The sequence below is a fragment of the Erinaceus europaeus genome, chromosome 13, assembly GCF_950295315.1.
Source record: "Erinaceus europaeus chromosome 13, mEriEur2.1, whole genome shotgun sequence".
Taxonomy (NCBI): Eukaryota; Metazoa; Chordata; class Mammalia; order Eulipotyphla; family Erinaceidae; genus Erinaceus; species Erinaceus europaeus.
Window position 1 is genome coordinate 70825398 of NC_080174.1, and position 60948 is coordinate 70886345.

At 43.8% G+C, this 60948-nt stretch overlaps 2 protein-coding genes and 1 pseudogene across 3 annotated transcripts; all 3 read left to right on the forward strand.

Annotated features, from left to right (window-relative positions):
• Positions 1-14387: 14387 nt before the first annotated feature.
• On the forward strand, positions 14388-15545 carry LOC107523157 (transmembrane protein 69-like; annotated as a pseudogene).
• A 7687-nt stretch (positions 15546-23232) lies between these two features.
• On the forward strand, positions 23233-30217 carry MRPS15 (mitochondrial ribosomal protein S15). Its single transcript, XM_007534478.3, has 9 exons — positions 23233-23458; positions 23752-23796; positions 24678-24750; positions 25813-25861; positions 26411-26495; positions 28134-28192; positions 29047-29238; positions 29635-29685; positions 29717-30217. Exons 1-9 carry the CDS (start codon positions 23323-23325, stop codon positions 29798-29800), a joined length of 774 nt encoding a protein of 257 aa, XP_007534540.1. The 5' UTR covers positions 23233-23322; the 3' UTR covers positions 29801-30217.
• A 2074-nt stretch (positions 30218-32291) lies between these two features.
• On the forward strand, positions 32292-60423 carry LOC103123802 (protein OSCP1-like). 2 transcript variants are annotated; one of them, XM_007534477.3, is made up of 10 exons: positions 32293-32905; positions 47047-47201; positions 48376-48543; positions 48929-49009; positions 50836-50939; positions 51696-51824; positions 55308-55377; positions 58091-58230; positions 59539-59602; positions 60213-60423. In XM_007534477.3, the coding sequence occupies exons 1-10, from the start codon at positions 32794-32796 to the stop codon at positions 60327-60329; spliced, it is 1140 nt and encodes a 379-aa protein (XP_007534539.2). In that variant the 5' UTR covers positions 32293-32793; the 3' UTR covers positions 60330-60423. The 2 variants fall into 2 exon arrangements, with proteins under 2 accessions (XP_060062175.1, XP_007534539.2); XM_060206192.1 differs by lacking the exon at positions 48929-49009 and having other exon boundaries at positions 32292-32905.
• The last annotated feature ends 525 nt before the right edge of the window (positions 60424-60948 follow it).

Here is a 60948-nt window from a genome sequence, read left to right on the forward strand (position 1 = left end):
TTCTCTCCTCTCCTCTCCTCTCCCGGATCAACTAGGAATACCAAAGGGGACCACCCAGGACCGAAACAAGACAAGACTAGAATGACCACAGGAACCCAGTAAATCACTGAATCTGGAGCAGCGACAGGAAGGGACACCAGGGGACAGAGATCTAACCAGGAAACTCAGAAGACCTATACCTCGGTGGCATAGCTGAGGGGTTGTGAAAGTCTCATTGCATAACCACTGGATTATCTCTGCCACACCCTGCTTTATCTCTTGGTCAGGAATCAGTGATTAAGCTAAGAAGCCTATTGATAGTTTAAAAGCCCTCAGGCTCCCATAGCCTACAGGGAAGGAAAAAAAAAAAAAAAGAAAAGAAAGAGGCTTTTAAACCACTGAGCTCCAACTCAGGGATTGAAATAACTGTTAACTTCCACCACGTGAAACCTTTAATTAACTTACTTAGACACAAGAAAATCCAGGCAATAGTGATCAATAATTTGAAAAGTACTGATAAAGGGAACTCATAATATAATATATAAAATGGTTAAAACAACAAGAAAAAATATTGGAGATTCGAACCAGGACAAGAGTCAAGCTAAAAGTCCTACAGAGGGTGAAGCACAAAATAACGAGTTCAACATCCAAACATTAGCTAAGGAAATAATAACAGGAATGAGTAAAGAATTTGAAAAAACTGTAATCAGAAATGCAGGAACAACAAATGAGAATATGGAAGAAAATACTAATTATCTCATGGTTATTAGAGAGCTGAAAGCTGAAATCGCTGAGCTAAGAAGGCAACTAGCTGAACAAGCTAAAACAGTATCAGAGCAAGGCAACAAAATAGATGAACTCCAGAAAACAGTAGAGGGCAGAGAGAATAGAATCTATGAGGCTGAAGACAGAATTAGCAAGATTGAGGATGAATTAGAGACAACTAAAAAATAAGTAAGAGATCTCAAAAAGAGATTAAGAGATGCTGAAAACAACAACAGAGTCCTATGGGATGACTTCAAAAGAAACAATATACACATTATTGGCATACCAGAGGAAGAAAGAGAAGGAGAGGAAGAAAGCATTCTCCAGGCCATAATAGCTGAAAACTTCTCTAGTCTAGACAACATCAAAGATATAAAAAATTCAAGAAGCACAGAGGGTCCCAAACAGAATTAACCCAGACCTAAAGACACCAAGACATATAATACTTAGAATGGAAAGGAATAAGGATAAAGAAAGGATCCTGAAGGCTGCAAGAGAAAAACAAAGAGTCACCTACAAAGGAAAACCCATAAGATTAGCAGCAGACTTCTCCATACAAACACTACAGGCCAGAAGAGAATGACAAGATATCTATCGAGTGCTCAATGAGAAAGGCTTTCAGTCAAGAATACAATATCCTGCTAGACTGTCATTCAGACTAGATGGAGGCATCAAAACCTTCTCAGACAAGCAACAGTTGAAGGAATCAACCATCACCAAGCCTGCCCTGAAAGAAGTTCTGAAAGGTCTCCTATAAACAACCAGACCACCACAAATAGGACATATATCAAAACACTCTAAAACTCTACAAGAATGGCGTTAAAATATCTTCAATCTTTGATATCAATAAATGTCAATGGCCTGAATTCACCTATTAAAAGACACAGAGTAGGAAGATGGATCAGAAAACACAACCCAACAATATGCTGTCTACAGGAAACCCACCTAACTCAACAAGACAAACAAAGACTTAAAGTGAAAGGATGGAAAACTATCATACAAGCCAATGGCCCACAAAAAAAGGGCAGGAGCAGCTATTCTCATATCTGACATGATAGACTTTAAAATAGATAAGATTTAAAAAGATAGGAATGGACACTACTTAATGCTCAGAGGATCAGTCAATCAAGAGGACTTAACAATTATTAACATCTATGCACCCAATGAGAAGCCATCTAAATACATCAAACTTCTACTGAAAGAGCTACAGCAATATATTAACAGTAACACAATCATAGTAGGGGACTTCAACACCCCACTCTCTCAACTTGACAGATCATCCAGGAAGAAAATCAATAAAGACATAAGGGAGATAAATGAAGAGATAGATAAACTAGAAATATTGGACATTTTCAGAGTCATTCATCCCAAGAAACTGGAATACACATTTTACTCAAATCCACATGGGTCATTCTCAAGGATAGACCATATATTAGGCCACAAAGACAGCATCAGCCAATTCAAGAGCACTGAAATCATCCCAAGCATCTTCTCAGACCACAGTGGAATTAAACTAACACTTAACAATCAACAAAAGATTAGTAACAGTCCCAAAATGTGGAAGCTCAACAGTACACTTCTTAACAACTTCTGGGTCAAAGAGGAAATCAAGGAAGAAATCAAAGTGTTTCGAGAGTTCAATGAAAATGAAGACACAAGCTATCAAAATATTTGGGACACAGCTAAAGCAGTCCTAAGAGGGAAGTTCATAGCTATACAAGCACACATTGGGAAACAAGAAAAAGCACAAATAAACAGCCTGATTGCACATCTTAAAGACCTAGAAGAAGAACACCAAAGGAACCCTAAAGCAACAAGAAGGACAGAAATCACTAAAGTTAGGGCAGAAATAAATAACATTGAGAATAGGAAAACCATACAAAAGATCAATGAAAGTAAATGTTGGTTCTTCGAAAGAGTAAACAAAATCGACAAACCTTTAGCCAGACTCACAAAACAAGAAAAGGGAGAAGACCCAAATTAATCGGATAGTAAATGAAAGAGGAGATATCACAACAGACACTGCAGAAATTCAACATATCATGTGAGGCTTCTATGAACAACTATATGCCACCAAGCTAGAGAACCTGGAAGAAATGGACGATTTCCTAGATACCTACCAACTTCCAAAACTAAGTAAAGAGGAAGTGGATAACATGAACAGGCCCATCACAACTAATGAAATTGAAACAGTTATCAAAAATCTCCCCAAAAATAAAAGTCCTGGACCAGATGGTTTTACAAATGAATTCTACAAAACCTTCAAAGAAGAACTAATACCTCTACTTTTAAAAATCTTCCAGAAGATTGAAGACACTGGAATACTCCCTGCCAGCTTCTATGAAGCCAACATCACCCTGATACCAAAAGCAGACAGGGACACAACCAAAAAAGAAAACTACAGACCAATATCTCTGATGAACATAGATGCTAAAATATTGAACAAAATTCTAGCCAACCAGATACAGCAGTATATCAAAAAGATTGTTCATCATGACCAAGTGGGGTTTATCCCAGGCATGCAAGGTTGGTTTAATATACGTAAATCAATCAATGTGATCCACCACATCAACAAAAGCAAGACCAAAAACCACATGGTCATATCAATAGATGCAGAGAAAGCCTTTGACAAAATACAACATCCCTTTATGATCAAAACACTACAAAAAATGGGAATAGATGGAAAATTCCTGAAGATAGTGGAGTCTATATATAGCAAACCTACAGCCAACATTATACTCAATGGTGAAAAACTGGAAGCATTTCCACTCAGATCAGGTACTAGACAGGGCTGCCCACTATCACCATTACTATTCAACATAGTGTTGGAAGTTCTTGCCATAGCAATCAGGCAGGAGCAAGGAATTAAAGGGATACAGATTGGAAGAGAAGAAGTCAAACTCTCCTTATTTGCAGATGACATGATAGTATACATGGAAAAACCTAAGGAATCCATCAAGAAGCTTTTGGAAATCATCAGGCAATACAGTAAGGTGTCAGGCTACAAAATTAACATTCAAAAGTGAGTGGCATTCCTCTATGCAAACACTAAGTTAGAAGAAATTGAAATCCAGAAATCAGTTCCTTTTACTATAGCAACAAAAACAATAAAATATCTAGGAATAAACCTAACCAAAGAAGTGAAAGACTTGTATACTGAAAATTATGAGTCACTACTCAAAGAAATTGAAAAAGACACAAAGAAGTGGAAAGATATTCCATGTTCATGGGTTGGAAGAATTAAAATCATCAAAATGAATATATTACACAGAGCCATCTACAAATTTAATGTTATCCCCATCAAGATCCCAAGCACATTTTTTAGGAGAATAGAAAATATGCTACAAATGTTTATCTGGAACCAGAAAAGACCTAGAATTGCCAAAACAATCTTGAGAAAAAAGAACAGAACTGGAGGCATCACACTCCCCGATCTTAAACTGTATTATAGGGCCATTGTCATCAAAACTGCTTGGTACTGGAACATGAATAGACACACTGACCAGTGGAATAGAATTGAGTGCCCAGAAATGAGGCCCCACATCTATGGACAATTAATCTTTGACAAAGGGGCCCAGACTATTACATGGGGAAAGCAGAGTCTCTTCAACAAACGGTGTTGGAAACAATGGGTTGAAACATGCAGAAGAATGAAACTGAATCACTGTATTTCACCAAATACAAAAGTAAATTCCAAGTGGATCAAAGACTTGAATGTTAGACCACAAACTATCAAATACTTAGAGGAAAATATTGGCAGAACTCTTTTCTGCATAAATTTTAAAGACATTTTCAATGAAACGAATCCAATTACAAAGAAGACTAAGGCAAGTATAAACCTATGGGACTACATCAAATTAAAAAGATTCTTCACAGCAAAAGAAACCACTACCCAAACCAAGAGACCCCTCACAGAATGGGAGAAGATCTTTACATGTCATACATCAGATAAGAGTTTAATAACCGGGGAGTCAGGCTGTAGCGCAGCGGGTTAGGCACAGGTGGCGCAAAGCACAAGGACCGGCATAAGGATCCCGGTTCGAACCCCGGCTCCCCACCTGCAGGGGAGTCGCTTCACAGGTGGTGAAGCAGGTCTGCAGGTGTCTATCTTTCTCTCCTCCTCTCTGTCTTCCCCTCCTCTCTCCATTTCTCTCTGTCCTATCCAACAACAACAACAGCAATAACTACAACAATAAAACAACAAGGGCAACAAAAGGGAATAAATAAATAAAAGAAAAGAAAGAAAGAAAAAAAAGAGTTTAATAACCAATATATATAAAGAGCTTGCCACACTCAACAACAAGACAACAAATAACCCCATCCAAAAATGGGGGGAGGACTTGGACAGAATATTCAACACAGAAGAGATCCAAAAGACCGAGAAACAAATGAAAAAATTCTCCAAGTCTCTGATTGTCAGAGAAAAGCAAATAAAGACAACAATGAGATATCACTTCACTCCTGTGAGAATGTCATACATCAGAAAAGGTAACAGCAGCAAATGCTGGAGAGGATGTGGGGTCAAAAGAACCCTCCTGCACTGCTGGTGGGAATGTCAATTGGTCCAACCTCTGTGGAGAACAGTCTGGAGAACTCTCAGAAGGCTAGAAATGGACCTACCCTACGACCCTGCAATTCCTCTCCTGGGGCTATATCCTAAGGAACCCAACACATCCATCCAAAAAGATCTGTGTACACATATGTTCTTGGCAGCACAATCTGTAATAGCCAAAACCTGGAAGCAACCCAGGTGTCCTACAACAGATGAGTGGCTGAGCAAGTTGAGGTATATATACATAATGGAATACTACTCAGCTGTAAAAAATGGTGACTTCACCGTTTTCAGCCGATCTTGGATGGACCTTGAAAAAAATCATGTTGAGTGAAATAAGTCAGAAACAGAAGGATGAATATGGGATGATCTCACTCTCAGGCAGAAGTTGAAAAACAAGATCAGAAAAGAAAACACAAGTAGATCCTGAAATGGAATTGGCGTATTGCACCAACGTAAAAGACTCTGGGGTGGGTGGGTGGGGAGAATACAGGTCCATGAAGGATGATAAATGACATAGTGGGGGTTGTAATGTTAAATGGGAAACTGGGGAATGTTATGCATGTACAAACTATTGTATTTACTGTTGAATGTAAAACATTAATTCCCCAATGAATAAATAAATTTTTTAAAAAAAGAATGCTGGTCCAGGGGGCCAGGCGGTAGTGCACTGAGTTAAGCACATACAGTACAAAGTGCAAGGACCAACGCAAGGCTTCCAGTTCCAGCCCCCAGGTGTCTATCTCAAGTGATGAAGCAGATGTACAGGTGTCTATCTTTCTCTCCCCATCTGTCTACTCCTGCTCTCATGATTTCTCTCTGTTCTATCCAAGAACAATACAATAATAACAACAATAACAACAACAACAACAAAATGGAAAAAATGGCCACCAGGAGCAGTAGATTCATAGCACAGGCACCGAGCCTCATTGATAACCCTGGAGACAAAAAAAAAAAGAATGTTGAGCCATACTCCCAGAGAGAGATGAAGAATAGAGAAGCTTCCAATGGAAGGGTTGGGACACGGAACTCTGGTGGTGGGGATTCTGTGTAATTGTACTCATGTGATATTGCAATCTTGTTAATCATTACTAAATTACTAATAAAAATAAATTGATTAGTTAAAATTTTTCTTTCCTGAAAACACAAGTAGAACCTGAACTGGAATTGATGTATTGCACCAAAGTTAAAGACCCTGGGGTGGCTGGGTGGGGAGAATACAGATCCAAGAAGGATGACAGAGGAACTAGTGGGGGTTGTATAGTTATATGGAAAACTGGGAAATTTTATGCATGTACAAACTATTGTATTTACTGTCGAATGTAAAACATTAATTCCCCAATATAGAAATTTTTTTAATGTTCTCTCTTATTTATTGGATAGAGAAAAGTCGAGAGGAAAGGAAAGACAAAGTGGGAGAAGGAAAGAGAGACACCTGCAGTATTGCTTCACCCCTGGCAGTTTCCACCCCTAAATGGGGAACTGAGGTCTTGAACCCAGATCCTTGAATATTGTAAGATGTGCACTTAATAGAGTGAACCATCACTTGGCCTCCAAGATTTCCATTCCTTTATTTTTCATTTGCTAGAGACAGAATTAGAGAGTGAAGTGGGAAATAGAAAGAAAAATAACTAGCACTGTTCCACAGCTTGTGAAGCTTCCCCCATGTAGGTGGGGACCAAGGACTTGAACCCAGGTCCTTGTACATGATAACATGTACACTCTACTGAGAGTGCCACCACTATGCCCCTAAAAATTTTTTTTTTCATATTTATTTATTTTCCCCCTTTTTTTATTTTTGTTGTAATTGATGTCGTCGTTGTTGGATAGGACAGACAGAAATGGAGAGAGGAGGGGAATTCAGAGAGGGGAAGAGAAAGATAGACACCTGCAGATCTGCTTCAACACCTGTGAAGCGACTCCCCTGCAGGTAGGGAGCCGGGGGCTCGAACCGGGATCCTTAGTCGGCCCTTGCACTTAGCGCCACCTGCGCTTAACCCGCTGCGCTACCGCCCGACTCCCAACATCTTTTTCTTTTAAAGGAACATACTTACAGGCACCAGAGGAAACTTAGTATTGTGGTTTCTCTCCCTCTCTTTGTGTCTCTGTCTCTCTTCCTCCTCTCATTTTTAATGTGCACACACACACACACACACACACACACACACACACGCCCTAGAGCAGTGCAATAATACATGAACAAGGTCCTGGTACTACAACACACAAAAATAATTAACACAGAAAGTATGAGAAAGAAAAATTATAGACCAATTTCACTCAAAAGCACAGGTGCAAAAAAAAAAAATCTTCAACAAAAAAATAACAAGCTGAGGGAGTCAGACTGTAGCGCAGGGGTTAAGCGCAGGTGGTGCAAAGCGCAAGGACCGGAGTAAGGATCCTGGTTTGAGCCCTAACTCCCCACCTGCAGGGGAGTCGCTTCACAGGCGGTGAAGCAGGTCTGCAGGTGTCTTATCTTTCTCTCCCCCTCTCTGTCTTCCCCTCCTGTCTCCATTTCTCTCTGTCCTATCCAACAACAATGACAACAATAATAATAACCACAACAATGAAACAAGGGCAACAAAAGGAAATAAATAAATAAATAAATAAATATTTTTTAAAAAGAAATAACAAGCTGAGCCCAGCTTTCCATAAAATATTATAACACATTATAGCTAAGTTAGGTTTATCATAGAATTATAAGAATGTGTTGATATAATAAACCTATGTATTATTCATTACTTTAAGAAATTAATTGAAAAATGCAGTACCTTTTCAATAAAGGGAGCAGAAGCATTTGATATGATTAAACATTCTGTGAGTTTTAAATTCTTAGCAAACCAGGACTGAAAGGAAAATTTTTTAAATAATAAAAATTATCTACTCCCAACCTTTAGAAAATGTTACTCTTAATGGAGATGTTATCATTTCTCTTAAAATAATGAACCTGCTCCTTCCCATCAAAACCAAACTAGTAGTTCTACCTGGCACAACAGGATGAGAAAATGAAATAAAATATATAAAGGGCAAAATGAAAGAAATGGGTATCATTCGAAGATTGTATGTACCTTTATTTACATAGGAAAACCTAAAATCTGGGGGCTGGGCAATGGTGCACCCATTTAAGCACACATATCACTATGCACAAGGATCTGGGTTCGAGCCCCTACCAACAGGGGGAAGCTTCATGAGTGATGAAACAGGTCTGCAGGTGTCTCTTTCTCTCTGCCTCTCCTTTTCCCTCTCAATTTTTCTCTGTCTTATCAAAGAAAAAAAGGCCCCTCAGAATATACCTAAAATAGACTTCCTAGCTTTTTCCAACAGGAAGACCCTGTGTCTCATCTGCCCTATTCTTCCCTTTACGTTCCTGATTATTAAACAATTTGTTCTGCTTTGTATCTTAATGCTTTATAGTCACCAAATTGCAAATACTACCATGATGCCAACCTGACTTCCCTGGGCAAATGACCTCACCAATGTGTCCTACAACCCCACTTCCCTAGAGCCCAAGCCCACCAGGGAAAGATAGAGACAGGTTGGGAGTATGGATCAACCTGCCAACATTCATGGCCAGCTGAGAAGCAATTACAGAAGCCAGACTTCACACCTCCTACACCCCACAGAGATCTTTGGTCCATATTTTAGTCCAGAGGAACGAAAAAAAATAGGGAAACATCCAATGAAGGGGATGAGATACAGAATGAATGGTGATGGGAATTATATGTAATTGTACCACTCTCATCCCACAATCTTCTTTTTTTAATTTTACTTATTCAATAAATGCTGAGTGCCTATCATATGACACTTATTCATTAATCAGATATTTTCTTTTTTATTTTAATTTTTTAATTTCTTTATTGGGGAATTAATGTTTTACATTTGAGAGTAAATACAATAGTTTGTACATGAATAACATTTCCCAGTTTTCCATATAACAAAATAACCCCCACTAAGTCCTCTGTCATCCTTCTTGGACCTGTATTCTCCCCCCTACCCACCCCAGAGTCTTTTACTTTGGTGCAACATGCCAATTCCAGTTCAGGTTCTACTTGTGTTTTCTTTTCTGATCTTGTTTTTCAACTTCTGCCAGAGAGTGATATCATCTCATATTCATCCTTCTGTTTCTGACTTACTTCACTTAACATGAATTTTTCAAGTACTATCCAAGATTGGCTAAAACTGGTGAAGGAACCTTTTTTATAGATGAGTAGTATTCCATTATGTATATATACCACAAGTTGCTCAGCCACTCATCTGTTGTTGAACATCTGGGTTGCTTCCAGGTTTTGGCTGTTACAAATTGTGCTGCTATGAACATAGGTATACACAAATCTTTTTGGATGGGTATGTTGGGTTCCTTAGGATACATCCCCAGGAGAGGAATTTCAGGATCATAGGATAGGTCCATTTCTATCCTTCTGAGAGTTCTCCAGACTGCTCTCCACAGGGGTTGGGTCAATTGACATTCCCACCAGCAGTGTAGGAGGGTTCCTTTGACCCCACAACCTCTCCAGCATTTGCTGCTGCTACCTTTTCTGATGTATGACGTTCTCACAGGAGTGAAGTGATATCTCATTGTTGTCTTGATTTGCATTTCTCTGACAAAGACTTGGAGCATTTTTTCGTGTGTTTCTGAGCCTTTTGGATCTCTTCCATGGTGAATATTCTGTTCATGTCCTCTCTCCATTTTTGGATGGGGTCATTTGTTTTTTTTGTTGTTGAGTTTGGGAAGCTCTTTATATATTTTAGTTATTAAACTCTTGTCTGATGTATGGCATATAAAGATCTTCTCCCGTTCTGTGGGGGTGTCTCTTTGTTTGCATATTGGTTTCTTTTGCTGTGCAGTTTTTAATTTGATGGAATCCCATAGGTTCATGCTTGCCTTAGCCTTCTTTGTAATTGGATTTGTTTCATTGAAGATGTCTTTAAAATTGACGGAAAAGAGTCTGCCAATATTTTCCTCTAAGTATCTGATAGTTTCTGGTCTAACATCCAAGTCCTTGATCCACTTGGAATTTACTTTTGTGTTTGGTGAATTATAGTGGTTCAGTTTCATTCTTTTGCATGTGCTTAACCTGCTACACTACCACCTGACTCCCATTAGCTGGACTCTTGTCCTGGTTCATTGCTCCAGTATTTCTTCTTGTTGGTTTAACCATTCCATATAGTATATTATAAGGTCCCTCTCCAGTACTTTTCAAATTATTGATTACTCTTGCCTGGATTAACTTGTGTCTAAGTAAGGTACTTAAAGACTTCACAGTTGTGGAAATTAACAGTTGTTTCAATATTATTTCGATCCTGAATTGGAGCACAGAGGCTGTTAAAAGGCTCTTTTGTTCTTTTTCTTCCCTGTAGGCTATGGGAGCCTAAGGGCTTTTAAATTATAAGTAGGCTTCTTAGCTTAGTCACTTACTCTTCACCAAGAGATAAAACAGGGTGGAGGAGGATAGCACAGTGGCTGTGCAAAGAGACTCTCACACCCCAAGGATCCAGAGCTCCAGGCTCAATTCAGCTTCTCTGCCAAGCTGGGCAGCACTGTTGGACCCTGTAAGTTTCTAAACAAGGCCCGTTTATAGTCTGTAGGTTCTAAGGCAGTCATTCACCATGTTCTCATCAGGAGAGCAATGTGGAAAGGCTCCCACTATGCAGCCTCACTGCTAGGCCACCGAGGTGTAGCTCTTCTCCTGAGTTTCCTGGTCAGTTCTCTGTTCCCAGTTGTCAGCACAGGGCCTCCCACCTGCTGCTCCAGCCTCTGTGGGCAGTAGCAATGGAGACTCACAGTTGCATTTGGTGATTCTTAGGGGAGTCCTCTTCTCCCCTTAGCCATCTTTTTGTTGGTAAAGCAAACTGGAGGTGGTTCCTCAACTGGTAAACTACTGGACTGTGACTAGCCGCTCAATCTCTCCTTAGGCTCCTCCCTGTCCACAAGCCACACATGTTTGCACTCACCAGTGGTTTGGTAGGTTCCTGAAGTTGTTCTAGTCCTTCCTTGTCATGGTCCCAAGTGGTCTCCTTTGATATTCCTAGTTGACCCGGGAGAGGAGAGGAGAGAAACACAGCTGCTGCTGCTCCGAGATATGTAATTTTTAAGTACGTGTTATTTACAACTACAGTAAAACCAGGAATAATCTAACAAAGTATGCTTATGACCAGAATGGAAAGAGTCATAAAAATCAAAGACAGTAAATAAAATGCAAAACAAAATTCTTCATAACTTAAAGATGTTTCTTTTAAATTAATATTTAAAATCAATACAACTCCCTATGGATCAAACTGCCAATGCCCACGTTCATCAGAGAAGCAATTATAGAAGCCAGACCTTCCACCTTCTGCATCCCATAATAATTCTGGACCCATATTCCCAGAGAGCTAAAGAATAGGAAAACTTCCAGTGGAGGGGATGAGTTTTGGAATTCTGGTGGTAGGAAATGTATGAAATTTTACCCCTCTTACCCTATGGTTTTGTTGATATTTTTTATTTTTTAAATCAATACAACTCCTATCAAAATCACCACAAAAATTATTTTGCAGATCAAGACAAGCTAATTCTATGTTTTATCAAGTCTTTTTTAATTTTTTATTTGTGATTAACAGTAGTTTACAAGATTGTAAGATTACAGGGTATAACTCCACACTGCACCCACCCCCAAAGTTTGTGCCCCCAGCCTCCAAGTAATAACCACCACAGAAAACAAGCAAATTCTAAAGAACCTAAAAAAAAAAAAGTCCAAGAATAGACACTACCGGCAAATAAAAGTAATATGAGGGAATTTGCTGTACATTAGGAAACATAATAGATGTATGATTTTACCACAGAGACAATCAAATAAAACAATTGAACAGAACAGAGAATCTCAAAAACCAAACCACAGATATATGGTAATTTAACATATGAGATAGACGGAAACAGCACTGCAGATCACTAGGGAAGGGAAGAGCTATTTAGTATGAGTAATTGGATATCTTTATAAGAAAAAAAAATCCCATGTATATTAAAGCCTTAAACATGAAAGGCAAAACTTTTAAGATCATAGGAAAAAATAGAGATTATCTTTATGACCTCAGAACAGACAAGGCTTTTTTCAGCAAGATCAAAAGCACCAGCCACAAAAGAAAATATTAATAGATTCAATTACATTAAATTTAAGAACTTTTCTCCATCAAGTCATTACAAAAGAATAAATGACAAGCCACCAACTGGACACACATACCACACACAACTGACAACTCAGTTGAAAATATGAGCAAGAGACATGAGCAGGCATTTCTCAGAAGTGGAACATAAAAGACCAGTCAGCCTGTGAGAGGAAGATCAACCTCATTATTAATCATTAAAATACAGATGGGGACAACATAAGCTATAATTTTATACCATGTTGGCAAAAATGAAGATGTTTGACACCACTGATGGTTGCTAAGGATCTGGATTGAAGGGAACTTTCACCATCAGCTTATGAGGCTGTCGATTAATGTAAGAACATTAGGAAATAAGATAGTGCTCTTTGTAAGTCTGGGTATTTAGATACCCTACTTGTTCATCCAGTCTTCCTCTAAAGAAACTCACGAACTTAAGCACCAAGAAAGATGTATAAGAAAGTCCCTAGTGGCAAGAGACTAGCTTATTTAATGATAGTCACTGCCAGGCCACCCCATCACCTGGGGCCCTAGTCAGGGAATCCTTGGGTTCCCCCATAGGTTCAGTGGGCCTAGAACTCTAATCGATCCCTCTCTCCACCATCACTGGTCACGTCCATCATTATAAGCCCTTTTGTAGGCTTCTTCAGGACCATATCTTCACTATGAAATAACTCTCCAAAGGGAGACTGGGTCATCTTACTCTATCACTTGAGGAAGACGGGTCCTGAAATGAATGTAACCTAGAATATTCCCAGCTGTGACCATAGACTCTGAACACAGACTGACAGAGATTTGGAGATTATACAGGTTCTTGTGCTAAATACAAATAGATATAGGCCCTGAGTCAGATAGACATGGTAAATAATTCATTGTATTTATAGATTTTCTTTATTACTTACATATTTTCTTCAAGTTTGGGAGATACTGTGCCCTGATCCAGCTTTCTAGTACTATTCTCAACTCTGACCATCTTCCCAGACCATATTTTTAGTCCACGTGCAGGTTAGCTATCAAGCTCCAGAAAAAAATCACCAGTCATAGGCCCCTAAGAACATACCTAAAATAGGCTATCTAGCTTCTATCCACCCTAAAATCCCTACTCCCATCTGTTCTACTCCTACTTTATGGTTCCTGTTCATTAAATATTTTATCCTGCTTTATATCTTACTGCATTTCAGACACCAAGTTGTGGATGCTACTACGATTTCATCCTGAACTCCCTGGCCAGATGACCTCACCAATGTGTCCCAGAACCTCATCTCTCCAGAGTCCTACCCAACTAGGGAAAGATAGAAACCAGATGGGGATATGGATCAACCTGCCAACATCCATGGCCAGCTAAGAAGCAATTACAGAAGCCAGACCTCCCACCTTCTGCACCTCATAAAGAATTTTGGTTCATACTTTCAGAGGGGGGGAAATGTTAGGGGAAGATGACCAGAGGGCTCTGAACTCCAATTCCATCAAGACTCAGAAAGAGAAGAGGGGAAAAGAAAAAAGAAAAAAAAAAAAAAAAGGAAGGACACTCAAAAACAACTTAGAAAGGAAGAGAAAGCAGGACCATTTAAAAAAAATGAGCAAATACAGATAGTTATAGAAATGGGTTATAGATAACGGTTACAGTCAACCCATATCTGTCACCTTGGGAGAACCAGTGCCGTTTCCAATGGAGGAAATGGGGACACAGAACTCTGGTGGTGGGAAAGATGTGGAATTTTATCTCAATTATCTAATATTTTATAAATCAATGTTAAATCACTACTAAAATAATTGAGACAGGAATCTGGTTGTTCGTGAAACTGCTTGCTGTCTCCAGGCACAACATAGTCAAAGGAACTTTCATGATTACTGCATCAAGTGCAGCAACAAGCTTCTGACTCAGACATTCCACTATGTGTGGGGGAAAAAAAACTGCCTAACATCTTCCTGATCCAGACTTTAAAAAAGGTACAATATGCTTCATTTCCTCCAGACATTTTCTCAATCATCTTCAAAGACACTGACGTCCCCATTCACAGTCAGATTAAAAAGCAGCAAAAAGAATACACACTGGGTGCCGGGCAGTAGTGCAGCGGGTTAAGCGCACGTGGCACAAAGCCCAAGGACTGGCGTAAGGATCCTGGTTCGAGCCCCTGGCTCCCCACCTGCAGGGGAGTCGCTTCACAGGCAGTGAAACAGATCTGCAGGTGACTATCTTTCTCTCCCCCTCTCTGTTTTCCCCTCCTCTCTCCATTTCTCTGTCCTATCCAACAACAACGACATCAAAAACAATAGTAATAACCACAACAAGGCTAAAACAATAATATTAACAACAGCAACGATAGACATGAAATAGACATGCACAACAAAAGGAAAAAAAAATAAATAAACACACTTAGTCTCAAGACATGCCTCCAGCAGAACTTTTCCCCTCTGTTTCCAAGGCCTTGGCTTTTCTTATCATTTCCAGTGTGCATGAGCCTGACACAGTAGTATCATACTTCCCCCATCCAGCTTTAAGCAGAAGCAAAAGGAAGTATTATTTCCACCCAAGACCAAGCACCATTACTCACCTACCTGACAGCTCAAAGCCAGCATTATATATAACTCTGGCAGGATTAATTCCCTTTGTTGCTCCACCTCTGGTCATGGTAATGACAGAGAGTTATATCCCTGTGTTAGCTTTTGTTCAGATGGCTTATGGAGCTAGTTTCCTGTCTTTCTTGGGAGGAATCAGATGGGGCTTTGCTCTGCCACAAGGTAGTCCAGCCAAACCAGACAACCTTAATTTAGCAAATACTACAGCCCCTGGTAAGTTCTCATTGTTTGCCTTCCTTGCTTCACTGCAGAATCGGCGAAGCTATAGTCACAGTAATAATAGATCTGGGAATGCATTATACATTAAACTTTTTCTCTTGCCACTTTATCCCAATTGCTTCAGAGTCCTGAGGATAGTGGTCACTTTAGTAGCTTCTTCTTTTTTTTTTTTTTCATTTCATTTATAATCACTTTAAGGGTTTAAAATTGGTATCCAGAGAAAGGAAGGACCCAAGAGAACTGGTCAAGCAGAATAAACACAAAACTACTTTGTAATTTTTCATATGTCTGTTGGCCTCCTCTGCCTCTTCTGTAGTGCATATGCTGTTCATATTCTCTCCCCATTTTTTAATTGGGTTATTTGCTTTTTTGTTGCTAAGTTTGGTGAGTTCTTTATATATTTTGGCTGTTAGCCTCTCGCCTGATGTCTGTCATGTAAAGATCTTCTCCCATTCTGTGAGAGGTCTCTTTGTTTGGGTAGTGGTTTCTTTTGCTGTGAGAAGCTTTTCAATTTGATGTTGTCCCATTGGTTTATTTTGTTTTAGTCTTCCTTACAGTCGGGTCTGTATTATCAGAGATGCCCTTGAGATTTAGATGGGAAAGAGTTCCACCAATATTTTCTTTTTTAATTTTTTTGCCTCCAGGGTTATTGCTGGGGCTCAGTGCCTACACCATGAATCCACAGCTCCTGGAGGCTATTTTTTTCCCTTTTGTTATCGAGGGTATATGAGTAGCTGTGCTCCCCTGCTACGACCTCCAAACAATCTCTCAAGAGAGTCTCAATGCCCAGGCCTGGGACGGGTGAGGAGGAGACATCCAGTGACAACTGACCCATGAGGCTGTTCTAGCCGGGGAGGTGAGGGACCAGATTGCAAAGTTAATGAGGGCACAGTGGGGGAAGCATCAGTGAGTGAGAAGGAGAAAGAGAGACAAGGGGGAGGAAATACACAAGTAATTAGAGTAATCTGGGGGCTTATCTGAGCTCAGAGAGCAGAGGCTATGAAATGTTCTGAAAGCTGGAGGGAGGCAGGCTGTGGTCAAAGAGCGTGGGACTGCAAGGTGTAGAGGCTGAGGAACTCCAGGTGGTGGTGAGATGCACAGTGTGACTATGGTGTCACTGGAGTTGAACTATGGAATTGAACTACTGGGGTATGGGGGCATCATCTATGAGGCCTGTTGTATGCTTTACATTGGGTTCTAGTTCTCCCCCACCAAGAGAATTAGATCAGGCCTGCTAATTTCGTGGGCCCGCTTGGCCCCGCCCTAAGGAAACCCGCCAGAGTTCCAGAGTGACAGAGTTAGAGTTTCAGAGTTCCAGAGTAAGGGAGAGTGCTTGCGCCGCCGCAAAGAGACAGCAGAGTTCTGTTTGGTGATTAGTTTGTCTTAGTTTATGAATCGTTGTTCCTGAATAAAGAAATACAGCTGCCCTGCCCAGCCGTTGTCTCCGCGTCTCTGTTACCCGCCGTGAAGCTAGCCCGCCCGGCAAGAGCCTTCCGAATTTTTAACAACAGAGGCCATTACGCTCCACCCATCCAATGTGACAGAATGGGAGCAGAGTGGATGACCTGTGAGGCATCCAGGTCAACAGCATGAGGCCAGGTCAGTAGAGATGAGTAGGAGAGAGGGACAGGGAAAGGGAGAGAGTGTTGTTTCTTCATGGGCAAAGGCTTCAGATGGGGACCCAGGTACGAGGTAACAACCAGGAACTGAGAGGAAGTTCAGCTAAGTTTCCAGCTCTTGGGACCTGAAGTTTGGAGGAAGCAGCTCTCCAGCCTTAAGGGCTTCTAGGAGGTGATGTAGTATACTTAGGGGCAACAGAGGTGGGAGGCAGCCAGAGGCTCCATAAAGTGTATAAGGGTGTGAGAAGCTTGCTTGTCAAAGACCATGAGAACTTGGGGTCTTATCCACATGCTGTCCTCAAGCCCAAGTGGAGGTTCTCAGTAGGTGCTCAAAAATATTTGCTAGATCAATGAATAAGTGAATGATTGGGTGTTCTGGGAAGGTAGTGCAGTGGCTAGAGCGTTGTGTTGAATGAGGTCGTAGGTTCAATCCCTGACTCCTTATGTGCCAAAGCGATGTTCTGGTTCTCTTCTCCACCCCTTTATCATTAATAAATAAATCTTTTAAACAAGTGAATGAGGAGATGAAAATCATTTACTGAGTGGTTTCATTCATATATGGAACATAAGAAAATTGAAGCACATGAACTTGCAACTAAAAAGGAGCCAAACAGCAGGGGTAGATAGCATAATGGTTATGCAAACAGACTCCCATGCCTGAGGTTCCAAAGTCCCAGGTTCAATCCCCTGCACCACCTTAAACCAGAGCTGAGCAGTGCTCTGGTAAAAAATAATAATAATAATAAATAAAAAATAAAAATAAAAAAAGGAGCCAAACTAAACTGTCTCCAAGACTTCATAAGAACTAAAGTAGTGAGGGGTGGGGTTTGCGGCAGGACCTTAGTGCAGGCGCAGTGTGAAGTTACACTCCTGTGATTTTTAAATCTTGCAGGCCATTATTATGTTAGATCACTAATAAAAAAATTTTAAGTGAATGAGTTTGTATAACATGAACAGATGAAATGGAGATATGTGGTAGGTAAATGAGTGGGTGAACAGATAGAGTGTGTGGGTAGAAGGATGCATGGAGGAATGGGAGAGTTAAAGGATGAATAGAAAGAAGAGTGGGTAGGCTGGGGGGCTGGGGATCGGGGGTGAATGAGGAGTGAATAGAACAAGCTGGGTGTTTCTGGAAGCTTAAGGGGCCAGACAGTCAGGAGCAGGGCACCAAAGTAAAAACCCTGGGGTGAGGGTGAGGGTGGATATTCAGCTTCCCGAGGCAGTGGGAGGGCGGGGGGGTGGGTGGGATGGGACACAGTCTTTTGGTGGTGGGAATGGTGTTTATGTACACTCCTATTAATTTGTAGTCATATAAATCACTATTTAATTAATATGAGAGAGGAAAAATTGATTGTATGTCTCAAACTTTTTAAAGGACAGACTGAGTCTTTTTAATACATAGGCTGAGTCTTTGATATGCTGACTCTCAAAAGCCTAGACCAGGCAGAACAGAAGCAACTGGTGGCACAGCTATATACAAATAATGTCAAAGGAAATAAATTATGGTGATGTTGTGTATGATACAGCAAATCCTAACAAAGGGATTTTTCAAAGTTAACCCAATTACTAAATAATGTGATTATAACAGTAAGTATCTATTGTCTTCTTAAACCCTAAGACAGCAGGAACCTCACATATCCACTATAGAGCCTATATTTCCCCCAGTCCTGGAACCTGAGGGTGGGGCGCACTTTCCTGCATGCTTCTCGCAATTCATACCAAATAATATTGCAACCGCTGATCCCAACCTAATCAGCACAATGAGTACCACCTCAGCATGCTTCACTTCAGACTGTGTCCAGAGACTTCAGGCATGGAATGCCAACCCTTCAGCTTCATTACTTTGGTGAGACTTCTCCTTTCATAGGATTCTCTAATTCCATTCCAGGCGGTTCACTTCCTAATAAAGTCCCAAAACCTAGATATAGACCAGGTCCCGTGAGATAGAGCATATGTTCACACATATCCATAAACTAGGTCAAAATATATACCTGAAAGCAAAAGTGCACAATACTCTGCAGTGAGTCAGTATCAAGTTCATAATGAAATAGTATCTAATTAGACTTAGATATCCTCCTCACATACTTCCTATTACAGTTCTCTCACTCACTCCAAAGCTAACCTCATCAAAGCAAGGACTGCAAAAGTTGAATAAGGGCAAGAGACTGGCATACTTTAATGATGACTCTTTAGTCACTATCAGGCCACCCCATCAGCAGGGGCCCTAATTGGGGAGTCCTGAGATTCCCAAACAGACATGATGGGCCTAGACCTCAAATAAATCCCTCTCTCCATTGTTATAGATCCTCTCTATCAGGAACAACAAAAAAGACCCTTTGTGGGGTCCCCCATAGGACCTTGCCCTCAACTTGGATCAACAATGGTAGAGAATGTTCCATCTTCCAAAGGGAGGACAGACAACATACTCTATGCTACACCTGGGGAAGATGGGTCCTGAAATTGGAGTAGCTTGGAATGTTCCTACTCATGACCACAGAATGTGAGCTCAGATCTATGTGATGCAGAGGTCACATAGGCTCCTAAGCTGAATATGGGCCCCAGACCAAATCAAATCAATGGGGTTTACAGTCAACAATATTTATAACCCTTTGCCATATTAGGGAGCTACTCTCTTCCCTGATCCAGCTTTCTGTCCCTTTTCCAGCTATGACATCACCTCCCCAGACAATAACTTGGATTCACCTGCATTTCAGATTTCAGGCTCAGAGGGGGAAAAAAAAATAAAAACTAGTACAGCTATAGGCCCTTTGGAATATAACTAAAATAGGCCTACTAGCTATCTACAAAATGGAGGACCCCCCTCCCAACACTTCATCTGCACTATTCCAGCCTTTAGGTCCATTATTGTTCAACAATTTGTTTGGCTTTGTATGTTTTTTTTAAATATTTATTTTTATTTATTTATTCCCTTTTGTTGCCCTTGTTGTTTTATTGTTGTAGTTATTATTGTTGTCATTGTTGTTGGATAGGACAGAGAGAAATGGAGAGGGGAGGGGGAAGACAGAGAGAGGGAGAGAAAGATAGACACCTGCAGACCTGTTTCACCGTTTGTGAAGCGACACCCCTGCAGGTGGGGAGCCAGGGCTTAAACCAGGATCCTTATGCGGGTCCTTGTGCTTAACGCCACCTGCGCTACAGCCCAACTCCCTTGGCTTTGTATGTTAACTCTCTTTTCAGCCATCCAGATGCTACCATGATGCCGACCAGACTTCTCTGGACAGACAACCCCACCATTATGTCCTGGAGCTCCACTTCCCCAGAGCCCCACCCTACTAGGGAAAGAGAGAGGCAGACTGGGACTATGGATGGACCTGTCAAGGCCCATGTTCAGAGGGGCATGTTCAGAGGGGAAGCAATTACAGAAGTCAGACCTTGCACCTTCTGCATCCCACAATGACCTTGGGTCCATACTCCCAGAGGGATAAAGAATAGCAAAGCTATCAGGGGAGGGGATGGGATATGGAGATCTGGTGGTGGGAATTGTGTGGAGTTGTACCCCTCTTATCCTATAGTTTTGTTAATGTCTCTTTTCTTAAATAAAAAACTTTTTTAAAAAATTGAAAATAAATAAATAAATAAATAAATACATGAAAGCTAAAACCTCAAAAAAAAAAAGAAAGAAAGAATAGTTAACCCTTATCTACACCTTAGGAAAACTGCTGTACCTTACAACAGAGGGACTCGGGATTCAGAACTCTGGTGGTAGGAATGTTGTGGAGTTATACCCCTATTGACTTGCAATTTTGTAAATCAATATTAAAGCACTGAAAAAAAAAGTTTACATTGCAAAACTGGCTACTTGGATAGAATTTACTGCACACATTTCCTCAACATAAACAAGAGGGAGTCGGGCAGTAGCGCAGCGGGTTAAGCACAGGTGGCGCAAAGTGCAAGGACCAGAGTAAGCATACAAGTTCGATCCCCGGCTCCCCACCTGCAGGAGAGTCACTTCACGGGCAGTGAAGCAGGTCTGCAGGTGTCTTTCTCTCTCCCTCTCTGACTCCCCTCCTCTCTCGATTTTTCTCTGTCCTATCCAACAACAGCAACAACAACAATAATAATAATAACCACAACAATGATAAAACAAGGGTAACAAAAGGGGGAAAAATGGTCTCCAGGAGCAGTGGATTCGTGCTGCAGGCACCGAGCCCCGGCAATAACCCTGGAGACAAAAAAAAAAAAAACAAGAAAGTGCTTGGCAACAACATTTGAAGCACAGTTAGCTTTAAACCCACACTCACAGAGTAAGTAGCACAACCATCTGATCTTTGTCAACTGCATTAATCCAAATAATAAACTTCTCGTATCTTTATGAGAGGAGGTAAGTTGCAACCTGAAGCTAGGCACCATCTGAAGCTATGGTCCTACTCTCCCACAAAACCTGGGAAATGGGGGCACTATCATCCTTAATGAATTTCAAAGGGATGGCTCCCACGTCCTTAAGAAAAAAAAAAAAACATTCCTGGATTCAAAAGCTAGCCAGAGGCTTATTTAACTACATGCATCTCAAAAGGACAGAGAAGAATTCACCATTACATTTGGCAAGCACAAATACTTTAAAAATGTGAGGGGGGTGGAGTCTTTTCCAAATTATTCTTGCACCAAGGAGAATTTTAATTAATTTTTCCTACCTTTAATTCATATTTGTTCTCTTCGTTTCACAAATATTGTCACAGCTCATATTTTTTGGTTTGTTTTTTGTTTTTCTGTTTTTACCAGAGCACTGCTCAGCTCTGGTTATGGGGGCGGGGATTGAACCTGGGACTTTAGACTAGCCTCAGGCATGACGGTTCCTTTGCTATCTACCCCAGCCCATCACAGCTCATATTTCTTGGATTCTCACTATATACCACTATATACCAGATATTTTGCACACAACTGTTTCAGTTAATCCACTCACAGCCTAAAAGACTGATATTAGTATTACCTTGACTGTTTGATAGATGAGCACACAGTGGCGCAAAAGGCCGGAACCTGCCCACAGAATCACGCATAAATAAATACATGGCTGGGCCAGGATTACAGCCCAGGGACCTCCCATTCTAAAGCCACTGACTTTAACATCTAGTCTACAAGAGGTACTGGACTCCGAGGACCTGGATAAAAGGAAGTATGGAGTTGGAGTAAACCGTGAAATGTGTGTGGTAAAGGAAGAATGTTACAGCCACCTCCAACCCTGCCTCCCAAGAAATCCCCCAAATAATTGAGACCAGAGGGATTAAGGGAAAGATGCCTGTGCAAGAAAAAAATGGTGCCTTTAGGGAGTCCGGTGGTAGCTCAGTGGATTAAGCGCACATGGCGGGGGAAGCGCAAGGACCGATGTAAGGATCCTGGTTCGAGCTCCCGGCTCCCTACCTGCAGGGGAGTCGCTTCACAGGCGGTGAAGCAGGTCTGCAGGTGTCTGTCCTTCTCTCTCCTCTCTGTCTTCCCCTCCTCTCTCCATTTCTCTCTGTCATATCTAACAACGACGACATCAACAACACAACAATAATAACAACAAGGGAAACAAAAGGGAAAATAAATAAATATTTTTTTGAAAGTAAATGGTGCCTTTAGATTTATACAGCACCGCACAACATTAAGGAGGTGGGAGAATCACCAGCCCTTAATCTTCTTCTAGCGTTTGCCCTTCTTCCGTAGCCAGTCAACAGCGTCAGGTTGAGCCTGATGTAAAGTTTCGAGACCTCCTTTGAATCTGGAGAGGTGGCAGTCGTTGACTATGTGGGTCATAGTCTGTCTGGAGCCGCAGGGGCAGTTCGGTCGCTCTGGCTCCCCAGCGATGGAACATAGCGGCGCACCGGCCATGGCCTGTTCCATAGCGATTGAGGAGGGCCCAGTCATAACGTGCTAGGTCAAAGCTGGGTTGACGCTTGCAGGGGTCTGTGATGAGGTGTTTGTTCTTGACCTCAGCTGACTGCCAACTCTGTTTCCAAGAGACTGGAACAGAGAAGTTCAGTGTAGGCATAGGGGACCAGATTGGGTGACGAGACGTCAAGCGTTGGACAGGGTGGGCGAAGATATCCGCGTATATTGGCAGGTCCAGTCGAGCGTAGACGTGGGAAATGAACTTAGATGATGCCGCATCCCGACGAATATCTGGCGGGGCGATGTTGCCAAGAACTGGCAGCCATGGAACCGGGGTGGAACGGATGGTTCCAGAAATTATCCTCATGGAGGAATATAATTTGGAATCGACCAAGTGGACATGGGGGCTACGGAATCATACTGGGGCACAGTATTCTGCAGTGGAATAGCATGCCCTCAATATAACCAGACAACTCCCTGGAGGTGACCCCGCCTTCCAATCCAGTCTCTCGGTGCTCATCAGCTCAGGTCTCTCAAACTGCACTCGATTGGTCCAGTCTGAGCCAGCATGGCGGCGCCCTTGTGACTCAGTCCGTGTCCAAAGACTGTGGCATCGAGGGTCGCTGGTCTCGCGAGTTAAAAGGCACCATGCTGAGGACGGCGTGGAGGGCGCTGAGCTTCATTCGCGCCCCTGCGCCGACTCCGGCTCCAGTGCTGAGGCTGCCTGGCGGGGGATGCGGCGGACTTCCCTCCCACCTGCAGGGCCTTCCCTCTCCAACTGGAGGTGAAGCGCTCCCAACTGCGAGAGCATCGATGGCGTTCAGCGGAGACAGGGGACCTGGGGGGACTGGGTGGCGGGAAGGGGCAGGAATGTGCAGCGTCAAGACAAGTGAGGGAGGGTGGGAGGTGAGTAAGGACAGGGACACAGGACAGGAGGCTCAGGGAGCAGATGGCTCAGAGGACAGGGACACAGGACAGGAGGCTCAGGGAGCAGATGGCTCAGAGGTGCAAAGACTGTGGGAGAAAGGGGCTGGACTGTTTGAAGAAGCTGAGCCTCGCCCGCTCTCTCCTTTGTAGGTCTCATCCTCCAGGTTGCCCGCGGATGTGCCACCCAGAAACCAGGTGGGGGCTCGTGGGGGGCGGGAGGCAGACCGCCTGAAAACTTGGGGTGGCCAAAGGGACGGGGATTGTCAGTCAGAACTGTAGAAGCCTGTGCGGGGGGGTTCGAATCGTTTAGGAGAGAAAATTAACTCGCCAGAGGGAGCGTGTGCTTGGTACTACCCAGGTACCACCTAGAATATAGCACTGGGCCTCTGCTCTTGTGAGGTGGAGGGCTTGGTTCCTCACTCGAGCAGTTCGCATAGGGTTACTTACTAGGTAAATTGGGCAAGTTACTTCCTGTCTTGAGTCTCTGAAGGTATGTATTGTGAAGGTCGTTACAAGGATCAATATCAACATATGAAAAGTAACCCTCGAACTGTATGCAAGCAAGTGGAGTACATATTTGTATCTGTTGTTGTGCTTACTGGCAGAGTAGCTTCTCATTGTAGAGGACAACGGGATTGCTCCCATGCCTCTCACAACCAAACGACCACATCCATCATGGCAGAGAGTTTTCTGTAGTCTCTATTTGGTGCTCTATGTTGGACCATGGGCCAGACTGGGAGATTCAAAAGGAGTCAAGCACAGTCCATCCACAGATGTACCTATCCTAGTAGGTAATCTGATAGCTATTAAACAAGTTCATAAGAGGTAAAGGCATTCTCCACATTCATATTCTCAGCATGAAATACAAAGGTGAGTGAGTGCCCTAGGGTTTGCAGAGAAGAAATTGAGCCCAGTGGCTTGTATGACACACTGGATGTCTTTGACAAACCTGGGGAATGGATGGGAAGAACCACATCTGGGAGGGTACACCACTTTTTTAACTCTTGAGGAGTTGTTTGTTTTTTGTTTTGCTTGTTTGTTTTAACTCTTGGTGTTTTCATCTCTGCACTTGACAGTAAAATTCAGTGAAGAAGACATTCCCCTTTCCACACTGATCAAAGACTACCAGAACATCCCTGCAGTTGAGAAGTAAGCAGGAAGAAATCTCTGGGGAATTAACCCTGGGAGGATTAGCAAGGAGAGGGGGAAAGTCAGTGATGCTTGAATTTGAGTATAGTATAGGGTAGAGAACTGTATAAGTCTTCGCATGGTGAGGGTGAGTAGATAGTGGGACAGAGGAGTTCATAGAACTCAGCTACTACTTTTATTTCCTGTAAGTGAAAACCCTGCACCATGAGACACCATAGGAGCAATATGCATCACAGATCTTTATAGAAATATCTCATTTCGATGCCAGGTGGTAGCACACCTGGTTAAGTGTATATACTACAGTGTACAAGTGCCAGGGTTCAAGCCCCTGGTACCTTCCTGCAGTGGGAAAGCTTCAGGAGTGGTGAAGTAGAGCCACAGGTGTCTTTCTGTGTCTCTCTCTCCCCCTCTCTGTCTCAAATTTCTCTCTACCTCTATAAAATAGTAATTTTGTTTTCAAAAATTTAAAGGTTTTAAAAAAGAAAAAAATATCTCTTGATTCTCAAAAAAATCCATGCAAGGGCTAGGCACTGGTAGACTTCACTGCATGTACATAAATTAAGGCCTATGAGGGAAGAAATTGTGTCCCGTGTTATAGATTATCAAGCTACCCAATGTCATACAGGCATTGGATCGATCATACAGGGGGTGGGGCTGGGGTTTGTTTGAATCCCAACTGAATAACCCTGAAACCCAGAATACTGGTCAACCCCTGTTCTGTACAGTTGGAATTGGGTAGTCCCTCACACAGTGCAGTGACTTGAAAAAAAAGAACCATAGCTATAAATTGAAACTCACTCTTTGCCTTTCCTGTGGAATGAATACTCATTGGGTAGCAGTCTCAATTTTCTGATTATCACATTGTTTCATGTTCTCCATCCAGCACATCAGATCCACACTAACTTTAATTTTGTGGGAATTAACCCTCACCTAGAGAGAGAATCATTTGTTGTAAAAAGAAATCTTCAGTTGCCTTCTCTTTTCAAACTAAATGAAAACAGCATGGTTCCCCTTGCCACCCTACCCCAACACCACCCTCTCATTGCTATGGTTTTTCCACAGGGTTGATGATGTTGTAAGAAGACTCTTGTCTTTGGAAATGGCCAGCAAGGTGAGTCACCTATGTCAAACTTTAGCTTCTCTCAATCCTCTAGGACCCTATCCTACCCTAGTAATACCTTCCATTCAAGGGATAAGTCACAGCACTTTCCCACTGCTGTTCTACTTCCATCTGTCAATAGCCACAGGCAGGGCAAGAGTTGAACATAGGACTTCAGAGCCTCAGGGATGAAAGTCTTCTACATAGTCCTTATGTTCTCTCCTCCACCCAATATCCCCAAATTAAACATTTCAGTAACAAGGACAGTCTGTTCCTCCATTGCACTCCTAGAACCTAACAAACAGTACATGCTCAATAAAGATCTAATGCCCAAAAGAATTAATAAACTTAAGGCCCATTCATCCAAGAAGTCATTTCTCCTGTCAGTGGCACTGACCCTGAGCTCACCTACATGTGAATACCTTTTGATTGACTAGAGACCACATTCTAGTGAGCAGAGTAAAAGCAGGCCCTAAGCCAGTGTGATGACATGGCTTTTAAGGTATGAGGGTTCTTATAGGGATACAGGCTTCACATATTCTTTCTCTCTGCCTTCAACAGAAGGAGAAGCTAAAAATCCAGAAAGACTTGTTGATGAACAAGATCGTGGCAAACCCTGAGGACACCAGGTCCCTGGAGGCTCGAAGTTGGTCAGGGGGCCCCTGGGGAGAAATGGGGTGGAAGGGGGTGGGGTCTGCTACTTTATTTAGGGTTCTAATATGCACTAGGAGTTGGAGCCTGGATTTGGCTTGACAGAACCAAGCAGTGATGTACCCAGTTGAGTTCACACATTGCCATGCACAACGACCCAGATTTGAGCCCCTGTTCCCTACCTTCAGGGGATATGCTCTGCAGGTGTCACTTGCCCTCTCTATCTACTCCTCACCTCTCAATCTCTCTCTGTCCTATCAAAATATTAGAAAGGGGAAAAAAGTGGCTGTCAAGATCAATGGATTCACAGTGCTGCAACTGTGATATTGCCCAGCAATAATCCTGGCGGCAGAAGAGACAGAAAGAGAGAGAATGCATACTAAGAGAAATAAAAACTTGACTCTACCCTGAGCTTTATGGTGCTAGAGTCAGCACGCAGGCCCTACCTCGCACCTATGTGAACTCACACAGCATTCCTCTGAAACCAAAACCCATGTCATATCTCTCACTATCCTGTTGCTGAGTCAGTGTGAAAGGGCCATGTGATCAAGGCCAAGGTTTCCACTGTTCTGTCTGCAACGCTCCAAAACTTAAGTGTGGATACAGGAAGGCCTACTGAAGCGACAGCCTGTCCTTGCAACCACCTTTTTGCCTTCCCCTCTCCCCTTTACAACATGGATGAGAATCAAGAGAATACCTGAAGGAAAGCTACTTGGAGATGAATAGGAGCTGCTAATTCTGAAAACTCATTAGTGAACGCACAGAGATAAAGGTAGCAACTGGAAGAGGGAAGCCAAGTAGACCCTTGGCAGTTTTAGAATCTTACCTTCCTTCATTGATTAGAAACTCCAGCAAGTGTCATATATTTTTTTAAATATTTATTTTATTTATTTATTCCCTTTTGTTGCCCTTGTTTTATTGTTGTAGTTATTATTGTTGTTGTCATTGTTGGATAGGACAGAGAGAAATGGAGAGAGGAGGAGAAGACAGAGAGGAGGAGAGAAAGATAGACACCTGCAGACCTGCTTCACCACCTGTGAAGCGACTCCCCTGCAGGTGGGGGGAGCCGGGGTTCGAACCGGGATCCTTATGCCGGTCCTTGTACTTTGCGCCACCTGCGCTTAACCCACTGCACTACAGCCCGACTCCCAAGTGTCAGATTTTTAACCATGAGTGCTTATGTCTTTAACTAATTCCTAAATTCAATAGGAATGTGCTTGAATGTTACCATAGGCGGTGGTGCACTCAGTTGAGCAAACATGTTACAATGCACAAGGAATCAAGTTCAAGTCCCCACACCCCACCTATAGGAGGGAAGATTCCAGTAACGCTGCAGTTGTCTTTGTCTCCCCTCGCAATTTCTGTCTCTTTCAAATAAACAAAATATTTAAAATAAATCTTAGAATACTGTTTGCTGTGTTTGAGGGGTGTTGCCCCTACTAGATGAGAGAGCATCCCTTCCTTGGATTTTGTCTTGTAAAGGAGAAATAATCCAGTCATTTCAGATCTTAAAACTCAGAAGCCAATCAAGAGCATTAGTAATTGTTATTCCTTGCATTCTTAAACATAACCCAGACCTGGGCCCTTCGTTCCTCTGTGCCCAGTTCTCATCCTCTGTGGTTTGTGGTTTCAGTTATTGCCTTGACTGTCAAGATCCAAAGTTATGAAGAACACATGCAGAAACATCGAAAGGTAAACATTAGGCATTATTCACAGCTGCCAGAGGAAAGGAATGTGGGAGGCAAAGGTCTCTGGGTCCAGAAAGGCAGCTTAACAAGGCAGGAGGCTTTCTATCTCTTACGGAGAAATGGAATCTTACAGGACCATGCCGAGTGGCCACAAAGTACTCAAGCACACACTTCAATTCAGCACATAGGCATGGTGTCTGGCAAAACCCCCTGGAATCACATGTGCCATGATGATGCTCTGATATATTGGTATATCTCCTCTCTCCCCCCCTTCCCTTCTCTCCCTCCCTCTTCTCTACTCTCCCTCTCTCCTCTCTCTCATAAGTAAATAAACCTTTTAAAAAAAATATGCACATGGTTGTGAATATACACTGGTCTGGTTCATGACTGATACCTCATTGTTCCTGGAGCTGACTGAGCCTTCTCTTTGAAGGTCTGAGTTTTGTTCATTTAGAGTAGAGAGTCCACTGCACAAGTCCCTCAGGGCAGCATCTGGCTGTGGTTGGAAGCCATTAGGAGGATAACAGAGACTTCCCTCCTCTCCATCCCAGCTGACAGTTGACATGACTATGGGGAGGCTAAGTGGGCATATAGGAAAGCGTAAAATTTGAAGCCAGACTCAAATTCAAAGCATGACCTCATACTAGGTCCCAAAGACATTAGCAAAGGACCCTTTGCTAATCAGATAACGTCTTTGAGCCTGTTCTCATTTGTGAAATGGGAGTACCAGCAATACTTCTGCGTTATACTAATATTCATATAAGATAGGCAGCTTAGTGGCATGATAATAACCATCCTGTGTGTCATGAAGTGGCACTCCACTTATTTGTAAAGTACTAAAATGACATTATCTTCTAGGACAAAGCTCATAAGCGCTATCTGCTGATGACTATTGACCAGAGGAAAAAGTTGCTCAAAAATCTCCGTAAAACCAATTATGATGTCTTTGACAAGACGTGCAAGGAGCTGGGGATTGAGTACACCATACCCCCTCTGTACTGTCGAAAGCCCCACCGCCGCTCGTTGGCCAAGAAGACTCTGTGCATTCAGGTATGAGTCAGAATTGCTGTTCTCCTTGGCCCCACTCTGGACTATAATGGAGAATGCAAAGGGGAGGGGTTTCTGATAGAGGCATGATTAGTCCCAGGATCTTGAATGGAGCCAGGGAGATCATAAGCCACCAGCTCTATAGAGAAAGGGTGGGCTGCGTCAGGGTAAACAGTTCCCACCCTATCTGTCCAAGTTAGGTTTTTTTGTTTTTTTGTTTGTTTTTTTACCAGAGCACTGCTCAGCTCTGGCTTAAGGTGGTTCAGGGGATTGAACATGGGACTTTGAAGCCTCAGACATGAGAGTCTCTTCGCATAACCATTATGCTATCTACCCCTGCCCCCAAGTTAGGTTTTACATAGAATTACAAAGCTGCTCATGCTCTACTTCTATCCCCAGGTTTACCAGGAGGCTCAGAAGTTGAAGAAGCAAAAAGCCTTAAAAGCTGCAGCAGCAGCAGCAGCCCAGACGAACAGACCAGAAAGCAGCAGCAGCAGCAGCAGACCAGACGAACCCAGAAAGCCCTTCTAAAACAGAACCAGAAATGATCAAAGAAAACCAATAAATGCCCATGTACAGTGGGGGAGCAATCACAGAAGCCAGACCTTCTACCTTCTGCACCCCATAGTGACCCTGGGTCCATACTCCCACAGGGTTAAATAATAGAAAAGCTATCGGGAGGGGACGGGATACGGAGCTCTGGTGGTGGGAATTGTGACCCTCTTATCCTATGGTTCTATCAGTGTTTCCACTTTATAAATAAATTAGTTAAAGAAAGCAAGCAAGCCAATAAATTCTGTTAAAGTGAACCAGGAGGCAGCTTACCCAGTAAAGCATGTACTTTACCATGTGCAAGAGCCTGGTGCTGAGCTCTGGCACAGTAGCAGCACTATCACACCAGAGGGAGCTCCGTGTTGATACAGATATGTCTCCTTCTTTGTCTCTCTCTGCCTATTTGAAATAAAAAGAATGGGAAAAATCAGCCCCAGCACAATGAATTGTGAGGGCCCTGGCACAAAGGGGCAGAAATAAGCAGCTGGTTAGAATGTGCCTTTGTGTCTTAATAGGTGAGCAAGTGGGGCTCTGTGGCCTGAGGAGAGTGAAAATTCATCCCTTTGGGTTCTGGGGTCCCAAGTTACTTGAGGCAGGTCTCACGCCCTCACATCCCAGAGGACTCTGGTGACACAGCTCACACGCATCTCACGCACACTTGCATAAACAGATCTGTTGCTATGTGAGGGGTATCTCTGGTGCCGAGACAGTACACAGCAGCAGAGAAAATGTAGCACATGTTTGCTGGTGAAGGCCAGCTGTAGGAATTGCCTTCTAGACTGAGTCCTACAAGACAAGTGAATGAAACAGGTCAGCAGGTGTCTTATCTTTCTCTCCCTCACCCCCCATCTTCCCCTCCTCTCTCCATTTCTCTCTGTCCTACCCAACAACAACATCAATAATAACTAACAATAAAACAAGGGCAACAAAAGGGAATAAATATTATTTTAAAAAAACTAAAAAGGTAACTAGTCATAGCATTTTTAAGCCATTAAAAATGATTGTGATTAATAGTGGGTTACAAGATTGTAACATTACAGGATGTAGTTACCAAAAGCTTTATGCCTCCATACCCCCCCCAATCAAAACCACCATAGGTTTTTTTTTCCCCTTCCAGGCTTATTATTGGGGCTCAGTGCTGCCACTGAATCCACTGCTCCTTGTGGCCATTTTTTCCATTTTATTGGATAGGACAGAGAGAAAGTGAGATAGGGGGAGACACCTGCAGACTTGTTTCACCACTTGTGGAACATTTCCACTGCAGGTGGTGAGCCGGTTGCTTGAACCCAGATTCTTGTGAGGGCCCTTACGCTTAGTAGTATGTGCACTTAACCATGTGCGCTGCCACCCAGCTCCCCCATAGTTCTCAAAAAGTCTGAGTCAGTGGGGCGGAGCCAGGTGGTGGTGCACCTGGTTGAGGGCACATGGTACAAAGTCTTCATCAGTTGATTTACTTCAGTTTTTGTTTGCAAGTTTGTGTGTTTCTGTTGTTTAGATTCCACATACAAGTGAAACTATCCCAGTAGTTAGCTTTTATTTTGCTAAGTATAATCATCTCCAGTAAAGAATACCATATCTTTTTTTTTTATTGTATAGTAGTATTTCCATGGAATGTATATCCCAGAACTTTTAAAAATATTCTTATTTATTTATTATTGGATAGAGACAAATTGAGAGGGGAAGGGGAAGTAAGAGGGAGACAGACATCTGCAGTCCTGCTTCACCACTTGTGAAGCTTCTCCCCTGCAGGTGGGGACCAGGGTCTTGAACCTGGGTCCTTGTGCACTGTAACGCGTGCACTTAACCAGGTGTGCCACCACCCGGCCCTCCACCTTATAACTTTTATAAGCCTTATTTAACTTTATTACCAGCACACTCTTCAGCTCTGGCTTAAGTGTTACTGGGGGGTTGAACCTGGGACCTTGGGTGCCTCAGTCTTGAAGACTTTTTGCATAGCCATTATGCTATCTCCCCAGCCCTATCCCGTAACTTTATTATTTTAAAAATTGTATTATCTTTATTGGATAGAGACAGCCAGAGATATAGAGGGAAGGGGAGGAGATAGAGACACCTGCAGCCCCGCTTCACCACTCGCAAAGCTTTCCCCCTCCTGCTCCCCCCCCATAGATGGGGACCAGGGGCTTGAACCCAGCTCCTTGCGCACTATAACCTGTGCTCAGCCAGGGGCGCCATCACCCGGCCCCTATCCCGTAACTTCTTTATCCTGTCATCCCCTGATGGGCATTCAGGTTGCTCCTACTATTGGTACTGTGAATAATACAGCAAATTTATAACATCTTATAAGTGCTGTCGTGGCACTTTACACTACAACATTGATTCAGTTCTATTTATATTTATTTCCTTTTTGTTGCCCTTGTTTTTATTGTTGTAGTTATTACTGTTGATGTCGTCGTTGTGGGATAGTGGGATAGGACAGAGAAATGGAGAGAGAGGGGGAGAGACAGACCTGCTTCACTGCTTGTGAAGTGACCCCCCTGCAGGTGGGGAGTGGGGGGGGGGGCTCGAACCGGGATCCTTACGCCGGTCCTCGCGCTTTGCGCCACGTGCGCTTAACCCGCGGCGCTACCGCCCGACCCCCTGATTCACTTCTACGGAGTCCTGGCTCAAAACACCCGCCCAAGTCTCACTAACAGGAAACAGAGTCGAGAATCAAAGCCAGGGCCGCCTGGCTCAGAGACATTGCTCGGCTAAAAAAGTATTTTGATCGCGTTTTCCTCGATCGCATGAGGATATCCGAGCGAGTGAGGACGCCAGACACCCCGCCGGCTTCCAGAGCGCGTTACTCGCCCGGGTCTCACCCGATCTCCAGCTACGCAATAAAGGTCCTTCCCTCAGAGCATCCCAACAAGCAGCCTTCTGATTGGCTACTTTTGCCGTCCTCCGCGTTGCCTTAGCAACTAGGCTGCGGGGACGCTGCGGCCGGTTCCCCCCCCCCCCAGGCTATCGAGTGTCGGGGGATTCATCTTCCTCATTACTTCCGGCACCATGTCGCTGCGCACGCTACCGCTGCTCTTCTTGAACTTGGGCGGGGAAATGCTGTACATCCTGGATCAACGGCTGCGGGCCCAGAACATCCCTGGAGACAAGGCCCGCAAAGGTGAGAGGCTCCCTGCTCCCACTGCCGACCCCAAGCCCGCGAACACCCACAGCCAGACCGCAGCCGCCGCCCCCACCGCGGGGCCCTTCACAGCCCGCCTGCACCCCTGCACCCCGCGCCCCTGGAACCCGGAACCTTTGTCACAAAGCCGCAGCCTCATCCACCCGGTCATCTTTGTACTGCAACACCTAGGATAATGCTGGGGGAAAAGCCTAAATTTGAGCTCAGTAAACGTTTAGTTGAACTAAATTACCTGTGACATATGATGCTGCTGTTGTTTATTCCTCAAGAGGGTCCTGTTTTCCTTGGCACCTCTGTTACAGAATTTTATTCTAGGGTGGGGGAAATATCATAAGTCCCAGGTTCAGCCCCAGGGATCAGATGCCCACCCCACCCCTACCCTCCGCAAAGAACCTTTTCACAGCAAAGGGACTTAATACCAATATCGGATATTACTGGGGTGCCTGACACTTCCCACTCCTGAGTTTCCTCGGCCTCTCAAACAGGAGAGATCTCGAAATCCCAGTTGACAGTAGGTGCCTTCCAAATGTAAGGTTTCCAGCAGCTCACCACCTGCCAACATACTCTTTGCTCGTGCAAGCACCCTCTCCCCGCAGAATAAGGGTTCTGATTCAGCATTCCTCTGTGTAGTGGCTTCATAGGCTGGAGACAAGTCTTGCTCAATTCAGGAGGTAGTTTTAGAGAAGTGGGGCTCTGGAGGGGGGAGGATATATACACATGTAATAAAGTTATGTCATTCCCCTCACAATTACTGGAAAAGAGTGCAATTATGGAAATAGTTATATGAGAGTTTCTAAAAACATAAACTGTCTCTCATTTACACCACATTTATTCCCCAAAGAAATAACCACTCAATGGGAGTCGGGCGGCAGTGCAGCGGGTTAAGCGCAAGTGGCGCAAAGTGCAAGGACCAGCGAAGGGATCCGGGTTCGAGCCCCCGGCTCCCCACCTGCAGGGGAGTCGCTTCACAGGCGGTGAAGCAGGTCTGCAGGTGTCTTTCTCTCCACCTCTTTGTCTTTCCCACCTCTCTCCATTTCTTTCTGTCCTATCCAACAACGACGACACCAGTAACAATAATAATGACTACAAAAACAAGGGCAACAAAAATGGAAAAGAAATAAATAAAAGAAATAACCACTCAAAAGTCTTTGCACACTTTTCCTCTCTTCTCAAACAACATTACTTTCACCAGAAAACTGGGATTCAATAGGAAAGAAATTCTGTGTTTGAAAATATAAAGTAACTGTGTAGAAAATATAAAGTAACTGAAGTGGCCACTGGTTAACTTTTTTTCTCTCCAGTGATCTCAGCATACTCAGCTGATGTTAAATATACATTCGATGCTGCTAGCCACACATATTCAGATAGTCTTAATATTCAGACTGACCCCTGTCTTACCTTTGTAGTCAGTCTCCTACCACTGCCTGTCTCCTGCTTTGTATTTCAATAGTACCAAACTGCTTGTAGGTGTTGTTTTAAAGTCTTTAGTTATGTTCTCATCCTATCCCCATTTCCATGGAGATCTGTGTATGTTGTCTATCTCCCCCAACGTCGTCTTACTCATCTTTGTACTGCAACCCCTAGGATAATGCTAGGGGGGGAAAAGTCTAAATTTGAGCTCAGTAAATGTTTAGTTGAAGAACTAAATTACCTGTTACATATGATGCTGCTGTTGTTTATTCCTCAAGCGGGTTCTGTTTTCCTTGGCACCTCTGTTGTTATTCTAGGGTGGGGGTAGATATCATAATACTTAGGCTCCAAAGACCCAGGTTCATTCCCCTGCACCACCATAAGCCAGAGCTGAGCCATTAATTATAAATAAATATAATTATTCGAGGAGTCCGGCGATAGTGCAGCGGGTTAAGCGCACATGGCGCAAAGCGCAATGACCAGTGTAAGAATCCCAGTTCAAGCCCCCGGCTCCCCACCTGCAGGGGAGTCGCGTCACAGGCGGTAAAGCAGGTCTGCAGGTGTCTTTCTTTCTCTCCCCCTCTCTGTCTTCCCCTCCTCTCTCCATTTCTCTCTGTCCTATCCAGCAACAATGACATCAACAACAAGAACAATAATAACCACAACAACAATAAAACAAGGGCAGCAAAAGGGAAAATATTTAAAAATTTACTATAAAAATATGTTGTTTTGTGCGGGCTATGTTGTTTTCACCCGGCTGGCTTCACGGGCGGGTAACAGACGACCAGGGACTCATGGTTGAGCTGTAGGCAGTATCTCTTTATTCATGCAGGACGCAGCGCAATCTAAGACGAGCTAAGCTAAACTCAAGTACTGTAAAACTCACAATGCTGTCTTTATATATACTTGCCAAGTAGGGTGGAAACAGGATGTGACAGAGGGTGGAGAGAAAAGTGACTGGTGAAAATCAGAGTGTGACAAGGAGAGGATCAGGGTGTGACAAGGAGGGGGCGGAGCAGGCAAGAATCCTATCACTGAACCACCAATGCCCTGGAGGGAGGGTGGTGCTTGTTAACAGTGGTTATGTAAATAGAATAGTGTTAAGCAGGGGGGATTTAAACCAAATGAAACAGAAGGGGTCTCATGCATACCAACAAAAATAAATAAATATAATTATTCTAGGCATACCAGTGGAGCTAGCAGGTAGTTCTTGAACTGGTAGTGCCTTTTGGAAGGCAGTATCAATTAACAATTATGAGGATATTCTCTGAAGTCATACACATGGGTCCTAATTTCAGCATTGCAGTTGACCTGCTTGTATTAACTTCTGTAAGCCTGTTTCTTTTTCTGTAAAATGGAAATGATAATAGTATATGCCTTCCTGCAAGGTTATAAGGGTTGAATAGGACACTGTGTTTAACGTGTTTAGCATAATGAGAATAGATGCTGTCTTTCTTTTTTTTAGTATTTATTTTCTCCTTTTTTACCCTTGTTTTATTGTTGTAGTTATTATTGTTGTCATTGTTGGATAGGACAGAAAGAAATTGAGAGAGGAGGAGAAGACAGAGAGGGGGAGAGAAAGATAGACACCTGCAGACCTGCTTCACTGCCTGTGAAGCGACCCATCTGCAAGTGGGGAGCCAGGGGCTCAAACTGGGATCCTTACGCCGGTCCATGCACTTTGTACCACCTGTGCTTTACCCACTGTGCTACCGCCCGACTCCCAGTCTTTCTTTTTTTGAGATTATATTTTATTTATGACACTGAGAGAGTTTCACATGAGGCACAGAGAGAATGGAAGGGAGAGAGAGAAAATCCAGAGCACCACTCTTGTACATGCCATGCCAGGGGTGGAGCTGGCAACCTCAGGCATACAAGTCCAGCACTCTGCCAGCTGAGCCATTTCCCCAGCTGCTAGGTGCTGTCTGTCAAGAGGAGGTCTAAGCAAGACCCTGTGAATACTAGAGGACTGGCTTCCTTTACTTCAGGAGCTACAGCCTTAGGGAGTTTGAGCCATCTTTTAGTGTGCGTGCTTAACCAGGTGCACCACTGCCTGGCTCAGCCATCTTTTAGTGATTCACATTTATACACTCATTCCTCCCACACTTTAGGTGAGGGTCAGTTGCCATATAGGAAACTTTATGTACACTCACTAGACATAGGACTTTTGATCAGTCTAGTAAAGCAGTGATTTTAAAAAGGGTGGGGGACATTTACTAAGAACAGGCATTTACTAAGAACTTCCTGTGTGTTAAGGACTTTTTTTTTTTAATGATTTTACTTATTTATTTATGAGAAATGACAGGAGAGAGAGAAAGAAGCAGACATCACTCTGGTACATGTGCTGCTGGGGATTGAACTCAGGACCTCATGCTTGAGAGTCCAAAGTCTTATTCACTGTGCCACCTCCCAGACCACAGGATTTCTTTAAACCCCTTACTCCCATCACTATCCTGTTATGTAGGTAATATGAGTATCTTCGTGTTACTGGTGGGGTCGTGTGTCCAGAGCTGCATAGCTGGTAAGAGAGAGAGTAAAAGGATTCAAACATCAGGCTCCAAGCTTCATACTCTGCACCAGCGTGCTCTTATCTCCTGTACTTCATTGTTTTTCTGGATAGGACTATATCCAACTCTCTGAGGGGTTTGAATGGTGGGAAGGAGAAGAAGTTTGAAAAATTAGCCATATACCCACTGCTTTTATTTAAAGAAATGACTGGTCACTGGGGATTTGTAGAAGACTGAATAAGAATGTAGGGCATAGAACATGGCCTTCAGGCCAGAGAGACAGTTCACCAGGAGGTGTGCCTTGCTTTGTACATGGCCCAGGTTCAAACCCCAGCACTACATGGGAATGTCATGGAAAGCTTTAGTACCCTGGTGATTCTCCCTCTCTGTGTTCTCTGTACTTCAATGCAAGTCATCGCAGGAATGGTGAAATTGCACATACATGAGGCCCCAGCTCCATCCCAAAGAAAAAAATACAAACATAAACTTCAAAAAGTTAAGAAATACTCATTTCGCTATTTAAAATTGTCGTAAGTGCAAGAACAGGGTCCTTTATGATGAATGCCTGTGTATCGTGGCTTGCAAAATACCAGACACATAAAGTAACCTTCGTTGAAGTTCTGAATGGAAATCGTATTTCTTCTTGATGTTTTCATTGTCTTTCCCATCTAATTGGTCTCTTGGAGGCCATCTGGCTCCCATAAGACCAGTGCAGATCTTGCAGTTTTTCCCACAATGCAGTCTCTAGTTTAGCATTCAACAGAAAGTGAGAATCCTTCAGAGTGAGGGCACAGGAGTAGCAATGCTTTCAGGCAGGTCTCCAGGAGCTATTGGTGATGTGTATTTAAGGCCCAGTTATAACTTCAGAAATCACCTCTGAAACATTCTAATGGAAAATATATCCAAGACAGCTCACTAATTATAAAATATTTTTTTAAACTATAGTCAGTTCTTTGTTATTTTTTAAATTTATTTATTGGACAGATAAATTGAGAGGGAAGAGAGACATAGGGCAAAATAGAAACAACCTGAGCTGGACGGTGGCACACCAGGTTAAGCACACATGGTGCAAAACACAAAGACCAGCATAAAGGTCCGGGTTTGAGCCCCTAGCTCCCCACCTGCAAAGGAGTCGCTTCACAAGCAGTGAAGCAGGTCTGCAGGTGTCTGTCTTTCTCTCCCCCTCTCTATTTTCCTCGCCTCTCTCAGTTTCTCTTTGTCCAATCCAACAGCAGCAACAACAACTTTCGGGGCGGGGGTGGGGGAGAGATATGGCCTCTAGGAGCAGTGGATTTGTAGTGTAGGCTCTGAGCCCCAGCAATAACCCTGGAGGCAAGAAAAGAAAGAAAGAGAGAGAGGGAGAGGGAGGAAGGGAGAGAGAGAGAGAAAGAAAAAGAAAGAAGGAAAGAAAGGAAGGAAGGAAGGAAGGAAGGAAGGAAGGAAGGAAGGAAGGAAGGAAGGAAGGAAGGAAGGAAAGGAAGGAAGGAAGGAAGGAAGAAAGAAATCGAAACAACCCTGCCACACTGCTTCACTGCTTTTGAAGCTTTCCCCTGCAGGTGGGGACCGGGGACTTGAACCAGGTCCTTTTGCACTGTAACGTGCTCAACCCAGTAAACTGCTACCAAGCTCTCTCTCTCTCTCTCTCGAAATATATATATATATATATATATATGTTGTTGTTGTTGCCTCCAGGGTTATCACTGGGGCTCAGTGTCTGTACTATGAATCCACTGCTGGCAGCCACCTTTTTTCTGTTGTTGTTGTTGCTGGTTTTTTTTTTTTTTATATTTTTTAACCTTGTATTTATTTATTATTGGATAGAGACAGAGAGAAATTGAGAGAGGAGAAAGAGAGGGAGAGGGAAAGAAACAGAGACATGTGCAGCCCTGCTTCACCACTGATGAGCTTTCCCCCTGCAGGTGGGGACCAGGGGCTTGAACTTGGGACCTTGTGCACTGTAATGTGAGCATTTTTTTTAATTTCATAATTTTTTTTGTACTTTTAAAATTTATTTATAAAAAGGAAACATTGACAAAGCCATAGGATAAGGGGGGGCACAACTCCACACAATTCCCACCATCAGAACTACATATCCCCTCCCCTGATAGCTTTGCTATTCTTTATCCCTCTGGGAGTATGGACCCAAGGTCATTGTGGGATGCAGAAGGTGGAAGGTCTGGCTTCTGTAATTGCTTCCTCGCTGAACATGGGCGTTGACAGGTCGATTCATACTCCCAGCCTGCCTCTCTCTTTCCTTAGTGGGATGGGGCCCTGGGGAATCAGAGCTCCAGGACACATTGGTGGGGTTGTCTGTCCAGGGAAGTCTGGTTGGCATCATGGTAGCATCTGGAACCTTCTGTCTGAAAAGAGAGTTAACATATAAAGCCAAACAAGTTGTTGACTAATCATGAACCTAAAGGCTGGAGTAGTGCAGTTCAGGGGGGGTCTCTGTTTTGTAGATAGCTAGTAGGCCTATTTTAGTTATATTCCAAAGGGCCCATGACTATATTAGTTGTTGTTGTTTTGTTTTGTTTTTTTCCCTGAGCCTGAAATCTGATATGCAGGTGGATCCAAGTTATTGTCTGGGGAGATGATGTCCTGGCTGGAAAAAGGATCAGAAAGCTGCATCAGGGATGAGAGTAGCTCCCAAATATGGGAAAGGTGTCTAAATATTGTTAACTATAAGTAATGTGAGCATTTAACCAGCACTTGGTCCCCTGTTGTTTTTCTTGTTGTTGTTATTGTTGCTACAGCTGCTGCTGTTATATAGGACAGAGAAATCAAGAGAGAGATGGGGAAGACAGGAAGAGGGAAAAAAAGATAGACACCTGTAGACCTGCTTCACTGCTTGCAACTAGACGGGAGGCAGGATCCTTGCACAGGTCCTTGCACTTCGCACTATATGCACTTAACCCTGTGCACTACCGGCTGGCCCCCACAAAAGATAATTTTTAATGTGTATATAAAAATACGCTTATCTGGAAATCTCTCTATTTTAAAGAGAGGCAGAGATAGAGAGTGGAAGAGACCACAGCACCAAAGCTTCCTTCAGTGCAGTGGGGGCCAGGCTCAAGCCTAGGTCATGCACATGGCAGAGCAGCGCACTATCCAGGTGAGCGATGGCACTGGTCCTTATCTGGGAGTCTTTTTTCTTGATTGAAATACACACCTCCTCCCCACCAAAAAAAAGAAAAAAATTAAAGGAAGTTAAGAAAAGTCACTTTTTCATCTTTCATGCATGGTGGCCAATGTCCCACAGTAGAGATGAATGTAACTAGACAAGAAGCTAATTAGGTGTTTGATGTCTGTCTGTCTATCATCCATGATGACCATGTCAGGTAGTTTTGATCCCCATTTTACAGGTGAAGAAATGAGGCTAAAAACAAGTTCCTTGAAATTGTATATTAAGTTAATGGTAAGGCCAGATCTCAACCCATAAAAGGCCTTGATTTTCACAGATTTCTCAAGCTAGCATATTTTTCCTTATTTGATCTCCTCTTGACATCTCCTTGACTGCCTTCACCCTCAGGACCTTGTTCACAGTGGCTCCATCATGACTTCCCTCTTTTGACACAGAAGTTACTTGTCTGTATGTTAAAGATTAAACCACACAGAGATGGACATTTTTCCTTTTAATTCATCTTTCAAGTTTTCTAATTTGAACAGTTCCACCTGTCCTCTAAAAAGAGAAATCTTACCCTGTTAAAAAAAAAAAAATCAGATCGTACAAAAAGAACATTTTAAAAACTTTACCTGTTTATGAGAGAGAGGACTAGAGAGAGAATGAGAACCTGAGCATCACCCTAGCACATGGATGCCCAGGACTGAGCTCAGGGCCTCCTGTTTGAGAATTCAGTGCTTTACCCAGTGTGGTAGCTCACATGCCAACAAGAAAGAAAAGAGAAAAAAAAAAAGAGTTCTTGTAATGACCCTTTCTTGTAGAAGTTAATGCTTTTGAAAGTCTTGTTTTGAGTGGTATGTTTTTCTAATGTTTATTTTACTTTGAGAGACAGAGGCACCAGAGTACTGCTCAGCTCTGGCTTATGGTGGTGCTGGGGATTGAATCTGAGACCTCAGAGCCTCAAGCATGAAAATCAGTTTATGCTACGTCCCCAGCCTTAAGCACCTGAGTGGTGCTTATTCTCCTAGCATTAGAACCTTTTCCTCTCCTCCTATGTAATGCTCTTTTAGATAGTTTCTTTTAGCCATTTTGTTAGACCTTGTTATTCACCCACTGTACTTTTAGGAGTTAAAAAACAAAACAAGGGAGTCGGGCGTTAGTGCAGCGGGCTAAGCGCACATGGCACAAAGCACAAGGACCAGCATGAGGATCCCGGTCAGAGCCCCCGGCTCCCCACATGCAGGGGAGTCGCTTCACAGATGGTGAAGCAGGTCTGCAAGTGTCTGTCTTTCTCTCCCCCTCTCTGTCTTCCCTTCCTCTCTCCATTTCTCTCTGTCCTATCCAACCACGATGACATCAATAACAACAAGAGCAACAAAAGGGAATAAATAAATAAAATAAATCTTAAAAAAAAAAACAGGCAAAGTATTCATGTTAGACATAAATGCAAACATGAAACATACAGTTTCACAGACCAGATCACTGGCGTTGGTATTTTTAAAAGTCTCCTTGAAAATCATGTTCTTTCTTCATGAACTGGTATTTTCTTTTTATATGCTTCATGTAGATGAATGGACAGAGGTGGACAGAAAACGAGGTATGCTATCTCGGGGCTGCATGTATTTAGTTTGCATCCACAGGTTCCCTCAGTCCTTTCTCAGCAGGGCTTAATGTGGGACCACGCTAAATATTTCAAGTGAAAGCGCAGGCATGAGTTTCTATTTGACTCTCTCACTTACATAAATTCAGTGCATCAGATGAAAAGCAAGCAAATCTTGTCCAAAGGACCATGCTTACCCCTGAGATACTTGCCTCTTTCCATCAGTTCCAGGCTTTTCAGAGACCTTGAGGGCAACTGCAATACGTCTGGGTAGGTTGTTCTGTTCAGTAGTCCTTAAAACAAGCCTGTGCTAGCACTGGGTAACCAAAGAATCGTGCTTCAACACAAGTGACTTCCCTGAGCCATTTTCCTCAGCGCACAGAAAAATGAAGCATGTGACTGACTGCATGGCTGCCTGGACAGTGAGCAGAAGGCATGAGATCTGCATGCAGTGCGGCCTTATCATGCCACATCTTAAGTCTCTCCCTTACAGACCTGAAAAGCAGCAAACCTGAAAAGTTTCCAAGTCCTCAAAACAGCAGAGCTTTTCTCAGAAAACCTTAGGTGCCGCAAGTCTGTTCCATCAGTTGACACTTGGATACAGCTTATGCGTATCACAGCCATTGTCTTCAATATTTTAAATATTCTTAGCACACCCACTGTACTGAAGAGCTAACGCATATAATGTTTAAGAGCATAGATATTAAAAAGAAACACCCCCCTTGTATGTGAGAGAGATACAGAGACAAAGACATGGAGACAGAAACCAAGACCTTGTACATTCATAGTTTCATTGCTCCAGGCCAGTTTCATTCAGGTCGAGAGAGACTGAGACATGAGACACCACAGTACTGGTGCTGCCTCTGGTGCCAGAGCACCTCCCCTAGAGTGTGAAGCTCAAACCTGGGCTGTGCACTAGTCAGGCACCCTATCTGCTTAGCTATCTAAAAAGCCCCATCCTAGCAATAGTTTCAACTATACCATCAGCTGTGCGACCTTGGACTGCTTCCTCTCTAAGACTCAGTTTTATTCCTTGATGGAGTGAGGGTAATAACTCAGAGCTGTCTCAGAGATCATGGGTAGACAGTTCTGGGTACAGTGCATAGAACAGTAAGGATTCCAAATAAAGTAACCCCTCAGTAAATGATACCCCATTTACCCTTGGTTCTAGATTGCATTTTACTATAAACAATTGAATTTACAGCAGAGGTGATGGGTAAAATCTCAGTTGCTTTCCCCCACCCCAGAATGATTTCATCAGGCCAAGCTCAAAGAAAAGCCCACCTGAAGCGCTTGCTTGATATGCTTTATTATTATATTTCACAGCTGTCTGTCGTCACTACTCTTGAACCATTTTTGACCCACCCCTTGACATATGGCAGAATTTCAGGCTAGAAGTGTGGCTCTGGAAGAGTGTGGAGAGCTGGCGGAAAAGCTCCCTTGGATGGTATACTGCTCTGCCACATATGCAGCCAGTTCAAACCTGGCCCCCACTGCACTGAAGAAAGTATTGGCACTGTGATCTCTCTCACTCCCTCTACCTCTGTATCATCAAATTAAAAGAGAGAGAGGCAGGCGGTAGCGCAGCGGGTTAAGCGCACATGGCACAAAGCGCAAGGACCAGCCTAAGGATCCTGGTTCCAGCCCCCAGCTCCCCACCTGCAGGGGAGTCGCTTCACAAGCGGTGAAGCAGGTCTGCAGGTGTCTGTCTTTCTCTCCCCCTCTCTGTCTTCCCCTCCTCTCTCCATTTCTCTGTCCTATCCAACAACAACTACAACAATAAAACAAGGGCAATAAGAGGGAATAAATATTTTTAAAAAATTTTTAAAAATAGTATTGATTCCCTTTTTAAGTACATCATCAAATACCTGGAATTTATTTTTATTGTATTTTTATTATTTTTATTTATTTGATAGAGATAGCCAGAAATTGAGAGGAAGGGGCATACAGAGAGAAAGAGAGACACCTGCAACACTACCACTTATGATGCTTTCCTACTGTGGTGGGGACTGGGGTCTTGAACCCAGGTCCTTGCACATTGCAATATGAGCACTCAACCAGGTGGGCCGCCACCCGGCCCAATGTATCTTACTTAAGCACTCAGAAATAATGAGCAGACACTGACTGCATATTTAAACAGAGGACTAGAAGCCGGATACACCGAGCACTCAGTTGCTGACTCTTCTGGTGAGCCTGTGCCCATTCCCTCCTGGCCTGAGTCTCTTCTTGACCAGAGCGTGCCCCTCTACCAGTTCTGCAACTCAAGAGTGTGCAGAGTTCACGTGAGAGCCAAAACTGTAGACTGGCAGGTCTGGCTAAAGCTGTATTTCTTAAGTTTGCCTTAAATACAACAAAGGCTGCTTCACTAGGATAAGAACATTGACCTATCTGTGCCTTGGTGTTTCCCACTGTGCCTGGCACATAGTAGGCCTACCTCAACCAGGTGCTCTAGGAAGCACATAGTAAGATGTAAGCATATTTATGCTCCTATGATCTTCCCAAAGAATTAAGTCGGAGGTGGGAACCATGGGTGCCGGGGCCCAAGCTACAACTGCTATTTCTTTTCTGAGGGCATCTGTGTGCAGGGACAGAGCCTCCTGTGTTCCCTCCATAATAAGGGGACTTTTCTGTCTGCTCTTACACAAGGAGCCATGGTGATACATAGCTTATTACTTCCCAGGGGGAAGACTTCATTTTGCTTTTTACTTTGCTAACAATCACCTTGGGGTTTTTCTTCCTTTTAGAACTGACTTATTTGGGCCTAAATTATTTTCCTGCTAAAAGAGGGCTCAAAGACCCTAGAGAAATGGCTCAGTACCAAGACAAATTGTAGCTATTTGTGAGCGTTAGCATAATCAGAGCTCCTGTGACACTTCACCTCCATTCTTCCTCCCTGGCCCACATAAATCTGTGGAATATTCTTCAGATTCTCTTTGGAAGCCTCTTGTGGTTTTTTGTTTGTTTGTTTCTGCCGAGCCTTTTCCCTTACAACTTCTTCATTTTCTATAGCCTGAAAGTAGAAATATGTTCAAAAAGCCAGGTCCTTGCTTGTTTAGGTCAAAGAAAAATACAACTGGAGGGTGCCGGGGCGGGGTGGGGGGGAGCAGGCAAGAGTAAACATACCTCCATGCTGTCCACATTACAGAATTGTCAGTGCATGTTATGGACAAGTAAAGTGGGTTAAAATCGTCAGATGTGAGGAAGAGCCTGTGTTGGTAATGGATTTCATTCTTCCTCACTAATATAGTCTAGAGTAAGATCCAAAGGTTGAGTGTGAACTTAATACTTTTATAAGGAGTCACAGGGGGAAATGATGTTTCCTCTCTCCCCAGCCCCCATCTCTGAGACTTCCCATTTAAGATTTGCATGCAGCCAACCCTCAGCTCACTCTTCCACTCCAAAAATGCTCTTTGAAAACACTTTAAAATGTTGGCCTGAGCCCAAGAGGATTTCCACCAATTACTTAAAGAAAAAGAGATTACCTGAAATCATGACCCCATTGACTCTACGTGTCTCTACTCTCTCAAGGCATATGGCCACAATCCCTCACTGGACATGGCTTTAGTAAGCAAAGCAAAGTAGGTCCTTTTTCATCATTAAGTAATGATCACTCATGCTTAGCCATTGATTTTATAGAATTATGTCAAATAACCACTTTCCTTTTTAAATGTAATTACTATGAACATATGGTCTCAGCTTCTATATGCTCTCATCTTTTGACCAAAATATACTCATTTTTAATAATCTGTGTTGGGCTGGGGAGGTAGCATAATGATTATGTAAAAAAAACATTTTTGCCTAAGGCTCTGAGGTCCCAGGTTCAATGCCCAGCACCCACAGTAAGCCAGAGCTGAGCATTTCTCTGATGTATCTGTTTGTCTCTCTGTCTCTCTCTCTGTATCTCTCATTAAAATAAATAGATCGGGGCTGGGTGATAACACACCAGGTTAAACGCACATAGTGTGAAGTGCAAGGACCGCTGAAGGGATGCTGGTTCAAGCCACTGGCTCCCCAGCAAGGGGGTCGCTTCGCAAGCGGGGAAGCAGGTCTCCAGGTGTCTATCTTTCTTTTCTCCTCTGTCTTCCCTTCCTCTCTCAATTTCTTTCTGTTGTCCAGCAGCAACAACAACATTGGAAAAGGGATGGCCTTCAGGAGCAGTGAATTCATAGTGCAGCCATGGAGCCCCCAGCAATAACCCTGGAGGCAAATTAATTAATTAATGGGTGGGGGTAGATAACATGGTTATTCAGAGATTCATAACCTGTGTTTGGACTGGGAAGACAGCATAATGATTATGCAGATTCTCATGCCTGAGGGTCCAAAGTCCCAGGGTCAATCCCCTGCACCACCATAAACCAGAGTAGAATAATAGTTTGGTGATAAAAAATAGAGAGTCACAAAGACAGAAATAAACATACCACAACACTGAAGCTTCTTCATTGTAGTGAGGACCAGGCTCCTACCTGGGTCATACACATAATAAAGCAAATACACAAGTGACCTATTTCACTAGCCCAGAAAATCTAACAAGTGGATAAGCTTTTCTATTTCCATACAATGTTTTATGAAAAAAAAAGTCAATAGCCATTATTGGTACTGTATATTTTAAGTAAAAACAAATGGTGGGCAAGGGAGATAGCAAAATGGTTATGCAAACATATTCTTATGCCTGAGGCTTCTAAGTCCCAGGTTCAGTCCACCACACCACCATTAGCCAGAGCTGAGCAGTGCTCTGGTGTTTCTCTGTGTGTGTGTGTGTGTGTGTGTGTGTGTGTGTGTGTGTGTGTGTGTGTGTGTCTGCATCTCTCTCAAAAATAAAATAAATACTTTTTTAATAAAAAAAAATGGTATTGTTGTACAAACAAAACAGAAATGAGTGGTGCTTCTCTTTTCCAGGTGAAAATCTAACATAGGAATCCTTTAAAGAGAAAAGAAACCTTTCCTCTATCATAAATTGACATAATGTCTGTAAAAGTGGTTTCTAACCTCCAGCTCATTGGTGCCACCTTGTGTCTGTCCTGTGCTGGTCTCAGAAATAACACCCTGGAGCCTGCTTTCTTCTGAGACGCCTGTGCAGTTTCTCCCTGGGAGCAGATCTCACCAAGCTCATCAGCACCACCACTGCGCAGGCCCAGAGCCTCCATTCCACTTGTTGTCTTTTTTATTATTGTTGTTGTAGTTATTATTGTTGTTATTGATGTTGTCATTGTTGGACAGGACAGGGAGAAATGGAGAGAGGAGGGGAAGACAGAGAGAGGTAAAGAGAGATAGACACTGAAACCCTGCTTCACCGCCTGTGAAGAGACTCCCCTGCAGGTGGGGAGCCAGAGGCTCTAAGGGTCCTTGCGATTTGCGCCATGTGCGCTTAACCCACTGCGCTACCACCCGACTCCCTACCGCCATTCCACTTGTGCAGAGAAAGCATTTCTGAGTAAAATCCCCTCCACACCTAGCTCAACTATATTCTCTCTTCATTCTGCAGTTCTGAATGACATTGTTTCAACCATGTTTAATCGAAAGTTTATGGAAGAACTGTTCAAACCCCAAGAGCTGTACTCTAAGAAGGCCCTGAGGACTGTCTATGACCGCTTGGCTCATGCCTCCATCATGAGACTGAACCAGGCCAGCATGGATAAGGTGTGTCCCTTGTGCTGCATGTATTCCTTTTGTAGCGATGTGTAGTCAGGAGTTTAGTGACACGGCTTATGTGAGCATTTGTAAATATTAGTTCTTCTTTTTTTAAGTATTTATTAACACTAGAGAGATGAGAGAGAGAAAGAACCAGAGCATCACTTTAGCAGATGCAATGCTGGGAACTGAACTCGGGATCTCATGTTAAGAGTCCAGTACTTATCCACTGGACCACCTCCTGGGCCACCATACTGGTTGTTCTTACAGAGCTACAGTTAGGAAGGATCTATGAAGTCCTCAATATCAACTCCTCTTGTTATTTCACTACAGTCACCCAAAGAGAATGCTGGTCTTCATGTCTATATTTAATTCTGGCTCATTCTTAACAAATCTCAGCTCTGAAAACTAGGTGATATTCTAAGAAATTCAGAACTATTCTGGTCTTACAACGTAGACTGATCTATTTCTTTGGCCAGAAAAAAATGGTTAGGGTAATCTATTTTTTTTAATTTATTTATTACTGAGAATCAGAGCATGACTGATGCCAGGCACCAAACTTCAAACCGCATGCTGATAAGGGTGACCTTCTGTCCAGAAGAATATTTTATGTAAATACTCGACTCTCAAGGAGGATAGATTGAGTAACTTCCTTCCAAACGGGGCAGTACAGCAAAGAGGGGAAGGAACCCACTTGGCAGGGGAGAAGCCTAACAAACACAAGCTCAGCTCGGTGACTGAGGTTAACAGCAGTGCCAGTCGTGTGGGTAGCAGGTGTCCTGATATGATGGAGTTTTCGCCCTCCAGGCCCCCCAGCTGGCAGTATGGTTTCATATGTGTTCTGTCAGCAGTACATATAAAGTGACCAGAAATCTGGCTCACCCAGGAATGTCCTCTTTATTCCTATAGTCTTGGCTTCACTTTTTTTTTTTTTAAGATTTGTGTATTCATACAGCTGGGGAGATACTCAACTGGTAGAGCATCAGACTTGTGTGCCTGAGGCTCCTGGTTTACAGCCCAGTGCTGGAGTGGTGCTCTGGTTTGTCTCCACCCTGTCTCATGTGAAAATCTCTCTTTCTTGCATGTAATAAATCTGGAAGGTATATTTATAGATCAACAAGAGAAGGAAATGCCAGTGTCTGTACTTACTATCCTGTTTCTTCTGTTCATGGTGGGTTGGCAGCTCTATGACCTGATGACCATGGCTTTCAAATATCAAGTACTGCTGTGTCCCCGCCCCAAGGATGTGCTGCTGATCACTTTCAACCACTTAGATGCCATCAAGGGCTTCATCCAAGACTCCCCAGCCATCCTGCACCAAGTGGATGAGGCTTTCCGGCAGCTGGTTGAAGTAAGACAACCATCAATTCATTACCTCTCGCTCCGGTCCTTGTTCTCACCCCTCGGATAAGAACAGGCAGATTCAGGAGTCGGGCGGTAGCGCAGCAGGTTAAGTGCAGGTGACACAAAGCACAGGATTATGGTTCAAGCCCCCTGGCTCCCCACCCACAGGGGAGTCGCTTCACAAGCAGTGAAGCAGGTCTGCAGGTGTCTGTCTTTCTCTCCCCTTCTGTTTTCCACTCCTCTCTCCATTTCTCTCTGTTGTATCCAACAACAATGACATCAAGAACAACAATAATAATGACTATAGCAATAAAACAACCAGGGCACTACGGCCTGACTCCCTCATCTCACTTCTAAAAGTGAAATGCTTCTTTCTGCTTTGCTTCTGACAGACATATGGGAATCTGTCTGATGGCGAATTCCAACTGATCAGGCAAAGACTCCTCATCTTCTTCCAAGACCTGCACATCCGGGTGAGTGCACCGGCAGCCCTAGAAGCTCCCCACTGCAGCTATTCTAGCAAGACAGGTAGAAAAGAATCAGATCCCCCACTTAGTGATGGTGTTTCAACCTTCTGATAACAAATCTTCGTAATTTTTAAATGGACCAAGGAAGACAAGGATGTCTTCTTTGTTCATCCCCAGTTACCATATATATTTAGAGGTTGTAGGGACAAAGGAACCCTCCTGAACTGCTGATGGGAATGTAAATTGGTCCAACCCCTGTGGAGAGCAGTCTGGAGAATTCTCAGAAGGCTTGAAATGTACCTACCCTGTGACCCTACAATTCCTCTCCTGGGGATATATCCAAAGGAGCCAAACACATCATCCAAAAAGATCTGTGTACACATATGTTCATAGCAGCACAATTTGTATTAGACCAAACTTGGAAGCAACCTAGGTGTCCAACAGCAGATGAGTGGCTGAGAAAGAAAATTGTGGTCTATATACACAATGGAATACTACTCTGCTATTAAAATTCACCTTCTTCATCTATCTTGGATAGAGCTTGAAGGAATCATGTGAAGTGAGATAAGCCAGAAAGAAAAGGATTAATAGGGGATGATCTCACTCATGGACAGAATTTAAGAAATAAGAACAGAAAGGGGAAACATAAAGTAAAACTTGGACTTGTTTGATGTATTGCACTAAAGCAAAGGACTCTGGGAAAGAAGGACAGGTAGAGGGGTGGGAGGAGGGGAGGCTTTGAGGTCATGGTGCATGATGGTGAAAAGGACCTACAGTTGGGGTGAAAGTGTTTTGCAGACACCTGTCATAGCAAGACAGCTGAGTCCCAGTGTACCAACTGTACTATAAACCACTAACCTCCCAATAAAAAATAAAAATTTATATATATATATATATATATGTGGTTATGCAAGATTTTTTTTGTGCCTGAGGCTCCAAGGTCCTAGATTCAATACCCAGCACCACCATAAGACAGAGCTGAGAAGTGCTGTAGTTAGAAATAGACTCAGGAGGGGGCAGAGTAGATAAAGAGTTAGACTCAAGTATGAGGTCCCAAGTTTGATCCCCAACATCTCATATACCAGAGTGATGCTCTGATTCTTTCTTCCTACCCCTCTCATAAATACACAAATAAATAAGTAAGTAAATAAATAAATAGGCTTCTCCCCTCTCCTCTCCAGGTCATCAGTCTAAGCTCACTCCCCACCTGCAGGTGGCACACTTCATGAGTAGTAAAGCAGATCTGCAGGTGTCTTATCTTTCTCCCTTTCTGTCTTTCCCTCTCCTCTCAATTTCTCTCTGTCCTACCAAATAAAATATAAAGGGTGGGGAGGTGTGAAGGAAAAAATGACCACTGGAAATGGTGAATTTATAGCTCTGGCACCACCCCAGTGATAACCCTTGTAGAAATAAAATAAAATAAAATAAAATAAAATAAAATAAAATAAGGGGCCCTGGCAATAGCACAGTGGGTTAAGCACACATGGCACACAAAGCGCAAGGAACAGCATAAGGATCCAGGTTCAAGCCCTGGCTCCCCACCTGCAGGAAGGTCACTCCACAGGCTGTGAAGCAGGTCTGCAGGTGTCTATCTTTCTCTTCCCCTCCCTGTCTTCCCCTCTTCTCTCCATCTCTCTCTGTCCTATCCAACAATAACAATAATAACAACAACAAGGGCAACAAAATGGGAAAAGATGGCCTCCAGGAGCAGTAGATTAGTAGTGTAGGCACAGAGCCCCAGAGATAATCTGGAGGCAAAATAAATAAATAAATAAATAAATAAATAAAATAAACATAATGGGAGAAATGACCATCAGTGTATTTTTCTCCAGGTATCCATATTCCTAAAGGACAAGGTTCAGAATTCCAACGGTCGCTTTGTGTTGCCGGTATCTGGGCCTGTTCCCTGGGGGACTGAAGTTCCTGGACTCATCAGGTGAATCCTCAACAGTGATCATCAGCCTAGTGTTGGGGTATGGGAAAGCACTCTGTGGGCCACCATCTAGAGTGCAACTCTGCCAGCCTGCCCCAAGCCTCCCACCTCTGGCCAAGTAAAATACAGTAGTTAGGAGCTCGGGTTCTAACCCCAGCTCTGGCACTTAGCAGACCCCCAAAGCAAACCACCCAATTCTCCAGTACTCATGTCCTTGTCTATTAAGTAGTTTCTGTGAGACTGTATCAGAGAATATTGCTCCAAACTGTTGACACAATACCTAGTACCAACAACCCATACTCACTAAATCTCATCACAATATATGATTTTTTAAAAATATTTATTTATTCCTTTTTGTTGCCCTTGTTCTTTTATTGTTGTTGTCGTTGTTGTTAGATAGGACAGAGAAATGGAGAGAGGAGGAGAAGACAGAGAGGGGAAGAAAAAGATAGACACCTGAAGACCTGCTTTACCACTTGTGAAGCGACTCCCCTACAGGTGGGGAGCCAGGGGCTTGAACCGGGATCTTTATACCGATCCTTGCACTTGGCACCACGTGTGCTTAACCCACTGCATTACTGCCCGACTCCTGACAATGTATGATTATCAGTACTGTGTCATTATATTATACCATGACCAGCATCTTTATCTGGAAGAAGTGCATCAATTCCTTTTTGTCCCATAGTACAAAGAATAAAGAAGCCTCCAGGACTCCCCAGGCTTGGAGAACATTCCATGATGTCATCCTTTGTATTGTAGAGTGTTCAACAGCAAAGGTGAAGAAGTGAAGCAAGTAGAATTCAAGCATGGTGGCAGCTATGTCACTGCACCAAAAGAAGGCTCTTTTGAATTTGATGGAGACCGAGTCCTGAAACTGGGAACAAATATGTAAGCAAAATTCTCCTTCCCTGAATGCTGTCAAGCCCAAGGGAGGTTTTATTTTATTTTCACCAGAGCACTGCTCAGCTCTGGCTTACAATAGTGCAGGGGGGTTGAACCTGGGTCCTCAGAGCCTTAGGCATGAATGTCTTTTGGAATAACCATTATGCTGTTTCCCATCCACTTTTTGTTGTTGTTGTTGTTATGATGTCATTGTTGGGTAGGACAGATAGAAAGGGAGAGAGGAAGGGAAGACAGAGAGGGGGAGAGAAAGCAACTCCCTGAAATGACTCCCTGCAGGTGGGGAGCCGGGGTCTTGAGCCGGGATCCTTACACTGGTCCTTGTGCTTTGTGCCACGTGCACTTAACACGCTGCGCTGCCGCCTGACTCCCCCTTTTTTTTTCTTTTACATTTTTAACATTTTTTTACACTGGGATTTCATACCTGCACAACTCCACCACCCCTAGTGGACTCTATTAAAATAGATCAAGACAATGGCCAATAAGGTTGCACAGTGGTTAGAGCACTGAACTCGGGAGCATGAGGCTTTTTCCAAGTTCAGTCCCCAGCATCACATGTGCCAGAATGATGCTCTGGTTCCCGTTCGTTCACTTTCTCTCTCTCTCCCTTCATTCTCTTTTTCCTGTTAATAATCTTAGAGAAAGGGAGAGATACCACAACATCTCCCTTTCGTGGTGCTCCTGTGTGATGTCAGGGGCTCAAACCCAAGGCCCTGTGTATGGGAAAGTATGCACTATACAGGATGGCCTATTCCCCAGGTCCCTGTGTATGGGAAAGTATGCACTATACAGGATGGTCTATTCCCCGGCCCTGTGTATGGGAAAGTATGCACTATACAGGATGGCCTATTCCCCAGGTACCTGTGTATGGGAAAGTATGCACTATACAGGATGGCCTATTCCCCGGCCCTGTGTATGGGAAAGTATGCACTATACAGGATGGCCTATTCCCCAGGTCCCTGTGTATGGGAAAGTATGCACTATACAGGATGGTCTATTCCCCGGCCCTGTGTATGGGAAAGTATGTACTATACAGGATGGCCTATTCCCCAGGTCCCTGTGTATGGGAAAGTATGCACTATACAGGATGGCCTATTCCCCAGGTCTCTGTGTATGGGAAAGTATGCACTATACAGGATGGCCTATTCCCCAGGTCCCTGTGTATGGGAAAGTATGCACTATACAGGATGGCCTATTCCCCAGGTCCCTGTGTATGGGAAAGTATGCACTATACAGGATGGCCTATTATTCCCCGGGTCCCTGTGTATGGGAAAGTATGCACTATACAGGATGGCCTATTCCCCAGGTCTCTGTGTATGGGAAAGTATGCACTATACAGGATGGCCTATTCCCCAGGTCCCTGTGTATGGGAAAGTATGCACTATACAGGATGGTCTATTCCCCGGCCCTGTGTATGGGAAAGTATGCACTATACAGGATGGTCTATTCCCCGGCCCTGTGTATGGGAAAGTATGCACTATACAGGATGGCCTATTCCCCGGCCCTGTGTATGGGAAAGTATGCACTATACAGGATGGCCTATTCCCCAGGTCCCTGTGTATGGGAAAGTATGCACTATACAGGATGGCCTATTCCCCAGTTCCCTGTGTATGGGAAAGTATGCACTATACAGGCTGGCCTATTCCCTGGCCCTGTGTATGGGAAAGTATGCACTATACAGGATGGCCTATTCCCCAGGTCCCTGTGTATGGGAAAGTATGCACTATACAGGCTGGCCTATTCCCTGGCCCTGTGTATGGGAAAGTATGCACTATACAGGCTGGCCTATTCCCCGGCCCCAGGTCACTTTGTTTTCAAGATGGGAGGGGGAACTAGCCTGATTTCTGCTATGAACATTCCTGACACAATGCAGACGGACACCTGAAATGTAGACATATGTGGTAACTCAGCTGGCTTAAGAGAGAAAGAATGTGTCACTACAGGGGGTGGGGGTTGTTGTGCAGCAGTAGAGCTCTGGACTTACAAGCGGGAGATCCCGAGGTCCCAGGTTTGATCCCTGGTACCACATACGCCACAATGCTGCTCTGTCCTCTTCCCCCTTCCCCGCCAGTCTACCTATCATAAAGAAAACTTTAAAAAAGACAAATGATTTTATATGTCATGAAAAAGAACTAGCCAAAACTTTTGTTGTGATGGTGACCCATAAAGGCATGGCCTTTTTGTATACTGTTCACTGTTTTGTTTTGTTGTTGTTGTTTGTTTATTTCAGTGCTGAGCACACTGCTTTGTAAAAGGCCACATTTCCACATAACTTCCCCAGGTATTTTTCTTTGACACCAACTTAGTTGTACCCTATACACCCAGGACCTTTTGGGATGCTTTTAAATGTCTCAAAAACTATGGGGCTGTGAGTGAAAACCTTTTCTTTAATATTTATTTATACCCTTGTGTTGCCCTTGTTGTTTTATTGTTGTAGTTATTATTGTTGTCGTTGTTGTTGGATAGGACAGAGAGAAATGGAGAGAGGAGGGGAAGACAGAGAGGGGGAGAGAAAGATAGACACCTGCAGACCTGCTTCACTGCCTGTGAAGCGACTCCCCTGCAGGTGGGGAGCTGGGGCTTGAACCAGGATCTTTATGCCAGTCCTTGCGCTTTGCACCACATGCGCTTAACCCGCTGCGCTACCGCCTGACTCCCAGGAAAACTTTTTATTTTTATTTTTTATTTATTTATTTTCTCTTTTTGTTGCCCTTGTTGTCTTTTCTTTTATTGTTGTCATAGTCATTATTGTTGTTGTTATTGATGTCGTCATTGTTAGAAAGGATGGAGAGAAAAAGAGAGAGGAGGGGAAGACAGAGAGGGGAGAGAGACAGACACCTGCAGACCTGCTTCACCGCCTGTGAAGCGACTCCCCTGCAGGTGGGGAGCTGTGGGCTCCAACCGGGATCCTTACGCAGTTTGTGCTTCGCGCCACGTGCACTTAACCCACTGCACTACCACCCGACTCCCAAGAGAAAACTTTTAAATAAGTAAATAAGAGCTACAAGTTAGGGTCAGGGCAAGAGCTCATCCTGTTAGAGCTCCAAACTTGCATACCTGAGGCCCCAGAGGCTGCAGATTCAGTCCCCAGAATCACCTTGTGACAGAGCTGAGAAGTGCTTCTCTCTCCCCCTCTCTCTCACACACATAACAAATAAATAAATCTTTAAATATATATATATATATATATACACACACACACATATGAGCGGGACAGGGAATAGCTCACCTGGTAGAGCACATATATGCCATGAGCAAGAATCTGGGTTTGAACCCCTAGCACCACCTGTGGACACTAAGGAAAGATGACCAACACTGGATCCAGTGGCATGGTGTCTCTCTTCACCTCTATCACTTTCTGAAATTAAAAAGGGGGAGGGGACAGTAGAAAGTCAAATGATATGTGTGGGTTAGGAGAAAGTCAGGGTGAAAGCCTGGACAGTCTTTCTCACCATTGTCTATTGATATCAGGTACAGTGTGAATCACCCTGTGGAAACCCACATTTCTGGCACATCAAAGAACTTAGTGTCACGAACGCAGGTGAGCATCTGACTTCCTTGTTCACCTCCAGAACATATTGCTAGATGCAGACATGTGGATGGGGCGAAGGGTGGGAACTCTTCAGATCTCAAAGCGAGTCAACATTTTCCTCACTGCTTGCAATCTGCTTGATTCAACCTCACAAGTACAAAGGTTCTTAATTGTAGCTTCTCATGGAGACTTCCAGTGATCTGACTGATTAGGTAATTTTAGGCTTGGCTCAACCACCATAACTAAGTGGGAACCACACACCAGGACATGTGAAAATAGCACTGTACCAGTGCTGTGAAGTCGGATCATTACTGAGACCAGCACTGGTGTGGGTTCAGTCACTAGAACATCCCTTTTCTGAGGCCAGGAGATAGCCTGGCTGGGAGAGCATGCTCTTACTGTGCACAAGGCTCTGGGTTCGAGCCTCAGCACCAGATGGGAGCACCACAGTCAGCACCAGAGGAGTCCCATGGACGGTGAAGATGGTCTGTGATTTCTCTCCTCGGCTCTCTTACTAAAAACTTGGATACGGATGGCTCCTCAGCAGTATCACATGTGTACAAGGTCCTGAGTTCATGCCCGCAGAGCCACATTTTCAAAATTAATTAATAAAAATAGCCCTTGTTAATGCTCCCTATACAGTGAGATTTGAATTTCATCTTTTTAATTTTTTTAGATATTTATTTATTTATTTATTTATTTATTTATGAGAAACATAGGAGGAGAGAGAAAGAGCCAGACATCACTCTGGTACATGTGTTGCCAGGGATTGAACTCAGGACCTCATGCTTGAGAGTCCAGTGCTTTATCCACTGCGCCACATCCCGGACCACTTTATTATTATTTTTTTTTATTTAACAAGAGAAGCATAGAGGCCAAGCATCATCCTGGCATATGCAGAGGAACCAGGGATTGAATTTAGGACCTTAAACTTGAAAGCCCAGCACTTTACTGATATGCCACCTCCCAGGCTACTGAATTCTATCTTTACATTTTTTCTCAAAACTAGCTAGCTAGAGAGAACATCAGGACTATGCAGATATTCAACAAACATTTATTGTACTATTTATTTTATTTTTAAAATATTTTATTTATTTATGAGAAAGATAGGAGGAGAGAGAAAGAACCAGACATCACTCTGGCACATGTGCCGCCGGGGATCGAACTCAGGACCTCATGCTTGAGAATCCAAAGCTTTATCACTGTGCCACCTCCTGGACCACGTACTATTTATTTTTTAACTTTATTTTTTATTATGAGAAATAGGGTGTGTGTGTGTAAGAGAGAGAGAGAGAGAGAGGAACAGCCTGCTCCACCACTTGTGAAGTTTCTTCCCTGCAGGTGGGGACTTGGATCTTTACATATGATGTTTGGGCTTTACCAGTTGTGCCATGGCCTAGCCCCTTGCACTATTTCTTTTCTTTTCTTTTTTTCTTTATTTATTGGATACAGACAGCCAGAAAGCAAGAGAGAAAGGGAGAGAGAGAGAGAGGGCGAGGGAGAGGGGGAGAGAGAGCGAGAGAGAGAGACTGAGACTGACCGGATTCACCACTTGCAAAGCTTTCCCCTGGCAGGTGGGGACCAGAGGCTCAAACCCAGGTCCTTGCACACTGTAACATGTGCACTCAACCAGGTGTGCTACCACCCAGCTCCACCCTTGTACTATTTCTATGGGCTGGTTACCCAGAGGCACAAAGCGGGCTTAGTCTTAGACCAGAACTGGCTCCATCTGGAAGGACTTTCAGGTGCCCTGGGAGACAGTGATAGAAACAAATCACTCTGATGCAGCGTGAAAAGAGCTCACTGGGCGTTCTGAGCAAAGTGCTGTTCCAGAATGGCACAAGTCCTATTGGGCTAGGGGTAGGGAGGGCAGTGGGCAGGGATCAGGAAGGGCTGGCAGGGGAGGTGACATTCAAGCGGGGCTAAGTGGAGTGAGATGCCAAATAGCAGAGGAGGCATTGGGCAGGCATGTAGCAGAGAGAAGCGTGCGAGCAAAGGCACAGGGAGCGAAAGATTGGGGTGGGGGGAAGCAAGGAGGTGAATCTCCGCCACGTGGCTGTCACCGCCTAACTGAAGCAGTGGTGAGAGGTCCCACCAGACAAGGACTCAGGGGTCTGAATCAGAAGGGGCGCACACAATTTGGATTTTTGTCCTAGGCAGGAGGCAGAAGGATTTATCTCAAGTAAGAATAAATAAGTTGAGATGTACATCTTAGATAACTGGCAGCAGAGTGAGGGAAAATAGGAGAGCAGGGGAAGAGGGGACTAGACGAGAGGCAAGACAGTGAAGGAATGGGTTCAGGTGTGTTTCCAAACAATGACCACCAGGGGGCGCTGTGGTAGCTCTCACAGGATGAGTGAGTGGTGCCCTTGGGCCTGGAGTCTTTACTGGGGGAACTAGACTGACAGAAGAGGAAGCTATGGGCTTCTCCTCTGAGAAGGAAGATAATTTGAGGAGGATCCCTGGGGCCTTCCACTTATCTTGAAAGTGCAAAGACCTCCAGTTTGCTGCCTTGCAAATGAGTTGTCAGTTTCTGACACAAATCGTCTTCTCTTTCGGTTACCCTTATTCTCTGTGCTTTATTTGGCCCCCGTTCTTGCCAGAAATCATTTCAACAGTTCTTGTTTTGCGGTGTTTTCTAATGCCACCCTGAGTCTCTGGGGTCTCGGCAGGAAGTGTGATCACCTTGACGTGGCTAAAGCTCTTGACGCTGTCTCTACAGGAAAGCATTTCTCCAAATCCGCTTGCTAAAGAAGAGCTGAATTTCTTGGCCAGGCTGATAGGAGGAATGGAGATTAAGAAATCCAGTGGCCCTGAGCCAGGATTCCAGTTGAATCTCTTTACCACTGATGAAGAGGAGGAGTATGTTCTAAATCTGTCATATATATGTACATGCAAACTCTACGTGTGATAAATTACAATTCTAAACCGGTGACACATAGATACAGATGTAAAGGTGTAAAATAGTTCTCATGCTTGGCTTAGCAGGGTGCAGCTGACAAAAGTATTGGTGATCAAGACACTCATGGTAAGACAGTCTGTCAAGCAGTCAGAGAAGAGATAAAGGCAAGATTTTTTTGAGATTAAACAGTCTCCCCCACAGGATGGCAGAAGACCTAGTGGGTATTGTATTGTTGTGTGGAAAACTGAGAATGTTATGCATGTACAAACTATTATATTTACTGTCGACTGTAAAACATTAATTCCCCAATAAAGAAAATTTTTTTTAAAGTCTCCCCCAAAACCAATACTGGTAGTGATTCACCAAGATGACAGTGCTTTACAATTCCCAGAGCACTTCTATTCCCTTATCTCATGTTAATTTTTTTTTTCCCCTCCAGGGTTATTGCTGGGGCTCAGCGCCTGAACTACAAATCCACTGCTCCTGGAGGCCATTTTTTCCCTTTTGTTGCCTTTGTTGTTTATCATTGTTGTTATTGCTGTCATTGTTGGATAGGACAGACAGAAATGGAGAGAGAAGACAGAGAGGGGAAGAGAAAGACACCTGCAGACCTGTTTCACTGCTTGTAAAGGGAGTCCCCTGCAGGTGGGGAGCCAGGGGCTCAAACCGGGATCCTTATGCCGGTCCTTGCACTTTGTGCTCCATGTGTGCTTAACCCACTGCGATACCGCCTGACCCCCAGTGTTATTCTTATTCTCCTCACAGCAAATACTTGGCTTGGAGGTTGACGTTTATCCTCCTAGCCACTGAGTGGTTTGTGGGTGATGGTACTAGTTTAAGTACTGGAGCCACAAAACTGGAGGGCAAAGCCTATACTCAGGAGCCCCCAGCATCATCAGAGAGCAGACCTACAGATAAGTTACCACAGCACTGTGTCACAACTGCTGTAATGGAGGTCACATTGGCTGGCTAAAGGAGTTAGTGTCTGAGCAAGAACCTGAAGTTTGCCAAGCTGGGGGGGTGGGGGTGGTGGTGATGTTGTTGGCAGAGTTTAGTGTGTGCAAAGGCACACAGATTTCAAAGGACTTGGTTTTCTGGGATGCGGTGTGTATTGGGGGTGGGGTGGGGTGTGGGTGGGATAGAATGTTGAAGGGAATGACAGAAGCTGAAGCAGAAAATATAAGTGGCCAGATGACCAAGTGCCAGCCAGCCAGGATGGTAGGGTGAAACCTCTGACCTCTGGCCCCTTTCTTTACCCTCTCATGCAGACAAGCAGCTCTCAGCAGGCCAGAAGAGTTGTCCTATGAAGTGATCAACATACAAGCTACCCAGGTATGTACAGGGGATTGTACTAGTCAAATATGTATCTTTAAAACTGACTTACTAAGGACTGGCAGAAGGACCCGGTTTGAGCCCCAGCTCCCTACCTGCAAGGGAGTCGCTTCACAAGCGGTGAAGCAGGTCTGCAGGTGTCTTTCTCTCCCCCTCTCTGTCTTCCCCTCCTCTCTCCATTTCTCTCTGTCCTATCCAACAACAATGACATCAATAACAACAACAATAATAACTACAACAATGATAAAAAAAACAAACAAGGGCAACAAAAGGGAAAATAAATAAATATTTTAAAAAAACTGATTTACTTATTTTGTGTGTGAGAGAGACCAGAGCACTGCTCTGTGCTGGGGCCACAGGCATGCAAACAGTGCACTCTACCTGCTGAGCCACCTCCTTGCTGCCACAAGTCAAATCTTATTCCTCTCCTCATCTTGTAATCACCTTGAAATCCACAGCCCACCCTCCCACTCTCTGATCAGCATGGGATTCTGACTGAAAGGTGGAGAGCTACAGAGCTCTTATGGTGGGGTGAGAATGTGCCTTCTGTGCCAGGATACAATCGTGCTGACACATCCTGATGCCCCTTCCCTTCTCGTTTCTCCAACAGGACCAGCAAAGGAGCAAAGAGCTGGCTCAGATCATGGGGGAGTTTGAGATCACAGACCAGCCCAGGAGGAGCACCAGCAAGGGGGATGCTTTGTTGGCCATGATGGATGAGTTATAACTGTGCCTGCAAGAGACACCTCTGCCCCTAGGGAGCTCCCCAAAGTCCCAACTTGATGCTGCTAGTTTTGTACTGAATAAAAACCATTACCTCACTCTTGTACCAGCGGTAAGAAGTGTGCAGTTCCGCCTCCAGGGTGTGTTCTCTGGGAGGCACCTGCATACATAGATTCTCTGCACAATGTATCCTGGCATTTGAATAGGGCTTGCCCATATTGTTTTGTTTTAGTTTGGTTTGATTTCTTGCTTTTTTTTCTTTTTTTTTTTTCCCTCCAGGGTTATTTCTGGGCTCGGTGCCTGCACCATGAATCCACCGCTCCTGGAGGCCATTTTTCCCCCTTTTGTTGCTGTTGTTGTTGTAGCTTCCTTGTGGTTATTATTATTGCCATTGTTGATGTTGTTCGTTGTTGCATAGGACAGAGAGAAATGGAGAGAGGAGGGGAAGACAGAGAGGGGGAGAGAAAGATAGACACCTGCAGACCTGCTTCACTGCCTGTGAAGCGACTCCCCTGCAGGTGGGGAGCTGGGGGCTCGAACCGGGATCCTTACACCGGTCCTTGCGCTTTGCACTCCCGGTTTGGTTTGGTTTTTACCAGATCACTGCTCAACTCTGGCTTATG

Excerpts from the sequence above, each read along its gene's own strand:
- MRPS15 (XM_007534478.3), top strand. The coding sequence starts at position 23,323 with ATGCTGAGGACGGCGTGGAGGGCGCTGAGCTTCATTCGCGCCCCTGCG. Across the intron at positions 24,751-25,812 it reads AACATCCCTGCAGTTGAGAA|GGTTGATGATGTTGTAAGAA; the intron begins GTAAGCAGGAAG and ends GTTTTTCCACAG. Across the intron at positions 29,686-29,716 it reads AAAAAGCCTTAAAAGCTGCA|AAAGCAGCAGCAGCAGCAGC; the intron begins GCAGCAGCAGCA and ends CGAACAGACCAG.
- LOC103123802 (XM_007534477.3), top strand. The coding sequence starts at position 32,794 with ATGTCGCTGCGCACGCTACCGCTGCTCTTCTTGAACTTGGGCGGGGAA. Across the intron at positions 48,544-48,928 it reads CTTTCCGGCAGCTGGTTGAA|ACATATGGGAATCTGTCTGA; the intron begins GTAAGACAACCA and ends TGCTTCTGACAG. Across the intron at positions 58,231-59,538 it reads ACCACTGATGAAGAGGAGGA|ACAAGCAGCTCTCAGCAGGC; the intron begins GTATGTTCTAAA and ends CCTCTCATGCAG.